Source organism: Eleutherodactylus coqui, chromosome 13 (assembly GCF_035609145.1).
Source record: "Eleutherodactylus coqui strain aEleCoq1 chromosome 13, aEleCoq1.hap1, whole genome shotgun sequence".
Lineage (NCBI taxonomy): Eukaryota > Metazoa > Chordata > Amphibia > Anura > Eleutherodactylidae > Eleutherodactylus > Eleutherodactylus coqui.
Genome location: NC_089849.1, coordinates 9,688,200 through 9,760,288, shown reverse-complemented (window position 1 = coordinate 9,760,288; position 72,089 = coordinate 9,688,200). Strand labels below are relative to the sequence as shown.

The 72,089-nt window shown below is 47.6% G+C and overlaps 1 protein-coding gene across 1 annotated transcript; it reads right to left on the bottom strand.

The window, feature by feature from the left end:
• Positions 1-44,708: 44,708 nt before the first annotated feature.
• On the bottom strand, positions 44,709-64,802 carry RBM38 (RNA binding motif protein 38). The gene is made up of 4 exons (XM_066585866.1): positions 64,383-64,802; positions 59,489-59,612; positions 58,629-58,683; positions 44,709-48,000 (listed from the first exon to the last, which is right to left on the bottom strand). Exons 1-4 carry the CDS (start codon positions 64,548-64,550, stop codon positions 47,700-47,702), a joined length of 648 nt encoding a protein of 215 aa, XP_066441963.1. The 5' UTR covers positions 64,551-64,802; the 3' UTR covers positions 44,709-47,699.
• Positions 64,803-72,089: the final 7,287 nt, after the last annotated feature.

The following is a 72,089-nucleotide window of genomic DNA, read 5'->3' as shown; positions in this document are numbered from 1 at the left end:
GGCGTATGCCACTGCCCTCAGGGTAGCCTCCGGCATCGCCCACTCCATCCCGACCCCTGCTATAGTTCCACGATCAACCCTCCTAAGGAAGGGATCTATCGCAAACACATACAACAGGGGACTTAGAGGACAGCCCTGACGGACACCGGACCCCACCTCAAAAGGGCGGCCAAGCCAACCGTTCACCAGCGGGAAAGTCTCAGCCCCTGCATACAATGTTCGCAGCCAATCAAGAAACCCCACCGGCAGGCCGTATCTCAGAAGGACTGACCAGAGGTACTCGTGATTAACCCGATCAAACGCTTTGGCCTGATCCAAGGACAGCGAGTACCCCTCCCAGTGACCAGCCCTACCCTGCTCCACTGCCTCCCGGACACCTAGAACAGCGCTAAAGGTGCTATGGCCTGGAACAGAGCAATGCTGGGCGCCCGAGAGGAGCCGGGGTGCAAACTTGACCAACCGATTAAACAGCACTTTTGCCAGAACCTTCCTGTCCGTATTGAGAAGCGCTATGGGACGCCAGTTCTCAATACGGCTCGAGTCTTTACCCTTTGACAGAAGGATCAAAGCTGACCTCCTCATTGACTTTGGCAGAGTGCCCGAGGAAAGACACTCATTTAATACCTCCGTCAAGAGGGGACTCAAGAGGTCCTTGAAGGTCTTATAATACTCGGATGTTAGTCCATCCGGTCCTGGCGATTTTTTGAGCCGGAGCCCATCAATCGCCAGTTTAACTTCCTCTATTCTGATCTCTCCTGTCAAAACATCAAGAGAGGTGTCTACTCCCGGCTCAGGCACAGTTTCAGCCAGGAAAGCCGACATCACTTCCGAATCTAGATCCCTCTTTCCCAAGAGTTGCGAGTAGTAGGATCTGACGACCTCCAGAATCCCTGATCTGGATCGATTCAGGGATCCTGTACTATCGATCAGTCCAGTGACCACTTTACTATTCACTGACATCCTACAGTTTCTGTAAGGGTCGGGCGAGCGGTACTTCCCGAAATCCCTCTCAAAAACCAAGGATGCGTGTCTATCGTACTGGCACTTCTTGAGCAAAGATTTCACTCTGGAGATCTCCTCGCGGTTACCTCCAGTCGAAACAAGATGTTCGAGTTTCCTCTTCAGGCCGTTGTACAGGCGGTACCTGTCCAGGCATCTGAGGTTGGAGAGCTCTCGGAAGAACCTCGCCGCCCTCTTCTTGAACATCTCCCACCACTCTGACTTACTGCTACAGAGATCCAGTAATGGTACCAGGCTCTGCAGAAAATCCTCAAAGGACTGTCTTATCTCTGCTTCCTCCAGAAGTGATGAATTCAGTCTCCAAAAACCTCTGCCCATCCGGGGGGTCTCTGCAACATTCAGAGAAAACAATATTAGACAGTGGTCGGAGAATTCCACCTCAACAACGGACACTGGTGAAGAGATGGCTTCCTCCTTCAAAAAAAACCTGTCTATTCTAGACCTGCTCTGACCTCTATAATAGGTGAAACCCTCGTGGCCTGGGGTGTGCCGGATGTGGACATCCACCAGGCGAGCCTCGCTAGCTATGCTATTAAGTGCGACACTGTCAAAAGTCAACCGCCTGTCACCAGAGCCTCCCCTATCGCGGGCTCTTGTGACTGCATTAAAGTCACCTCCAAAGACAACTTGGCGACTGGTAAAAAGGTAGGGCTTGATCCTCATAAAGAGACTCTTCCTGTCCTTTTTTGACTGGGGACCATAGATGTTGACAAGTCTTAATTCTTGTCCCTTCATGAGGACATCTAAGATCAGGCACCTTCCCATTTCTAATTCAATAACTCGTCGGCATTCAACCGCTGCGGTAAAAAGGACCACCACTCCGCTATACGGCTCGGCCGCAAGAGACCAGTAGGAAGGGCCTGATCTCCACTCCCTTTTTGCCTTATGTATGGCTGCCAAATCAGACAGCCTGGTCTCCTGCAAAAATAAAATGTCGGCTTCAACGCGGCCGAGAAAATCAAAGGCCGCAAATCTAGCCGTATCAGACTTAATGCTGGCAACGTTAATTGATGCCAAAGTCAGCGGAGTGGGTGCCGCCATCATGAGTGATTAAATTAGACGGCTTTCTTCCTCACACCCGCTTCCTCGGGATCAGAGGAAAGCCCCTTGCCTCTTTTTTTGGACACAGATGTGTCCATAGCAGGGGATCCCCTGACCCCGTCGTCCTTGTTTCCAGGTTCTAGAGTAGCCTCCACCCCGGAAGGAACTATGCCTTCATGAGGTGGAGACTCAGCGTCCCCTGTTGACCCTTCCTTTGCCCTAGGAACCTTGCCCTCCGCCTCCCCCTCAGAAGAGGAGGAAGAGATGTCTCGGAGGGCTCAGAACCTATTGGAGAGTCCAACTGGAGGTGAGCAGGCTTTTTCTTCCAGTACTTGGTCCGGGGTGGGAGAAGATCTTGAATCCCCCCTTCGTTTCCTCCTCGTGGCACCTAGCTTATGCCGTTTCTCTAGCCATCTCTTGCCTTCCCCATCCACACTTTCACAGTGGGAGGAATCTGCAGAGTTGGTCTCCTCCCTCTGGATCCTCCTGTCCTCCTCATCTAAATCGCTGTCCCTCAAAGCCTCAGCCGCGAGATTTGCTTTTGGAACAGGGGCCACCATCGACCCACCTGCTGTGGGCGCTCCTGTCAGCTCCCTGCTCCGTCTGCGTTTCTCCTGACGCCTCTGCTCCGCAGGCGTCTTTTGCCGGTTCTTCCCTGGCTCCTGAGCTCCTCCACCTCTGCTGGTCCCCTCACCCCCGGAGGCCACATCATGACCCCCATCCGTAGGTGCTTAGACCGCATTGGCAAAGGAGCGTGGACAGCGGCTAAATGGGTGACCGAGGTCACCACACAGGTTACACCTAATCTCCACACAGGAGGCGGCTAGATGACCCACACCCCCACACAGAGCGCACTTCAAGGTCTTACAAGCGGCGCTCAAGTGTGAGGGGTCGCCGCACCTGTGGCAGAGCTTCGGCTGCCCCTGGTAAAAGGCCAAGATACGATCCCTGCCGAGGAAGGCTGCAGATGGTATGTGTGCCACTGAGTTTCCTGAACGCTTCAGCTTGACCATAAACGTCCAGGCCCCGGACCATATGCCGTGCTCATCCCTGTTCTTTTGGGGCATCTCCGTCACCTCTCCGTACCTACTGAGCCACGTCATGATGTCAAAGCAAGAACGTGACTCGTTACGAGTCAAAATGGTCACCTTCTTGATACCGTTCTGGCGAGACACCACCTGGATGGCAAAGTCTCGCGAGCCGGGCTCGTTTTTCACCAGCTCGTAATTCCCCCAGAAGATTTCTAGGCCCTCTGGGCGAACGAAACTGATGTCAAACTCAGACGTGCCATAAGGATGGATCAGGGCAAAGATGTCAACTGCCCTGAAGCCCATCTTCAGCAGAAGCTCCACTACCCTTTCCCTAGGGGGGCATGCATCATTGCCTCTCCAACGAAGACGGACCACATTCCTACGACCTGCGTCCTGCCCGGGTGTCGGTAGGGACCATACGGTCTCCCCCATTTGCTCTCGGAAGGCACCCAAGCCATGTCTCTCTTTCCAGAGAGATAGATCCACCTCTCTTCCTCCAACTGTGATTGTACTCTCCCCCTTCCGTAAAGCCTCCAGGAGACGCTGTTGCAAAACGCCCTCCCTAGAGCCTGGAGACAAGGAGGGCCCACTCCCTCCAGCGGCGACACTGGCATAACTCCTACCAGGTGTTGTCGCCGCTGGAGGGGCGACTGGAACCTGTAACCCCTCTTGCCTTACTACATTACTATCCCTTACTACATTACCCTCCCTTAAACCTACACCCAAACCAGCATCCACTTGTGTGGCATCACCATTGCCAGATGTAGCAGAGGCACAACCGGCACCCCCAGCATCCTCTCTCCCATCACCAGCATTCACTCCTTTAGATGGATCTGGACTTTGGGTCTTGGCCTTTTCAGAGGTACATGGAAGCACCTCATCGGTTTTGTTTTTATTCTTATTCTTGTTCTTGTTTTTCCCTTTTTTCTTTTTGGCCTCCGCATCGCTGGAAGCCTGAGATCCTACTTGGCCAGGAGCCCCCTCTGCATCACAAGCCGCGCTTGCAATGTTGCTTGTGGCACCGCTGCCACTCTCCATGCCATTGGCACCGCTGCCTCTCTCCATGCCATTGGCACCGCTGCCACTCTCCATGCCATTGGCACCGCTGCCACTCTCCATGCCAGTGGCACCGCTGCCACTCTCCATGCCATCACCTCGGTCACCTCCAGCTGTACTGGCCTTTCCTGCGCCATTCTTTCTGACCTCTCTGTCCCGATTACCAACTAATACAGGGACAGGGGGTCTGACCAGCTCGGCCCTTTTCTTCCCAACGCCCCGCTCCCGGCCCACCTCAGAGCCTGAGTTAGGGGGGTTCTTGGGGTCAGAGCCCTGATCCGACTTTTCAGCTGGACCAGCGCTCTCAGGGACCGACACAAACACCAGCTTTTCCTGCACCTTCTCTGGTTTCTTCTTCTGCTTTTTACGGACCACAGAGTCCTTCTCTGGCAAATCATTGCCGAATAAAAAGCCCCCCATAACCGGAGAGGCTTCCAGCTGTGGGGTCTTCTGCACTTGTAGTGCTTCTGTTTTCCTTCTCCCCTCCACCTCAGACTCCTCTGATGTCGGTGGCAGTTCTACCTCCTCAGGCTGGAGACTTCTGGCACTTGTGGTGCTGCTCTGGGTCAGTGATTGCTCACCAGAGCACACAGGCTGCTCCCCCATACTCTCCTGCACATCCTCATACTGCTCTTCATCCGAGCTCTCACCATCGCTCGATGTATCGGTTTGCACGTGGTCACTGCGCCCTGCCGCCATTTTTGCAAACCGATCATCATTGAGAAGTTTCTCCTTAAAGGGGCCGCTCTACTCTAAGATTTTCTCTCTCACTTCTCGCCACATATTGATGCAGTCTCTGCAGTCTCTTATTGCCCTCCGGGCCACTGACTTATCCTCCTTGGACTTCTTCTGCTCTTTCATGAGCCTAGCAGATCTCAGTTTTCCCTTCTGCAGCAAGGACAGCACGATCATCCTGCCTGCAGTCTCATAGTCCTGCATGTGCTTTGCCAAGCGGGAGGCCAGGTCTATTACAGATTCCTCCTCCCGTCTATCACTCCATTTTGACAGTTTTGTCTGTCTGTGGCTCACTTTTAATCTTGCGGGCCTGACTGCGGGTGACAGCCTCGCCTGCTGTGAGGTCTATCGTGGCCGGGCTGGCAAACCGGGCCGCGTCGCTGCAGCCACGACCAGAGCCCGCTCTCCTTACCGTGCTGCTTGTAGCTCCTAGTCTCCTCTTTGCTGCGGGCTTCTCTCGCACCTGTAGCGAAGATGTTGCTGTTGCTGATGCCGCTGCCGCCATCACTGCCCTCCCTCCCTCCGACCGAGATCGGAGGGAGGAGGTGCGGGACTCCATTTCAAACACGCACCCGAGAAAGTGCACTCTTCCTGGGATCCCAGCTAGATCTTCACCTGGGACTCCTGACCACACCCTGGTTCCAGCAGAGCTCTCCAACAACCAACCTACTCCTGAGATGCACTCACTATTCTGCTGGTGGAGTCACTGTGTACATACATTACTTATCCTGTACTGATCCTGAGTTACATCCTGTATTATACTCCAGAGCTGCACTCACTATTCTGCTAGTGGAGTCACTGTGTACATACATTACTTATCCTGTACTGATCCTAAGTTACATCATGAATTATACTCCAGAGCTGCACTCACTATTCTGCTGGTGGAGTCACTGTGTACATACATTACTTATCCTGTACTGATCCTGAGTTACATCCTGCATTATACACCAGAGCTGCACTCACTATTCTGCTAGTGGTGTCACTGTGTACATACATTACTTATCCTGTACTGACCCTGAGTTACATCCTGTATTATACTCCAGAGCTGCACTCACTATTCTGCTGGTGGAGTCACTGTGTACATACATTACTTATCCTGTACTGATCCTGAGTTATATCCTGTATTATACCCCAGAGCTGCACTCACTATTCTGCTGGTGGAGTCACTGTGTACATACTTTACTTATCCTGTATTGACCCTGGTCACATCCTGTATTATACCTCAGAGCTGCACTCACTATTCTGCTGGTGGAGTCACTGTGTACATACATTACTTATCCTGTGCTGATCCTGAGTTACATCCTGTATTATACTCCAGAGCTGCACTCACTATTCTGCTGGTGGAGTCACTGTGTACATACATTACTTATCATGTACTGATCCTGAGTTACATCCTGTATTATACTCCAGAGCTGCACTCACTATTCTGCTGGTGGAGTCACTGTGTACATACATTACTTATCCTGTACTGATCCTGAGTTACATCCTGTATTATACTCCAGAGCTGCACTCACTATTCTGCTGGTGGAGTCACTGTGTACATACATTACTTATCCTGTACTGACCCTGAGTTACATCCTATATTATACTCCAGAGCTGCACTCACTATTCTGCTGGTGGAGTCACTGTGTACATACATTACTTATCCTGTACTGATCCTGAGTTACATCCTGTATTATCGTCCAGAGCTGCACTCACTATTCTGCTGGTGGAGTCACTGTGTACATACATTACTTATCCTATACTGATCCTGAGTTTCATCCTGTATTATACCCCAGAGCTGCACTCACTATTCTGCTGGTGGAGTCACTGTGTACATACATTACTTATCCTATACTGATCCTGAGTTTCATCCTGTATTATACTCCAGAGCTGCACTCACTATTCTGCTGTTGGAGTCACTGTGTACACACATTACTTATCCTGTACTGCTCCTGAGTTGCATCCTGTAATATACTTCAGAGCTGCACTCCCTATTCTGCTAGGCTGAAGTTTGCCTGTGATAAGCTGTGTGCTGCACTAGTCACCGTCTTCTGCCTTTCCTGTGCTTAGGGACGGGCTCACATGAGCGTATGAAATGCAGCGTTTTACCAACATGTGAAGCTGTGATCCCGTGATTGTGATCATGTATGCCTGTGCATGACAACATATCTCACGCACGCTGTCTGCTCCGACTGCCTGGTTTCTTCTTTTTTAACTTTCCTTGTATTGTTTCCTAGCAATATATGTACATACAGCGTTTATTACGCACCCATAGAGAATGACAGGGCTCTATCGGGGGTAATAAGCTGTGTTCTTTTTTGCACACATAACATACGCAATGAATAGACGCAAGTGTGAGATGTACGTTCATTGACTCCATTCACCACGTATCGGCAATAAGATTACACTCATGCGAGCCTGTCCTTAGACACTGCCCCTTTATTAGACCCCTCACGATTGGCGCCCCCTGTATGGTAATTCTCCCCGTGACCCCGGAGTGCAGCATAAAGTCACGTGACAAGTTTTCCGTGGATCAGTTTCAGTGTGAATCCACATTAGATGGGAAAATCCAGCGGTCGGAGCGACTTCCAACGAGGCCGGTCATCGGTGTTAGACTAGCCGGGGTCTCACTGCCAACCGTGGGGGGGTTCTCCTGTAACGGTGTGGAGAGTATACCGAGAATGGTGTGATCGAGGAAAACAGCCAGCGAAAGGGGATCCTGCGGACGGAAACAACTCATCACTGAAAGGGGTCGGAGGAGGATGTCAGGAATCGTTCTGACCAACAGGCTGCACAGTCAGCCGAATACAACGCTAGAGCTCCAACTAACGTGTCCGAACGCACAACTCGCCGTTCCTCCGCACGGATGGTATAACAGCAGACGACCAGTTCCAGCGCCATTGTGTCTAAGAGAAACAGAAAGACTCCAGCGGGCAAAAGAGGCAAAACTTGTATCACTGAGCAGCGGAGAAAACATCCCCTGGTCAGATGGGTCCAGATTTCTGTTTCTGATGGGGGGGGCAGAATTTGGCACAAGCAGTATGAATCGCTGACCCCTTACTGTCAGCCGGTCAGAACATGTCACCACCACCGTCTAATCTGCAGCAACTACAAGAAGCTTCCTGTCCGCAGGGGCCAGTATTCCTGCAGAACGGTTTCATCACAATGAATTACTGCGCATCTGAAGAATAAAGGAGTCCAACGTCACGAGATGGGGGCTAATTACCGGGCGGTCGGTGTTTGGTACTTTAGGGCGTCTTCAAGCTGGGGATAAAATCGTGCAATTTTCGTGCGATGCGTGAGTAAAAATGCAGAATTATGAAACCAATGATTTTCAATGTTTTCCTTCACATTTACGACAATTTCACTCCTGCGATGTTGCGAGAAGAAAAATTGCGTCATGTCCTATCGTTCTGGGTTTTGCGTTTTTGTTTATCTCCCGAGTTTCTCTGAGGCTTCCTTTTTATCGCATCGCACGAACTTGCGCTTTTTGTGCGATGCGATGCATTTTTAACATTAGAAGGTCCTATTAATTTTGCGCTACAAAATACCAGCAATATCATGCGATGCTTGTGCAAGAAAAAGCAACGCTGGCGCTCAAACATCGCGGGGGAAAAGTTGAGATTTTGCCACTATTTTCACGCGGTGAATTCGCAATCGCCAGTGTGCAGGAGCCCTATCCTTACATGCTGCCAGTTCCTGTCGGTGGGATGCGGTCCCTACAGATCGCACCCGGAGGGGGAAGCGGAGGGTTTTTTTGTCAAGTTGGTTATTCTACTTTTTGCACATTTTTGGCCTTTGCTCTCAGTCTGCGAGCGTCGGACGCCTTGAAGCGAGATGCATTCCGGCGTTGCTGTTCGCTGAGACACCTGCAGACGCAGCTTGGAGAAGGAGGACGATGCAGGAGGCGGTGGGAGCAGACGGAGTCCCCTGCACACTGCGGGCGACATATGGTGGGGCAGCAATTATAGTAGATTACATGGCCGTTCCTCATCCTAATCCGCCGTCTGATTGGCCGCTGAGCCCGGCCGCGTTATAATTAAACGTGACAGTTCGCTCCTCGGTGCACATCAATACCTGAGATTACATTATCCTGTCTGGGAGAAAGAATTCAGGAAACTGTCTGACGCTCCACGAGAGAGCGCAAATCTAATCAAAGAGACGACTGGACGTGTTATATTAGAGGTGCCGTGTCTGTCTGCAGCCCAGTAAACAACAAAACATAAAGCACTTACTAGAGGACCCCCATAACAGTGACAGCCACAGAGCCCCCATAACAGTGACAGCCACAGAGCCCCCATAACAGTGACAGCCACAGAACCCCCATAGCAGTGACAGCCACAGAGCCCCCATAACAGTGACAACCACAGAGCCCCCATAACAGTGACAGCCACAGAGCCCCCATAACAGTGACAGCCACAGAGCCCCCATAACGGTGACAGCCACAGAACCCCCATAGCAGTGACAGCCACAGAGCCCCCATAACAGTGACAACCACAGAGCCCCCATAACAGTGACAGCCACAGAGCCCCCATAACAGTGACAGCCACAGAGCCCCCATAACAGTGACAGTCACAGAGCCCCCATAATGGTGACAGCCACAGAGCCCCCATAACAGTGACAGCCACAGGGCCCCCATAACAGTAACAGCCATAGAGCCCCCATAGCAGTGACAGCCACAGAGCCCCCATAACAGTGACAGCCACAGGGCCCCCATAACAGTGACAGCCACAAAGCCCCCATAAGAGTGACAGCCACAGAGCCCCCATAGCAGTGACAGCCACAAAGCCCCCATTACTGTGACAGCCACAGAGCCCCCATAGCAGTGACAGCCACAGAGCCCCCATAACGGTGACAGCCACAAAGCCCCCATTACTGTGACAGCCACAGAGCCCCCATAACAGTGACAGCCACAGAGCCCCCATAACGGTGACAGCCACAGAGCCCCCATAGCAGTGACAGCCACAGAGCCCCCATAACAGTGACAGCCACAGAACCCCCATAACAGTGACAGCCACAGAGCCCCCATAGCAGTGACAGCCACAGAGCCCCCATAACAGTGACAGCCACAGAACCCCCATAACAGTGACAGCCACAGAGCCCCCATAAGAGTGACAGCCACAGAGCCCCCATAGCAGTGACAGCCACAAAGCCCCCATAACTGTGACAGCCACAGAGCCCCCATAGCAGTGACAGCCACAGAGCCCCCATAGCAGTGACAGCCACAGAGCCCCCATAACAGTGACAACCACAGAGCCCCCATAGCAGTGACAGCCACAGAGCCCCCATAACAGTGACAGCCACAGAGCCCCCATAACAGTGACAACCACAGAGCCCCCATAACAGTGACAGTCACAGAGCCCCCATAACAGTGACAGCCACAGAGCCCCCATAACAGTGACAGCCACAGAGCCCCCATTATAGTGACAGTTAGAAAGCCCAAACATAAGTAGCAGCCTTAGGATCCACATAACAGTGACAGCATGAGGACCCCTAAACACAGAGCCCCCATAATAGTGCAGCGCTTCACTTGTCCACAGCAGCCCCATCCTGGGGACATCACTCATTGTGACCTGAACTGGTCCCTGTCACCGCCAGTGGGCTGCTTGTGTAGATAGTGCACCCTGGTAAGCAGTGCGGCCCCTGTGGCCCCCTGGGACAGCTATGAGGGCAGTGAGTGATCCCATGTCAGCTGCTGAGAGCGAATTACTACCCGCCGCCATCTTCTCTAAATTTATGATGGAGAAGGATTGTGCTGACTGGATAACAGGAATCGTCGCCGCGGCCTCGCGCCGCTATCTGATGGAAACTCGCAACATTCGGAATGTATCGCCCTGCGGGGAATATGTTATATAGAGATGACAAATACATTGTGTCCAGCCGCAGAACTCATCATGTGCTGACTCAGGAGCCGAGCGAACAGCACCCTCCTCCATGACATTATACCACGAACACAGCAACCCCCGTGGCTCCCAGGGACTACAAGTTCCAGCATGTGAGCTAAAGAGTTATTCTGGCCTCGTATCTAAGATTAAAGTCATAAAAATGTGCTACAGCAGGGGCGTGCATAGAACTCATGGGGCTCCACAGCAAAATCAGAATTGGGTCCCTTCCCTAAAAAAAATAAAAATTAATAAATATATATATATATATATATATACTGGAGACATCATTTCATATCTATAGGAGCACCTTTATTACACAGTAGGCCTAGAGACAGCAGCCCATAGTTACTACACCTACATAATGCAGTCACCAGGTAAAAGATACCACCTTTATACAGTGATAGTGTTTACAGTGCAGTTACCTCTTGTGATAGTGATTACAGTGCAGTTACCTCTAGTGATAGTGATTTCAGTGCAGTTACCTCTAGTGATAGTGATTACAGTGCAGTTACCTCTTGTTATCACAGGTGGTGTTCCTTCAGACTGGGGTTGCCCAATTCCCTTTTCTTCTCTATCTGGACCGAGACCGCCATGATGACTTTTTCCAGCCACAACTCCTCTGCACATTCTTCCCATCCTGCTGCTATCCCCAATACTTCCTCAGTTTCTCCCATGGTAATAGAGCTCCCTGTGTTGTCCCACAAAGAACTAATGCCCCCTCTGTGACCTTCAAGGTTATAGCCTAACCTCTGTAGCTCCACAAAGTAATAGTGCCGCCTTTGTGGCCCCACAAATTAACAGTGCCCCCTCTATGGCTCTGCAAAGTACTAGTGCCCCCTCTGTGGTCCTGCCACAATAGTAAACCCTCTGTGCCCCTCAAAGTTATAGTAACTCCTCTGTGAGTCCCGCACATTAATAGTGCCCCCTCTATGTGTCCCTCCAGGCCAGCAGCAAAATTCTCTTTCATAACTCACAATATTACCAGTCTGGTCGCCACGCAGCACCGTGCAGGAAAGAGTCTGACTACTCCCCTTCTCCTCCTACTCTAGGTTGGGTTATGTACTGCATGGAGCTGTGAGTTATGGGATGGGACAGACTGTTAGGCCATGGACCCCCTGCCCCACAGGCACCATTGTAGTTGTGTGGTCTGTCAATACTGTGCTAGACTACGGAATCCTAAATGCAGCTCTGGATGTGACTAGGGCATCCTGATATAAACATCTGATGCACCACAGCTGATCGTTCTCTTCACAGACACTGAACCAGCAGGGAGTGCTGAGGTCCTGAAGACAAGACAAGTGCAGAATAATGAAGTGCGCAATTAACTTTAGTCAATGCACAAAAACAAGAGTCCTCACAGTTCCGGATCCAGAGAAGACATTCTTCAGAGACTTTCTCTTCTTGTAATGTTTTGTCTCGTCATGAAATCCCAGCTCTGATATGTAAGAACTATCATTACCGGGTCTCGGGGGTGCCCTCGTTATGGAAGGGCCTTAACTTGGCTGCCTTTAGCTCTCATACCCCCTCCATGCCCCCACCATGGGTCTCATCAGACTTATCTCACTCCTGGCTGCATCTTTGGGGAAAACCGTTCCGTCAGTCTGAGAACTCGGCTCAAACTCCGAGGTCTAATTATATCTGTACTCCACGTCACACGGGGGAAGAGCTCGGAGAAGGACATGATCCCACCACCTTCTATATGTCCCCCGTACTGTGCCATCTCGTTATTAAATGGCATCTCATTACCAGGCCAGGGATATGGCTGCAGGGTGGAACGAAGAGTCGCATCTTGTCCCATGAGGAATGATTCCTTCCAGTGAATGGTAAATTTGGATTCACTTTGGTGCAATATTTGACATACTGAACACTGACGGCCCATTTATTACCCCCATCTAGTGGCGTTGGACTCCTTAGACCTTTAGAACCGCAGCAGTCCGTCATGGCATAGATTCAACTACGTGCTGAAATCGTTCTGCAGGAATACCGGCCCCTGTGGACAGGAAGCTTCTTGTAGTTGTTGCAGATTAGATGGCGGTGCTGACATGTTCTGATCAGCTGACAGGAAGGGGTCAGCGATTCATGCTGCTTGTGCCAAATTCTGACCTCCCATCAGCATGGAGCAACAGAAATCTGGATCTATCTGACCAGGAGATGTTTTTCCGCTGCTCAGTTATACAGGTTTTGCGCTCTTTTACCCGCTGGAGTCTCGTCTTTCTATTCCTCTTAGGCACAATGGCGCTGAAACCGGTCATCTGTTGTTATAGCCCGTCCGTGCGGAGGAACGGCGAGTTGTGCATTTGGACACATTAGTTGGAGCACCAGCGTTGTATTCGGCTGACTGTGCAGCCTGTTGGTCAGAACGGTTCCTGACATCCTCCTCCGACCCCTTTCAGTGATGAGTTGTTTCCGTCCACAGGATCCCCTTTCGCCGGATGTTTTCCTCAATCGCGCCATTCTCTGTATACTCTCCACACCGTTACATGATAAAACCCCCCATGGTCAGCAGTGAGACCCCGGCTAGTCTAGCACCGATGACCGGCCTCGTTGGAAGTCGCTCCGATCGCTGGATTTTCCCATCTAATGTGGATTCACACTGAAACTGATCCGCGGAAAACTTGTCACGTGATTTTATGCTGTGTCACAAGGAGAATTTCTATACAGGGAAACGCTAACCGTAAAAGGGCCGGGGTTTCTAACATAGGGGCTGAACCGTTAATAAAGGGCTGGAGGCTCATTCAGTGTGTTAGCCCCATCTGTAAGACTTCTCTCATGCTGCACCTTCCTACTTTCTTTATACGACCTCCCATGTGATCTACATCTGCAAGCGGACTGCACTTATTTTAACTTATCACATCTTCTGACTCACATCGTCCAAGATTCTCAACTTGAACCTTGTCAACCACCATCTTTGTGTAACCTTACAGTTCTGCCTTCACAACTCCTTCCATCATGACTTCTCCTAAACCAGCTGGATGTTTTGAAGGTCTCTTCTTCATTAATTTCCACAAACTGCATCTTCCTGCACCTCAACAACGATCCTCTTCAATATACGAGAGACCTGCACCTGCAGCTCCCATCTCCAAGATGTCTCTCGTGCGGCACCTTCAACCATCTCTTGTCTCCTCCTTCTGTTCTGCCTTCGGATGAGTGAACTTTTGAAAATTTTAGTTTGGCGAATTCTGTCAAAAAAGTTCAGTTCGGTCTGAATTAGCTCAGACCGACCAGAAGCTCATAAAACCCCCTAAAACTAGCAGGAAGGAGGAGGTCCCCCTTCAATAAATTTGGCTCAGTGGTTGTCACTGCAGTGCTGGAGTTTTAGGTTCACATCGTATCAAGTACAAGATCTGCATGGACTTTAAAAAATCTCCATGTAGCTGCGGTCCTGGATCAGATTTGAACCTAAAACTCCAACACTGCAAGGCAACAGCACTAACCACTGAGCCACCACACTTCTTTTTCTGTCTCCATTGGAGGAGAAATACAAAGAGAACATACAAACTCCATGCAGATGTCCTTGGTCAGATTTGAACCTAGAACTCCAGTGTTCTAAGGCAACAGTGCTAACTACTGAACCACCATAATTCATCTACCTTTGTATTCCTCCTCCTCCTTCTTCTTACTCTAGAGGAGAAGACCAAGAAGATGAAGAAAAAACACAGGGAGAACGAACCCCCCATGCAGATGTTACCTTTGTACAGATTTAAACCATAGATCCCGATGCTGCAAGGCAACAGTGCTAACCACCGAGCCTCCTTCCTGCAGTTTGTAGGTTCTCTTTGTGTTTCTTCTCCTTCTTCATAGAAGGAAAAAGAAATGTGGTGACTCAAAGGCTAGTGCTGTTGCCTTGCAGTGCTAACCACTGAGCCATATCCATTGAAGTTCCACAGAAATGAACCACCTGAAGTTCGCGTTCTTGCTGAATCAAATTTTTAGCAAACTTTAACAAGAATTCGAGCTCTGCAGGTTCAGTTGGCTCATCTCTAGGCATCACCATTGTCTCCATCTCACCGATGACCGTCTCCCCTCTACTCGGTTCCTCGTTGTATTTAGACGCTATGATGCCGTGGGGGAAACGCTCTTGTGAGGTGACATTGTGGGAAGTCAAGTTACAAGAATAAACCCTCCAACCCAAAATAATTGTAGATCAATCCCCCCCATCAATAATTAGTTTGGGTTGGAGGTTACCGGTTGGTGCGGTGGAGGACGCAACCATTTTGTTACATTATCCTGGAATATATCTTCTGAAGGACTTTTTTGCTGCCGGTAGAGAGCGGTGATTGATGAGGTTTCAGCTCCGTGAACGCATCCAGTGCGGTTTAGACTCAGGAGTGGGAAACAAAGGTAGAATAGATGTGAAACGACAATGTATTGTGGCCGAGTCTGAGATACAAGTTACAACATGTCTCTAATCTGTGGGCGAAGGAGCGATGTGACAGTCTTGTTCAATAAATGATTGCGGATGTTCTGTGTTCCTGTAGAAAGGCGAAAGTTTAATGCGGGGAAGGGGGGGGGGGGGAATCACCTGGGATAACCCCTTTCTGTCCGGAGAACAGCCAAAGCAGAGCTCAAGTGTATCATATCTATCTATCTATCTATCTATCTATCTATCTATCTATCTATCTATCTCATATCTATCTATCTATCTATCTCATATCTATCTATCTATCTCATATCTATCTATCTATCTATCTATCTATCTATCTATCTATCTATCTATCTATCTATCTATCTATCTATCTATCTATCTCATATCTATCTATCTATCTATCTCATATCTATCTATCTCATATCTATCTATCTATCTATCTATCTATCTATCTATCTCATATCTATCTATCTCTCTATCTCATATCTATCTATCTCCTATCTATCTATCTCATATCTATCTATCTATCTATCTATCTATCTATCTATCATCTATCTATCTATCTATCTATCTATCTATCTATCTATCTCATATCTATCTATCTCTCTATCTCATATCTATCTATCTCCTATCTATCTATCTCATATCTATCTATCTATCATCTATCTATCTATCTATCTATCTATCTATCTATCTATCTATCTCATATCTATCTATCTCTCTATCTCATATCTATCTATCTCCTATCTATCTATCTCATATCTATCTATCTATCATCTATCTATCTATCTATCTCATATCTATCTATCTCTCTATCTATCTATCTATCTCATATCTATCTATCTATCTCATATCTATCTATCTATCATCTATCTATCTATCTATCTCCTATCTATCTATCTCTCTCTCTCATATATATCTATCTATCTATCTCATATCTGTCTATCTGCCTTTTCTTGGCGCTTATTTACTTAAGTCACAATTTCATACGCTGCTGTGAATGTAATGAATGTATTTAGAAGTACAAGCCACTTAAAGGGGTTGTCCCGCGCAACAAAGCGGGGGTATACACTTCTGTATGGCCATATTAATGCACTTTGTAATGTACATTGTGCATTAATTATGAGCCAAACAGAAGTTATTCACTTACCTGCTCCGTTGCTGGCGTCCTCGTCTCCATGGTGCCGTCTAATTTTCAGCGTCTAATCGCCCGATTAGACGCGCTTGCGCAGTCCGGTCTTCTCCGTGTTGAATGGGGCTGCTCGTGCTGGAGAGCTGCTCCTCGTAGCTCCGCCCCGTCACGTGTGCCAATTCCAGCCAATCAGGAGGCTGGAATCGGCAATGGACTGCACAGAAGACCTGCGGTCCACTGAGGGTGAAGATCCCGGCGGCCATCTTCACAAGGTAAGTAAGAAGTCACCGGAGCGCGGGGATTCGGGTAAGTACTATCCGTTTTTTTTTTTTCAACACATGCATCGGGTTTGTCTCGCGCCGAACGGGGGGGCTATTGAAAAAAAAACAAACCTGTTTTGGCGCGGGACAACCCCTTTAATACATTTGTTGCATGTGGCGGCACCTCTGTGCACCAGCCTGAAATGTATGCCAGCTGCGATATCTGCAGGTTTCAGCTATAATTTACCCCAGTTTCTGAAACAAATTATAGTAAATCTGATGGACTGCATGTGGCCACATCCCCTATCACTAAGCCACACCCACTTTTCAAAAATTGCAACTTTTTGATGCCAGAACTCTGGCAGAAGAGGATAAATTAATATGAGTTGTTTCCGCCCACAGGACCCCCTTCCGCTGGATATTTTCCTTGATAACGCCATGCTCGGTATACTCTCCACCTCATCACAGAGAAAACCCCACAAGGTCAGCAGGGAGGCCCCATTATGAAAAGTTCTTGGCTCGTACAGAATGGGGTCTTCATCTACAGAACTCCTTGTTTCTTATAGTGGGCAGTATTTTTGAGAGTTTTATGTCCCTAAACTATATTTGATGTAATGTAACTTTGGGTACCGTCTTGTGACTTCTCCATTCCGGGCCTTTTTATTACCCTGGTGGGCCCAGTGCAAAGGTGTCTTGATTGCCGCCATCCAAATTTTTTCTGTGCCTCAAAAAATAAGAAAAATGTATTCTCACCTGACCGCTCAGCTGTTGCTGCGATCTCCTGGTGTGACCAACATTGATGCTCCGCAAGAGAAGCAAGAATGTAGCAGCAGCACTGCCAGAAAACCCACTCTGGGCAGGACCATAAACACGCAAAATCCAGTAAGGAACCTGAACCACAGTTCCTGAAGTCAGTCCAGACAAAAAAGCAACTTGACAGCATAGGAAGGTGCAGGGAGCGAAGCTTAGTTTATTCTCCCAGCTACGTTTCGACCATTTAGGTCTTTGTCAAGCTCAATGATCAATACACATAGTGCAGGATTGCAAACATATTCTGAATACTGCCACATATTGTATGGGCTATGATTTTACATTAGTCTTCTATACTTATATATACTCTATGTATTATATCCACAGATTATATACTTTGTAGTCTCCTTTTATAGTAGCCATGGATATAAGCAATGTACTTCTTTTTTATACTCTTTGATTAGTGAGGCTAGAACTCACATACCTTATGCGTGTTCTCTGTACATATATGACACTGTCCGCTACATATATGACACTCTGTAAACTATTGAAATGCAATTATCGCATGGATTGGCTAACTTCCCATGCATGCACAGTGTGCTTGTCATCGCTCTTGCACATTGGACACAGGAGACGCTGCTACATGCTGGTGTTGATGGATGGATCAGCCCTGGATGGATATTGTCTGATATATGTATGTATGTGTATTATATATGTTAATATATTATGTGTTAAGGATATGAACAGACACTTAGGACACCTCATATGTAATGGGTGTGGTTTAAAAATGGGTGTATCTTTTAATCTGATTGGAACTGTAATTAAGACCTTTTGCTGTTTATCTTGCTCCATGTCTATTTATCATAGGAAGCAGCAGAGGTAATTGCTGAATCACTCGCCATAATCTTTGAAAATTCCTGGAGAACAGGAGAAGTCCCAGAAGATTGGAAAAAGGCAAATGTTGTCCTAATCTTCAAAAAAAAGAAGAAGGTGGATCCAGGAAACTACAGACCTGTGAGCCTGACTTCTATACCGGGAAAGATCTCTGAACAAATTATTAAATAGCATGTGTAAAAGTACTTGGACAAAAATGGAGTAATTAACCAGAGCCAGCATGGGTTTGTAACAAACAAGTCCTGTCAGACTAATCTAATTTCCTTCTATGACAGAATCACCGACTGGGTTGATCAGGGAAATGCGGTGGATATAGTATATCTTGACTTTAGTAAAGTCTTTGACAAAGTATCTCATACCATACTTATTGAGAAAATGACCAAATATGGAATTGACAAGGCAACTGTTAGGTGGATTCACAACTGGCTGAGTGATCGTACTCAAAGAGTGGTCATAAATGGCTGCACATCCAAGTGGAAGAATGTATCAAGTGGGGAACCACAAGGCTCTGTCCTGGGCCCAGTGTTGGTCAACATTGTTATAAATGATCTGGAGGACGGAATTGATGGAAAACTGATCAAATTTGCCGACGACACAAAGCTAGGAGGGATAGCTAGCACTAGGGAAGAGAGAGAGGATTCAAAAAGATCTAGAAAAGCTGGCACAGTGGGCAGCGACTAACAGAATGGTATTTAACAAGGAGAAATGCAAAGTCCTACATCTGGGCAAGAAAAATGAAGAAAGTACATACAGAATGGGGGGGAATTGGGCTAAGCAGCAGCACATGTGAAAAAGACTTGGGTATACTAATAGATCATAGACTGAACATGAGTCAACAATGCGATGCAGCAGCCAAAAAGGCAAACACAATTCTGGGATGTATTAAGAGCAGCATAGAGTCTAGATCATGTGAGGTCATTATTCCCCTCTACTATTCCTTAGTCAGACGTCATCTGGAATACTGTGTCCAGTTCTGGGTACCCCACTTTAAAAAAAGACATAGACAAATCGGAGCAAGTTCAGAGAAGAGTTACCAAGATGGTGAGCGGTCTGCAAATCATGTCCTATGAGGTTAAAGGATCTGGGAATGTTTAGCTTCCAGAAGAGAAGGCCGAGAGGAGACTTAATAGCCGTCTACAAATATCTGAAGGGCTGTCACAGTGCAGAGGGATCAGCCCTATTCTCATCTGCACAAGGAAAGACTAGAAGCAATGGGATGAAACTGAAAGGGAGGAGACACAGATTAGATATTAGACAGTGAGGGCGATCAATGAGTGGAACAGGTTGCCATGGGAGGTGGGGGAGTTCTCCTTCAATTGAAGTGTTCAAACAAAGGCTGGACAAATATCTGTCTGGGATGATTTAGTGATCCTGCACTGAGCAGGGGGCTGGACCCGATGACACTGAAGGTTCCTTCCAACTCTACCATTCTATGATCATCGTGGGTTTTTCTCAACACTGATGCTCCATCACTCTGGAGGCAGCTGCTCAGCTTTTCTTCTTTCTTCCTTCACTGCAGCCTGTCTGCTCCTAACTAGACTCTTTTTCCTCCTGCTTGTCAGCTCCTCAATATAAGGCTCCAAACAGGCTGTGCCCTCTATCTGGCCCAGACCGCCATGAAGACTTCTTCCAGTTACAATTCATCTTCAGAGGACACAAACAGTTGAATATGATGCCACTAGCCCTTCCAGGGTGCCCAGGGCATGCACACCATTTGCATTATGATTAAAGCCACCCTGCCCCCATGTATGATACTTTTTGCAGCAAGGAAATAATGATAGATGGACCATTTACTTGTTCAGTTAGCAGGAAGTGTGGATTACAGTATGTAAATGTCAGGTTATTCTCTGGAGAACAGAGAAACAAGCAGAAGGCGGAAGCTAAAGTCACATCTCAGTCTGTGAGCTCCCATGAGATCTGCACACTCTTCTCCTGAAATACTCAGTGCTGCTGGTTGGACCCCGGAGTGCAGCATAAAGTCACGTGACAAGTTTTCCGTGGATCAGTTTCAGTGTGAATCCACATTAGATGGGAAAATCCAGCGATCGGAGCAACTTCCAATGAGGCCGGTCATCGGTGCTACACTAGCCGGGGTCTCACTGCGGGGGTTTTACTCGTGTAACGGTGTGGAGAGTATACAGAGAATGGCGTGATCCATGAAAAACATCCAGCGAAAGGAGATCCTGTGGACGGAAACAACTGATCACTGAAAGGGGTCGGAGGAGGATGTCAGGAATCGTTCTGACCAACAGGCTGCACAGTCAGCAGAATACAATGCTGGAGCTCCAACTAACGTCTCCGAACGCACAACTCGCCGTTCCTCCGCACGGATGGGATAACAGCAGGCGACCAGTTCCAGCGCCATTGTGTCTAAGAGAAACAGAAAGACTCCAGCGGGCAAAAGAGCGTAAAACTTGTATCACTGAGCAGCGGGAAAACATCCCCTGGTCAGATGGATCCAGATTTCTGTTGCTAATGGGAGGGTAGAATTTGGCTGAAGCAGCATGAATCGCTGACCCCTTCCTGTCCGTATCGGCCGATATTCCTGCAGAGTGATTTGATCACCTTATGGAATCTACACCGCCACGAATTGCTGCGGATCTGAATGCCAGAGGAGTTAAACGCGCTACTAGATGGGGGTCTCTATTAAAGTGGCCATTCAGTATAAAAGCAGAGTGTTTTGTCTGCGCGTCCTTTTAATTGCTACAGGCTGGGGGGGGGGGGGAGAAGAACTGTCAGCGACTAATGAAAGGGTTAAAAGCTCAGGTCGGCGGGCAGGCCGCTCCTCGCAGAACACGACTATCTCGTTTGTGCAGCCCTCAGACTAGTATGGCCAAATGTGGATGTTTGGAGTGGAGCGGAGCATCAGCAGCTGGCGCCGGCCCAGCACTCGGCTGCCATGCTCTTCAAACACGGCCGGAGCTGGCAGCGCTGCGCTCTCATTGTTGAGCTCACTATTTCCACTGGCCTAGAGCTGTCAGTGGGTTAACCCTTCCTTTCCTGGACCCGACCCACTTACTGTTATCCAAGGGGGACGTGCTGCACCCAATATGCAAATTTAAAAGGGGATTTCCTGTTAAATAACGCCGTATCATGGAACTTTCAACAACTTTCTCATAGACTTCATGTTTCATTTCCTCGCCTTTTCCAAGATCTCTGCTTGCTGTCAGTGCATTAGAACACTTTTGTTTACATCCAGAGGTTGAAACACATGGCTGGATATGCATTGTGGAACACGGAGCGGGCGTACGCCTATGGATTCCACAGCAAATACCGCTTATAGCATTCTATGGAAAAGCGGTTTTCCTGCCCACAAGCAGAAATCAATTGCAATTTTCCGCTAGCGGGGGATAAAATCGCAGTACGCTCTATTTTGAGGCGGATTCCGTGCAGACAGCTTCTATTGAAGTCAATGGAAGCCATCCGACCCGCGGCCCTTCCACAATGATGATTGCGGAAAGGCTGCGGGATCCGCGTCAGCGTCTAGATTCGACGCGGCATCATCTGTACTGTGCATGTCTACTGGCGCGATGGCCGGCACATCCGTAGCACAGATAAAAAAGACTGCGGACAGGTATGCGGGGTCACTGGCTGGGCACGGGGTCGGCTTCTGCTGCGGGATCCTGCATGCGGAATACGACCCGTCCGTGTGCAGGCCGCCTTAATTCTTCTCACAGCTGAGGGTTTGTTACAATTGTATCCAGTCTAGACAATCCTCTGTGAACTAGACACACCAGCAGCACAAGTTTGGCCGCTTTCACACCTGCGTTACAGTTCAGGGTTTCCGTTTCTCTGCTCTGTTTTTGGAGGAGAGAAACTGATATAAAAATGGAAAAAAACGGATGCGTTGTTTTTCCCCATTGATTTAAGTGGGGTTTCAAAAATATGAAAAGACGACGTAAAGGCTTCCGTTTGCCTCCTTTGCGTCAGGTTTCTATTTTTTTGGATGGAAAATTAGCGCTGCTGAATGTGCTATTTTTCCATCCAAAAAAAGGAAACGTGACAGAATAAAAAGCGAACAGAAGCCTTTCCATTTTTTTTAAACCCCATAGAAAACAACAGGGAGACAGACGGATCAGTTTTTCAGTTTTATATCTGCAATTTGGAGCAGAGAGCCAGAAGCCCCGAGGCGGCCTTCACAGTTACCATCGCGATACCGCTGCGTTTTTTTAACGCAAATGTCAATAGGACTTTCTAATGTTAAAAACACACAAAACGCACAAAAATCGCAAGTCTGTGCTTTGAGATTTTTACCATTAGAAAGTCCTATTGACAATGGCGTTTAAAAAGGAAAAAGGCAGCGATATCGCGATCGCATTGTGAAGGTGCCCCAAGGCTGCTCACACACATGCCTTCAAAAAATGCAGCTCGAAATCGCTGCTTTTTACTGCAATTTCAAGCTTCGTTTTTGAAGCACTGTATAGCGTTTGACAGTGCTTTTTAACGCACTCCATCATTGTGATGAGGCGCGTTAAAAAGCGCTAAAATATGTGAAAACGGAGCAGCCAGCGCTCAAAAATCGCAGCGTTAGGAACGCCATGTTTGAGCACAGGTCTGCGAAGCCCCATTGAAATCAATGCGAGCGTTGTACCATAATTAGTGCAGTATTCGTAATGTTGCGCTAATTGCGGTAAAAAGCGTCCAATGTGAGAGTGGACTAAACTGAGCCCTAACACAGATGAGAAAGCAGCCTTTCCCTCCGGTCTGCTACAATGTATCAGTGCAGGTAACATGTTTACTCACAGTGCCTGGTCTAGACTGGATACAATGTAACAACTCTCAGCCTTGAAGAGAACCAGGTCAGACCTGAGAAGCACTGGGGGCTCATTCACACGGCCGTATGTTTGCACCATATTATGCACGGAGTGAACCGTACAAATGGATTTCAATGGATTTATTCATATGCGCATATTTCTTATACGGTTTTTGATTGAAGTCAATGGGAATGTACAAATACGCAGCGAATACGAATGATACGAATTCACTGCATATTTCCAAATACAATTAATTGGCGCTGCTGGCAAAAATAAATGCGCAGTGATTACAAGTACAAAAAAAAACACAATTGGCTCCACATACGCAGCGGTTTGGTTTGTGAACACGCTGCATATTTACAGACCCAACAGCGCAAATTCTCCGTATTCCGCATGTATTTTTGGTGCTCATAATACTGAATCCTCATTGGTTTGCCTTTGGGGAATCAGACACGAGTTTTAAACGTGCGTGAGAAAAAAATTTAGCGTGTCCTTTTGGTCCGTATAACTGACTGCAATACCCCATTACTGTCCCGTTAACAATGGGAGCGCGGAAATACGCTGAGAAGTCACACAACACATTTGTATTCACTGCATAATGGGGATTTCATGGATTTTTTTTTTTGCGCACATCATAAACACAATGAATATGAACCCAAAAAATGCGATATGCAAGGAATACGCGCAGTATTTTCACCTGTGAAAAGTCCCAGGTAAGCATTGAGGAGCACTAAGGTGCCTGAACACTGTGCGGTTGAGCTGCTGTGATAGCTTGTAGATCTCTGCTAATTGCCGAATGGTCACGGACTTCCCAACTGAAACAATAACAACTCCAAGTGTCGCCCTACACTTAGTGGTGATCTTTTTTAAAGGAGTTGTCCCACTTTTAGCTATTTTACTGCAGGAGGCAGACAGCTCCGTACACTGCATAGTGGCCCAGGTTGGTATTGCAAGCTGTTACATTCACTTAAATAGGATTCAGCCTGCAGTACCAACCTGGGCCACAATGCAATGTACAGCGCCGTCTGCCTCCAGCAACAAAACAACTAGAAGTGGTACAGCCACTTTAAGTTACAGTGGATCAGCGGCAGAAAGTATGAGCACTTGAGATAGTTGTCGGCTTAATGTTTGTTTGGCCAGACACTATTCCTGCCAACTACCGTACACAAACACATTGGGCTCAGTTGAGCAATCATATATTCACAGTGGGTAAAAGGGGATAAGCCACTGACAGAGAAATGCTTTACATGAGCCTCATGTGCCATTCACAGAATACACAAGAAGAGAACTATTGAGTTGGTTGGAAGAGCATGCTCTGTGACCTGTGCAGGGAGCGGGAAGAGGTGACCTGTGACATCACCTATTGTGAATGGTGGATCCCGTGTTATCTATATATAGGTGTCACCCCTCAGTGTAATCCTGCCTGTGATGATAATGAGATGAGGGCTGAGACGTTTTCTCTACAGAACAGGAAGAGTCAGACTATTATTAGGCATAGGGATCGGTGTGCAGGGACGGGGAGGAGGTGAGCTGTATAAGACTATTATTACGCTTAGTTATCAGTGTGAGAACTGCAGGATTTTAATTTTTCCTTTTGTTTAATATAGAAAGTGACATAGAAAGTTACAAAAAACTAATCACCAAAAAAATCTTTAAAAATCTGTTTAACATAAAAAACCGCCACAAACAAATCCACGTGCGTTCTAACTTCAGTCTTGTGTTCCAGATCACAGGCAGCGAAGGAAGGCTCAAAATACATAATATTAAAATCAGAGTAGACTGAGTGTGAGGGCCGCCCGTGGCCGCTGTGCATGACTTCATCCGCAGTACAACTTATCTGCATGAAGGTTTGGAAGAGAACACAAAAAAGGCGCTGGAATACGGTCATGTAAGCAGGAGGTGATATCTAGCGAGGCATGAAACCCCACTTCTCCAGCCAAACTTCTATCACATCTCTCTGCTCATCCACCATCGGCTATAAAGTTTAGATTGGGCTGCCTAGCAACGGCCATAACTACAATGTCTGTCTCTGTGCCCATAGCAAACAATCACTGTTCTAATGGTCCTTCAGTGCAGCCATTCAGACCTCTGTGAGTGCAAATATTCACATTCATAACTGCTAGGGAACTCTGCTAATAGCTTATATTCTAAGCAGCGGGTCCACCTCTCAACACCATAATGTACTTCAGACCAAAACTATTATATTACTTCTTTCTATGTACAAAAATATACCTACTATAAAACTGCCCCCATTGTATTAGAATATACCTATTATAATACTGCGTCCTATGTACAAGAATATAACTACAATAACAATGCTCCTATATACAAGAATATAACTACTATAATACTGCCCCCTATGTACAAATCTATAACTACTATAATACTGCCCCCTATGTACAAGAATATAACTACTATAATACTGCCCCCTATGTACAAGAATATACCTACTATAATACTGCTCCCTATGTACAAGAATATAACTACTATAATACTGTCCTCTATGTACAAGAATATAACTACTATAATACTGCCCCCTATGTACAAGAATATAACTACTATAATACTGCCTCCTATGTCCAAGAATATGACTACTATAATACTGCCCCCTATGTACAAGAATATAACCAGTATAATACAGCTCCCTATGTACAAGAATATAACTACTATAATACTGCCTTCTATGTACATGAATATAACTATTATAATACTGCCCCCTATGTACAAGAATATAACTACTATAATACTGCTCCTATGTACAAGAATATACCTACTATAATACTGCTCCCTATGTACAAGAATATAACTACTATAATACTGTCCTCTATGTACAAGAATATAACTACTATAATACTGCCCCCTATGTACAAGAATATAACTACTATAATACTGCCTCCTATGTCCAAGAATATGACTACTATAATACTGCCCCCTATGTACAAGAATATAACCAGTATAATACAGCTCCCTATGTACAAGAATATAACTACTATAATACTGCCTTCTATGTACATGAATATAACTATTATAATACTGCCCCCTATGTACAAGAATATAACTACTATAATACTGCTCCTATGTACAAGAATATACCTACTATAATACTGCTCCCTATGTACAAGAATATAACTACTATAATACTGTCCTCTATGTACAAGAATATAACTACTATAATACTGCCCCCTATGTACAAGAATATAACTACTATAATACTGCCTCCTATGTCCAAGAATATGACTACTATAATACTGCCCCCTATGTACAAGAATATAACCAGTATAATACAGCTCCCTATGTACAAGAATATAACTACTATAATACTGCCTTCTATGTACATGAATATAACTATTATAATACTGCCCCCTATGTACAAGAATATAACTACTATAATACTGCTCCTATGTACAAGAATATAACTACTATAATACACCCCCCTATGTACAAGAATATAACTACTATAATACTGCTCCCTATGTAAAAGAATATAACTACTATAATACTGCTCCCTATATACAAGAATATAACTACTATAATACTGCTCCCTATGTACAAAAATATAACTACTATAATACTGCACCTATATGCAAGAATATAACTACTATAATACTGCCTCCTATGTACAAAAATAGAACTACTATAATACTGCCCCTATGTACAAGAATATAACTACTATAATACTGCAATCTATGTACATGAATATAACTACTATAATACTGCCCCTATGTACAAGAATATAACTACTATAATACTGCCCCTATGTACAAGAATATAACTACTATAATACTGCAATCTATGTACATGAATATAACTACTATAATACTGCCCCTATGTACAAGAATATAGCTACTATAATACTGCAATCTATGTACATGAATATAACTACTATAATACTGCCCCCTATGTACAAGAATATAACTACTAGAATACTGCCTCCTATGTACAAGAATATAACTCCTATAAAACTGCCCCACATGTACAAGAATATAACTACTATAATACTGCCTCCTATGTCCAAGAATATGACTACTATAATACTGCCCCCTATGTACAAGAATATAACCAGTATAATACAGCTCCCTATGTACAAGAATATAACTACTATAATACTGCCTTCTATGTACATGAATATAACTATTATAATACTGCCCCCTATGTACAAGAATATAACTACTATAATACTGCTCCTATGTACAAGAATATAACTACTATAATACACCCCCCTATGTACAAGAATATAACTACTATAATACTGCTCCCTATGTAAAAGAATATAACTACTATAATACTGCTCCCTATATACAAGAATATAACTACTATAATACTGCTCCCTATGTACAAAAATATAACTACTATAATACTGCACCTATATGCAAGAATATAACTACTATAATACTGCCTCCTATGTACAAAAATAGAACTACTATAATACTGCCCCCTCTGTACAAGAATATAACTACTATAATACTGCAATCTATGTACATGAATATAACTACTATAATACTGCCCCTATGTACAAGAATATAACTACTATAATACTGCCCCTATGTACAAGAATATAACTACTATAATACTGCAATCTATGTACATGAATATAACTACTATAATACTGCCCCTATGTACAAGAATATAGCTACTATAATACTGCAATCTATGTACATGAATATAACTACTATAATACTGCCCCCTATGTACAAGAATATAACTACTAGAATACTGCCTCCTATGTACAAGAATATAACTACTATAATACTGCCTCCTATGTCCAAGAATATGACTACTATAATACTGCCCCCTATGTACAAGAATATAACCAGTATAATACAGCTCCCTATGTACAAGAATATAACTACTATAATACTGCCCCCTATGTACAAGAATATAACTACTATAATACTGCCTTCTATGTACATGAATATAACTATTATAATACTGCCCCCTATGTACAAGAATATAACTACTATAATACTGCTCCTATGTACAAGAATATAACTACTATAATACACCCCCCTATGTACAAGAATATAACTACTATAATACTGCTCCCTATGTAAAAGAATATAACTACTATAATACTGCTCCCTATGTACAAGAATATAGCTACTATAATACTGCCTTCTATGTACATGAATATAACTATTATAATACTGCCCCCTATGTACAACAATAAAACTACTATGATACTGCCTCCTATGTACAAGAATATAACTACTATAATACTGCCCCTATGTACAAGAATATAACTACTATAATACTGCCCCTATGTACAAGAATATAACTACTATAATACTGCAATCTATGTACATGAATATAACTACTATAATACTGCCCCTATGTACAAGAATATAGCTACTATAATACTGCCCCTATGTACAAGAATATAACTACTATAATACTGCCCCCATGTACAAGAATATAACTACTATAATACTGCCTCCTATGTACAAGAATATGACTACTATAATACTGCCCCCTACATACAAGAATATAACTACTATAATACTGCCTCCTATGTACAAGAATATAACTACTATAATACTGCCCTCTATGTATAAGAATATAACTACTATAATACTGCCCTCTATGTACAGGAATATAACTACTATAATACTGCCCCCTATGTACAAGAATATAACTACTATAATACTGCCCCCTATGTACAAGAATATAACTACTATAATACTACCCCCTATGTACAAGAATATAACTACTATAATACTGCTCCTACGTACAAGAATATAACTACTATAATACTGCCTCCTATGTACAAGAATATAACTACTATAATACTGCCCCCTATGTACAAGAATATAACTACTATAATACTGCCCCCTATGTACAAGAATATAACTACTATAATACTGCCCCGTATGTACAAGAATATAACTGCTATAATACTGTCCGCCTATGTACATGAATATAACTACTATAATACTGCCTCTGTGTACAGGAATAGAACTACTATAATACTGCCCCCTATGTACAAGAATATAACTACTATAATACTGTCCCCTATGTACAAGAATATAACTACTATAATACTGCCCTCCTATGTACATGAATATAACTACTATAATACTGCCCCCTATGTACAAGTATATAATTACTATAATACTGCCTTCTATGTACATGAATATAACTACTATAATACTGCTCCCTATGTACAAGAATATAACTACTATAATACTGCCCTCTATGTACAAGAATATAACTACTATAATACTGCCCCCTATGTACAAGAATATAACTACTATAATACTGCCTCCTATGTACAAGAATATAACTACTATAATACTGCTCCCTATATACAAGAATATAACTACTATAATACTGCCCTCTATGTACAAGAATATAACTACTATAATACTGCCCCCTATGTACAAGAATATAACTACTATAATACTGCCTCCTATGTACAAGAATATAACTACTGTAATACTGCCCCCTATGTACAAGAATATAACTACTATAATACTGTCCCCTATATACAATAATATAACTACTATAATACTGCCACTATGTACAAGAATATAACTACTATAATACTGTCCCCTATATACAATAATATAACTACTATAATACTGCCCTCTATGTACAAGAATATAACTACTATAATACTGTCCCCTATATACAATAATATAACTACTATAATACTGCCACTATGTACAAGAATATAACTACTATAATACTGTCCCCTATATACAATAATATAACTACTATAATACTGCCCCCTATGTACAAGAATATAACTACTATAATACTGTCCCCTATATACAATAATATAACTACTATAATACTGCCCCCTATGTACAAGAATATAACTACAATAATACTGTCCTCTATGTACAAGAATATAACTACTATAATACTGCCCCCTATGTACAAGAATATAACTACTATAATACTGTCCCCTATATACAATAATATAACTACTATAATACTGCCCCCTATGTACAAGAATATAACTACTATAATACTGTCCCCTATATACAATAATATAACTACTATAATACTGCCCTCTATGTACAAGAATATAACTACTATAAGGCGTCATGCACACGGGCGGATCGGATACGGCAGCGGACTGACCCATGCAGCAGTGATGTCCGCTGCCGTATCTGTTTCCTTTGTTCCGTACAGCGGCTGGTCCGCACGCTGCGCTGTACAGATTTTTTTTCTCAACTCCTGCTTTACCGCAGAGCCCTCGGCCGTCTGCAATGTTAATCGCGGAGGGCTGCGGACCGGACAGTTTCCATTGACTTCCGTGATGAATCCGCAGGAAAATGGATCAAGCTGCGATTTGTCATCCGTGAGTGGAATCCGCCGTTGATTTCTGCTCGTGTGCATGAAGAATTACTTTTGCATGGTATTTGCTGCGGAATACGGAGACGGTCGCCCCCTCGGGGGTCCGCAATTCATATGCATTGACCCTACTGTATAATATATATTTCTTAGTGAGTGTTTCTAGCATGTAAGCTCCTCCGGACGGCCTCTCCCAGCTGCACATGTGAAGCTCCCCGTATGTAAATGATGTGATGTGTGTCACAGCTGCAGGTGGTCTCTCCTGTGTGGTCTGTTGGCAGGTGAGGGGCCGCTGTCTCCTCCTCCCCATTGCTGGCACTACTTTGCATCTCTATGCAAATAGTTGTGAGCTGTGCAGAGGATGGAGATCACCTACCAGGGGGGATACAGAATGACTTCACAGACTGAGAGACATGCAGGACTTTGTTCTCTGCTCTCAGCCCCTAATGGCTTCATTTGTTAAGGGACTAGTAGCAGTAGTAATATAAGGAAGTGCAGGTATTTCCAATCAGGACAGGCAGCGCTGCAGTGTACAGCATGGGGGAGAGCCTATAGCCTATAAAGTGAACCAATTGAAATGGCTAATTATTCCAAATGTTTTCTTTTCCAGCGGAATTACGCAGTGTTTTTACGCTTCTTCTTGCGTATTTCCCACGCATTTGTGCATCACCACTAACTTCTATGGGGACCTTTGGTGTGCAAATACGCAGAAAAATTGAACATGCTGCCTGGGCTGGACGGTTAGGGGTTGGTGTTCAGGTTAGGCGTAGATTATTTACACTAAATGCTAGCATGCTACCCATGAAGATGACTGTATTTACAGCTAATAATCTACGTCTAACCTGAACACCAACCCCTAACCGTCCAGCCCAGGCAAAAATCTCTACACACGCAGCTGCTAGGACCTTACAGAAGTCACCCAATCGGGAGCTAGGGGTGTGACAGGGGAGGTCCTGCATCCAAGCCCTGCCAAACCCCTAGCTTCCTGGTGGTGACAAGATACAATAATAGCGGCTGATGGTGCCCACATGCGCCTCTGTGGTAGCAAACCCTCAGGTGTTAGATGGGTGCTCCTCAGCAGACTAGATGGATCTCTGAACTCCTCTCTGCAACCCAATCACTCATATTTATAGATTCATCCACACCGCGTCACATGACACTGTAAGATAGATACATTTAGCAGCAGAGCTCACAGGCAATGATATTAATGGGGTTAACTCTTCAGACGTTCCAGCTGTGCAACACATATAGAAAATAGACATGGCAGATTTGCACAGTCATCCACATCAGACAGACATGTATGACAATTATGGAGGGGTCCACGATGGTGTTCTGGGACACTACAGAGTATCCTGTTGTACCGCCTGGATACAAGATTTGATACCGACGGGCATGGAGGCTCTAGTACCCTGTTGTACCACCTCTAGCTTGGATACAAGATGTGATACGGGTGGGCATAGAAGCACTAGTATTCTGTTGTACCGCCACTAGCTTGGATACAAGATGTGATACGAGTGGGCATGGAGGCTCTAGAATCCTGTTGTACCATCTTTAGCTTGGATACAAGATGTGATACGGACAGGCATGGAGGCTCTAGTACCTTGTTCTACAGCCTCTAGCTTGGATACACGATGTGATACGGGTGGGTATGGAAGCACTAGTATCCTGTTGTACCACCACTAGCTTAGATACAAGATGTTATATGGGGGGCATGGAGGCTCTAGTACCCTGTTGTACTGTCTCTAGCTTGGATACAAGATGTGATACAGACAGGCATGGAGGCTCTAGTACCTTGATCTACAGCCTCTAGCTTGGATACACGATGTGATACGGGTGGGCATGGAGGCTCTAGTACCCTGTTGTACCGCCACTAGCTTAGATACAAGATGTTATATGGGGGGCATGGAGGCTCTAGTACCTTGTTGTACCGCCTCTAGCTTAGATACAAGATGTGATCCGGGGGCATGGAGGCTCTAGTGCCCTGTTGTACCGTCTCTAGCTTGGATACAAGATGTGATACGGGCGGGCATGGAGGCATACAGGTTCTGTCTGGTATCCTGCGGCACATCGCTCCACATTTGCAGTAACTGAGCCAGAAGATCGTGCAGACTCGTAGGTGTCGCAGTTGGTGTCCCAGATGGTCCCATACATGTTCTATTGGTGATAAATCTGGTAACCGGGCAGCCACGGAAGTCTGACAATGTTGTGGGGGCTCCTGGGACCCCCTTGTATGTGCAGAGGTCACTGCACACAAGGAGCCTCCGAGAGCCTCTTATAGGCCAAGGGGGAACCACTTTTAGGGCCTCCGGTGACAAGACCGTCCATCCAATCATCATTACAGATCTACTGAGATGGAACCGCTGGACGAGGTTTTACAGAAAGACAACAACTTCTTCTGGATTGTGTTTGACCGAGAGTGTATTATACTGGGGGGATAGCTGCATAATGAATAAAAAAAGAGATGTCTGTTCATCCTGAGCCTCCTGGTTCACCACTAGAATGACAGATGCACGTCCGACCCCCATAAGAGTGATCACCGCCCCTTTCTTTTACTCAAGACCAAAACGTGTTTTTCTGCAGTTTTTGCACCATTTCTCTTGCAGCTTCCTCCTGTTTGTGGCTGATTATAATGTGACACCCTCACGGTGGGGCAGCACCTACAGCGCCTGCACCCCGGAGATAAGACAACGCGCCTCGTCACGCCGCTCCTCACTCAGCAACTTTCACTTTATCCTCTACTTGCTGCAAACATGTTTATATTCCCGGCAAACGTGGTTAATCAGCAGTCATGATGGGGGCCCGAGGGGCCCCTGTGTATCCATTCATGGTAGCAGGATGGGATTGGGGACGCGCCAAGGGTTAAATGTATGGGTGGCCGGTGATTGCATGTTGGCTGACAGCGGTGGAAGGCGCCGTTATCTGTGACTGACAGCTCCTCTGCTAAATATGCGTCATCAGGTTAGGATTCTGGAGACACACAGCAACTGGGGAACTACAAACACCAGCAAGAACCAGAAGCCAGAGACATGAGGAAGGGAATAGAGGCAAGTGGGAGGTCACAGACTGAAAGTTACAGACTGGTATGGCAAACCCTCCCAGCAGCACAGTGTATTTCAGGAGAAGAGCATGCAGATGCTGCAGGAGGTCACAGGCCGATGACTAGTGTATATAGTGGAAGGTGTGGAATACCCACAGCAGCACAGAGTATTTCAGGAGAAGAGCATGCAGATGCTGCAGGAGGTCACAGGCCGATGACTACTGTATATAGTGGAAGGTGTGGAATACCCGCAGCAGCACAGAGTATTTCAGGAGAAGAGCATGCAAATGCTGCAGGAGGTCACAGGCCGATGACTAGTGTATATAGTGGAAGGTGTGGAATACCCACAGCAGCACAGAGTATTTCAGGAGAAGAGCATGCAGATGCTGCGAGAGGTCACAGGCCGATGACTAGTGTATATAGTGGAAGGTGTGGAATACCCGCAGCAGTACAGAGTATTTCAGGAGAAGAGCATGCAGATGCTGCAGGAGGTCACAGGCCGATGACTAGTGTATATAGTGGAAGGTGTGGAATACCAGCAGCACAGAGTATTTCAGGAGAAGAGCATGCAGATGCTGCAGGAGGTCACAGGCCGATAACTACTGTATATAGTGGAAGGTGTGGAATACCCGCAGCAGCACAGAGTATTTCAGGAGAAGAGCATGCAGATGCTGCAGGAGGTCACAGGCCGATGACTACTGTATATAGTGGAGGGTGTAGAATACCCACAGTAGCACAGAGTATTTCAGGAGAAGAGCATGCAGATGCTGCAGGAGGTCACAGGCCGATGACTACTGTATATAGTGGAGGGTGTGGAATACCCGCAGCAGCACAGAGTATTTCAAGTATGATAATTTTGTGTGAATTGTGGCCGGAGCAGGGTCATCAACCATCATCCAATGCCGAACGATAATTCATTCCCTTAGGCTACTCACACACGTGTTCAGAAAACACCACATTTTACCGTGATTTCGAGATGCGTTTTTTTTAAACACATTGTACAGTTTTTGACAGCACTTTTTAAAGCACCCCATCATTGTGATGGGTGATAGGGTGCATTAAAAAACGTAAAAATGCTGAAAAATAGAACAGACAGCGCTCACAGATCGAGCGCAGCTCTGAGAATCCCCATTAAGATCCATTGGAGCGTTGTACCGCGGTTAGTTTGGCGCTTGTGTAGTGTCCCAGAACACCATCCTGGTCCCTCCATAATTGTCATACATGTCTGTCTCATGTGGATGCACTGTGCAAAGCTGTCATGTCTGTTTTCTGTATGGGTGTTGGACAGCTGCAGCGTCTGAAGGGTTAACTCCGTTATAATCATTGCCTGTCAGCTCTGCTGCTGAATGTATCTATATTATAGTGTCATGTGGTACAAGTGAGGTGATAAATGAGGGTGTCTGAGAGCGGGAAGGGGTCTTCTTCTATCTGTGTTAGATTAGGGTTCCATCTTACCTGCTGCTGGGGACTAACACAGAGCTGCATGGAAGCGCCATCAGCTCACATGTAATGTGAGGAATGACATCCCATAGTGCATGGGGTGTGGATATAGAGGAGTGAGCACTGTCCAGAGAGAGAGAGCACACCAAATCCTAATTGCTACTGAACCAGGTACCCGTTCACATCACGACAGTTAATGTTTCCTATCTGGCCGTCCACTAATGGATCACCATACAGAGGTACATAATTTCACCACCCACGTGGAGAATGTGCGGGGTGCATTTATCTAGGTCTTCTGCTAAGTAGTTGAATTTTGCTAGAGAGTACGTGGAGAGGATCTTGTCTTTTTGCCTCCCCCAGAGTATATTTAATGTCCAGGACCGGTGACATATAGATAACGTGGGCTATAGGGCGGTATTGTTCCTGTGTTTCCTCCCAACCTCTGAGCTTCTGCCGTAACTACTGCCGGGAATCTACCTGTAATCACCTGTTTTGCAAAGTTATTCAAGTAAACTTTTACCTACCTCCACCGTTCCTGAGGTCCCGCGGTACGACACATTTGTCCAGTGTTTATTGATCCGCCGTGTATGAATGCTGGTGTGTGGAACGGTGACGTCACGAACTGACAACTACCTCCCGCATCCTGAGGATTACTGGCCCTATCCTCTGTTACGGTAACTCCCTCCGGGACCCGGAGTTGGTGAGTGCCACCATGACAGGTCCACGCACCACACCCTCCCAGCTCCAGCCGTATGCGTGGGTAGCGAGTCATTTCCCTGCAGCATCCCAAGCTGGAGTGCTCCCACTTCTGGCGTTACTTATAGGTTGCGACACTTGGGGCGTGCTGTGTGAGAGTGGCCTTATTGTTCATTTCACGCAAACATAATAATTATCGTCGGCTCGTTAGCTAATCGTTCCGTTTACATACCAGTTCTTCTCCTTCACTTATACAGTAAATGTGAACATAACATAGTTACATAGTATGGAAGGCCGAATGAAGACAGTGTCCATCTAGTCCAGCCTGTCTAACGAACGACGGAATGGTTTAGTGAGCGAATGATGTATCTGCTGTGCGAACAGGCTGCCCAGTGAACTCGCCGTACGCTCATTCAAATGACAAATCGTTACTTGTAAGAGCACCTTGATACAATGATGTTAGCAGATTCTTCCAGCAGCACAGAGGATGTCAGGGCAGTAGTGAGCTGATCTTGTAGGTGGTTCTAAGAACTAAGAGCCCATGAAATTCAGAAGTGTTTCCCATCCTGACCAAGGGTCTCCGAACCCGAACTCTGATCATCATAAACCTGCCCCATCCTGACCGAGGGTCTCCAGATCCGATCTCCGATCATCATAATCCTGTCTCATCCTGACCGAGGGTCTCTGGATCCGAACTCCGATCATCATAAGCCTGTCTCAGCCTGACCGAGGGTCTCCAGACCCGAACTCCGATCATCATAAGCCTGTCTCAGCCTGACCGAGGGTCTCTGGATCCGAACTCCGATCATCATAATCCTGTCTCATCCTGACCGAGGGTCTCCAGACCCGAACTCCGATCATCATAAGCCTGTCCCAGCCTGACCGAGGGTCTCCAGACGCGGACCCTGATCATCATAAGCCTGGCCCAGCCTGACCGAGGGTCTCCGGACTCGAACTCTGATCATCATAAGCCTGTTCCAGCCTGACCGAGGGTCTCCAGACCCGAACTCCAATCATCATAAGCCTGTCCCATCCTGATGGAGGGTCTCCGGACCCTAACTTTGATCATCATAAGCCTGTCCCATCCTGACCAAGGGTCTCCAGACCCGAACTCCGATCATTATAAGCCTGTCCCATCCTGACCGAGGGTCGCCGAACCCAAACTCCGATCATCATAAGCCTGCCCCATCCTGACCGAGGGTCTCCAGATCCGATCTCCGATCATCATAATCCTGTCTCATCCTGACCGAGGGTCTCCGGACCCGAACTCCGATCATCATAATCCTGTCTCATCCTGACCGAGGGTCTCCAGACCCGAACTCCGATCATCATAAGCCTGTCCCAGCCTGACTGAGGGTCTCCAGACGCGGACCCTGATCATCATAAGCCTGGCCCATCCTGATGGAGGGTCTCCGGACCCGAACCCTGATTATCATAAGCCTGTCCCAGCCTGACCGAGGGTCTCTAGACCCAAACTCCGATCATCATAAGCCTGTCCCAGCCTGACCGAGGGTCTCCAGACGCGGACCCTGATCATCATAAGCCTGTCCCAGCCTGACCGAGGGTCTCTAGACCCGAACTCCGATCATCATAAGCCTGTCCCAGCCTGACCGAGGGTCTCCAGACCCGACCTCCGATCATCATAAGCCTGTCCCAGCCTGACCGAGGGTCTCCAGACCCGAACCCCGATCATCATAAGCCTGTCCCAGCCTGACCGAGGGTCTCCGGATCCGAACTCCGATCATCATAAGCCTGTCCCAGCCTGACCGAGGGTCTCCAGACCCGACCTCCGATCATCATAAGCCTGTCCCAGTCTGACCAAGGGTCTCCAGACCCAAACTCCGATCATCATAAGCCTGTCCCAGCCTGACCGAGGGTCTCCAGACCCAAACTCCGATCATCATAAGCCTGTCTCATCCTGACCGAGGGTCTCTGAACCCAAACTCTGATCATCATAATCCTGTCTCATCCTGACCGAGGGTTTCTGAACCCAAACTCCGATCATCATAATCCTGTCTCATCCTGACCGAGGGTCTCCAGACCCAAACTCCGATCATCATAAGCCTGTCCCAGCCTGGCCAAGGGTCTCTGGACTCGAACTCCGATCATCATAAGCCTGTCCCAGCCTGACCGAGGGTCTCCAGACTCGAACTCCAATCATCATAATCCTGTCCCAGCCTGACCGAGGGTCTCCAGACCCGAACCCTGATCATCATAAGCCTGTCCCAGCCTGACCAAGGGTCTCCAACCCGAACCCTGATCATCATAAACCTGTCCCATCCTGACACTTCCAAACCTCATATGTTACATGGATGCTGGAAGAGACAGTGTGGACGGGCCCTAAGCCTTACATAGTGCAGGGTCCCCGCAGCACAGAGTGTTTCAGGAGAGCGGTCCGCTGATCTTAGGGGGCACATTCACCTGTTTGGGTTTTTCTGTATCCTGATGCTTACTTTCTACATTTCTGCCTGTCCGTCGCTGCAGAACCTTATTTTATAATCCGGTAAATGATGAGAGCATCAAACCAAACAAGCGATAGGAAAGCTTCCTGCGGTGATGTATGTGATATAAATAATGCCGCCACATAGAAAGTAGCTGCAGAGAACGCAGAGTAACATCTCCCGGCACGTCCTGTTACAGACCCCGCCGGACTATTTCGCTCTGTTCCTCCCTAGATTTATCTATCAGGCCGGCACCCAGCGCTGAATCGATTGCCTATTAAGAAGAGTCTCCGCGTTTCACGGCCGAGCGCGTCTCATCTCAGAGAGAGGCTGTTATATTATCAATAAGTGACATTGATGACTGCGAGGTTCCCTTAACCCCCGAGCTGCTGGGACAGAAACCTGGATATCAGCCTCCATCACCACCTACCCCCACTATAGCCTCATGGCATCAGCAGCAATATGTGGTCCCTGTTTGACTTTTATGTATGTCGGGGTGCCAAACTGGGCAACTGCCTGGGGCCCCTGCTTCTTAAGGGGTCCCTGAGGCCCGAAACTTTTTGGACAAGTATTATGTAGAAACTGATTTGCAGCATTATGTAAGGGTATGATGTGGGCTCTTTTAGCCAGAATTATGGAATACTGCATATTATTTGGCGCTAGGTGGTGATATTATCCGGACTAATTTTGGTGATATGATATTGGTACTATATGGTGGTATTACATGCCCTGAATGCGACAAGATTATTTTGGCACCATATGGTGGAATTACAGGGGATGGACAAAAATATGGAAACACCGTACGGAATGCATGCCTTAAAATCGGTCTCTACATGTCTTATTGAAATATGATTTAGAATCCCATGTAACTTAGGTGGGGGTAATATGGCACAGATGCTGCTGGGCAGATGTGAACATTTGCCTGAGCAACAAGGTTCCATTGGTCAGGGGTTTGAGCAATTCAGCTGCTGTTACCAAAACTACCCAGAGCAGGGCAAGAGGTGAAGTAAACACAAATTTGTCCGGAAAGCTCTCAGCCAAGCAGGGGTCAAAAGGGCAGCTCCATGTTAATAATTATAATCCCACGCATTTCGAGCAGTGTTTCCATATTTTTGTCCACCCCCTGTATGTGCACTGTATTATGGCAGTATTATCTTGGCACTATATGGTGGTGCTATAGTACCAAGATAATACTGTCATGATTATGTTATGGGCGCCTTATATAACAGTATGTACTTGCCACTATATGTTGGTACTTGAAGGTATGGTATTGGCACTACATGGTGGTAATATGTGCTTTGTATATGATACTATTGTCTTGGCGCTGTATATGACAATATGTTCTTTGCACTATATAATGGTATTATGTGTTCCTGATATGGAAGTATTGTCTTGGCACTATATAGTGGTATTATGTACTCTGTATATGGGAGTATTGACGACGTGGCACTATATGCTGGTGTCAATACTCCCATATACAGGAGAATGGTGATACTGCAACAGAGAATGAAGATTTGATGCAGCAGAAGAAGTTACAAAACGATACAATGTATCTTTATAAACAAAGAACTGAAACATACTAATGCTCTAATAACAAACAGGTGGTTTTGCTTCCCCCATGGGTTCCCCTCTCGCTCGCTGCGGCTGTGGCAGCTCTAACAGAGGCGTATTTTTACAGCGTTCAGCAGCCGTTTCTAGCGCTCGCTAAAACCGCTGCACTGAGCCTCCATTCAGAGCGTTTTAGCGAAGCGTTTCGAACGTATGCTAAAACTACCGCTGTTTGCTCTATTTTCATGCGTTCGGCACGTTTTGACACACTGCCGCACCCACTGATGGGGCGCGTTAAAAACACTCTCAAAAACACCGTTCCAAAACGTGACATTTAAAGAGGCAGCGTTTTTACGAACGTCTGTGGGAGTGGCCTAACGGTGGTTTCACACCTGCGCCCGGGGGCCACTCTCCTGCTCCGTCTCAGGACGGAACCGAACAGCGCCTGAAGGACCCCATTGACTATAATGGGGTCTGTTGGGTTTCCGCTCAGCTGCCCGGCTTCTGGACGGAAGAAGAAGTGCTGCATGCAGAGCTTTTTCTTCCGGTATTCCGAGCCCGCCCCGATCGGAGGTTCCAACGCAGATGTGAAACCGGCCTAACCAAATCTTAGGGTCAATAAAAGCTTGTTCCTCTTTTACTTATGTGACGTCCCTTTAACCCTTTCCCACCCCAGGATGTAAATGTTCGTCCTGCCGGGGCAGCAATTCCTGCGAATGAACATACATTTACGTCCTATGGATGGCGCCGGCTCAGAAGCGGAGTACGTGCCATCCGCAGGTAGAGACGGCTGTGACTAACAAACAGCCTGCAGCTTCAACAGCGGGGATCAGTGACAAAAAAGATCCCCGCTGTTAACCCTTTACATGCTGCGATCAATTGGCGCATGTAGGAGGTTCACAGAGCGTGATGTGATCAACCCTCCATCATGTAATGTCGTTCTTTGGCTATTAAACTCCCATTGACAGAAGGTACGCTCCATGGTCATTGTGGGAATGTCTCCACTGTTGTACTGTTGGGTCAGTTGGTCCATTCTGGCATGTTGTTGCTGAGACACCCGGCGCTCACCTCCAGGTTCACCCACATGTGGCCTGTCGCTGTGTGGTTTTCCGTCGGATGCCTCTCCGTGGTATAACCGGTCTTCGTACACTCTTGATACCGCCAACTGATGCAGAGATATTGGCACCAACGATCTGCCCGCAGTCAAAGTCACCACATATTATTGGTCCTGTAGAAAAATGCCTACTGAGGTCTGTAACACATAACTATAAGGCTGGGTTCACACGGGCCCGAAATCCTACGTAAATGTCGCGGCTTGGCCGCAACAAAAAGACGCGAGATTTCCGCAAAAGAGCCGCAGCTTCAAAACCCATGGCATTTCACCATAGGTTTTGGAGTGGTTCGGCTGCCGGCATTCTGCTGGGGCTTTCTCTACCCATAGAGAGGAGCGAGGCCGTAGCGGGCAAAAAAAATAGAATTGAATTCCGCAGTGCATGCCTGTTTCCGCTCAGCTTTGCCGCAACAGATTGGCCGCCCCGTGTGGACAAGATTTTCGCTAAATCTCATCCACATGGCTGGCTAATCCTGGGATTAGGAGCCGCGGGCAGAATTGCCGCATGGAAATTCTGCGGCGATTCCGTTCCATGTGAACCCAGTCTAAGGCCAGATAATTCACATTCCCTCCCCCCTCCCTGACTACGACCAGCTAAATCTACCCCCAAAATTTCCATTTCGGAATCTGGAATTGTGGCATGGGGCGGTAAGGGAGGGGGGGGGGGGAGTAGATGGGACCAACCCCGCACGTGTCTGGCCCCTACAGCAGTGAGAATTCCTTTATGCCCTCGCCCTCCCCCTGCCATCTTTAAATAGGAGCGCACCCACACAAATTCACAATATGTACAAGTTATGGGATTTTGTGGCGCCCGGAGGGGATTGCCACTTACTGAACTTCCTCCCAACCCTTTAACTTATAAGGATAATTAGTTTGGGAATTACATCATAATTACATTATGGGAGCAGTCTCAGAAGAGGGGGGCACTTAGTTTGTTTATGCAGATGGAAGCCCTGTGTATTTGCAAGGACATCTCCTTTAATTTTGTGCAATCCAAACTGTGACTTCTTCCCAGACATGCGAGGAGCTGACCGGGTCATCCCACCAGATTGATGTCTTATGTGGGAGTCATTATCTCTGCTCCAATGATTTGTAAATCCAGGACTAAAAACATGTTACCTGCTTCCCAGAATACCCAAACCTGGAAATCCAGGGAGACCGATCATGTCGTGGTGGACTGTATGATGAGGAATACAGCCGCTACCTGCATGATATTCCACATCAGGGTGGACTTAATGTCCTGCATACATTACATTACTCATCATGTACTGATCCTGAGTTACATCCTGTATTATACTCCAGAGCTGCACTCACTATTCTGCTGGTGGAGTCGCTGTGTACATACATTACTTATCCTGTACTGATCCTGAGTTACATCCTGTATTATACTCCAGAGCTGCACTCACTATTCTGCTGGTGGAGTCACTGTGTACATTACATTACTCATCATGTACTGATCCTGAGTTACATCCTGTATTATACTCCAGAGCTGCACTCACTATTCTGCTGGAGGAGTCACTGTGTAAATATATTACTTATCCTGTACTGATCCTGAGTTACATCCTGTATTATACTCCAGAGCTGCACTCACTATTCTGCTGGTGGAGTCACTGTGTACATTACATTACTCATCATGTACTGATCCTGAGTTACATCCTGTATTATACCCCAGAGCTGCACTCACTATTCTGCTGGTGGAGTCACTGTGTACATACATTATTTATCCTGTACTGATCCTGAGTTACATCTTGTATTATACTCCAGAGCTGCACTCACTATTCTGCTGATGGAGTCACTGTGTACATACATTACTTATCCTGTACTGATCCTGAGTTACATCCTGTATTATACTCCAGAGCTGCACTCACTATTCTGCTGGTGGAGTCACTGTGTACATACATTACTTATCCTGTACTGATCCTGAGTTACATCCTGTATTATACTCCAGAGCTGCACTCACTATTGTGCTGGTGGAGTCACTGTGTACATACATTACTTATCCTGTACTGATCCTGAGTTACATCTTGTATTATACTCCAGAGCTGCACTCACTATTCTGCTGATGGAGTCACTGTGTACATACATTACTTATCCTGTACTGATCCTGAGTTACATCCTGTATTATACTCCAGAGCTGCACTCACTATTCTGCTGATGGAGTCACTGTGTACATACATTACTTATCCTGTACTGACCCTGAGTTACAGCATATATTATACCCCAGAGCTGTGCTCACTATTCTGTTTGTGTCACAGGTTGTAACATAGGATCATCTGGTACATACGTGTAACATGTGGTGTTGTATGTACATTATATTGGTACGGTATATAATGGCCATCGGCTGCCGTGAGGCTTTACAGACAAGCCCCCCGGCTGCGCTGCTCCATGTTCCATTCCATTAGATATTTCTTCCATCCCTTCTGATCATCTGTTATGCTTAGAGCGCCGTGGCTCGGAGTAGGAGCCGCCGCCATCTGTCAGGCAGCGCTCACATAACCGTATATATGCCAGACGTGCGTTTTCCCATCTATTTCCCACTGTGTGAATGTTTAGGATCGCGGCTTGTAGATGAAATATCTGTACGTCCAGCTGATATGTGCGGCGGCGGCTTCCTGCGCTGACAGCTCCCCGACGGCGGCAGCTGCTGTTATTAGATTCTTATTGCAGATGTTTCTGGAAACACCGTATTTGGCGGTTTTATGATAGAAGGCTCGTAGCCTATTTGTTGGGCCAGTTTAAGTATGACCTGAAGAACCGTAGAACGCCGTGGAAATTGGCGCTGCCCCGGAAAGTATTAGCGTCTCACACGAATGAAGAGCGGCGCACTACATATGTGCGAGTAAGGGTGGAAAACCCTTGTTCATAAGCTAATCGGCCTGGTGGTCTGTAAATCCCCCCCCGTGTATACAGTGAGGTGGGCAGCCGACCAATGGCAGTTGTGCAGGAACGAATGATCACATGACCCATAGCCTGAATCCGCCTCCTTAAGGTCCTTGTAGACGAGGCGGCTCTTGTTCATCAGCATCTGTCTACCCGAGCACATTGCACCGTGGAAAAGGACCCTTCAGACTCGTCACACGGGCAGAATTTTCCACATTTCGCACCGTAAGTCGTGGCGAATTCTACAGATTTTGATGAATGAAAATGGGTTAAATCAGCCTACAGTTGCGCGTCAAAGTCCGCAGTTAGGCTAATTTCACACGGGCGATATCGGTTCACGAAACTCACCCTGACATGGCGCTCACCAACATGCGAAGTTCCCGCAGATGCGAGGCGTTTGTGTTACTACCCCCTCGCATGACTTTGGGGAAGTAGCGATTCTCCGCCACGGAGCGTTTCCCATGGTTTTCAATAGGTAAACATCGCATCGTGCGGCGCTGTGCCCACTGAAGACAATGGGCGCAGTGAGGCGTGCCAAGGGATAGACATGCCACTACATTATACTGGGTGGTCTTAGTTTCCATCCTTTGGCGCCTCCTCGGATGCGGCTGGCCACTTACCCACATACACCGGACAGTCCTGCTCATTAAAAACATTAGGTGGTAGGATTGTCCATGAGTAAGGCTGCATTTACACGGGGAGCGCAATATCAGCGCGAGGTGCGATTTTTTTTTTGCAAGTATCCAGCAAGAACGCACGTGGAAAACTCGCATGTTGCTCCGGCACTTGTAACACCATTTTTACTTCCAGTAGGAAATAAATGGACGATATCTCCCAAAAATGAGACATGCTGCAACTTTTCAGTCTTGCAGTGAGGGAAAATAGGCAAATGTAAATAGAGCCATTGCGAATAATGGATTCCATCTCCGTGCGAGTTATATGTCTCGCAACGCCCAACACCCACACGATAAACTCATCCCTGTAAATACGGCCTAATTAAAACTTTTAGCCCCCATCGTTAAACTAACAGTAACCCGTCCAATCAGGAGGATCTCTACCTTTGAGCTGACCGCCCCCCCCCCCCCTCCCCCTTCCCCTCCCGTGTATTAGGGTCCTTTTACATGAAACGATTATTATCGGTCAGTGGGACCCCTGGCAGTGACTGAACAATCATCCGTTCCCTTATCAGTCGTCTATGAACGGCCCGCTTGTGAATGTAGGGGGGAGGCCGGACTGATCTTCGGCCCGCTCGGCCTCCATTCCCTGAGCGATCATCGCCGTGTAGAAGGACCATTGCTCAGCGATTAGCATTCAAACCAAAGTAGGAAGAAAACATTTAAAAAGTCACGCTTCAAAATTAAAATTAACTTTATTTTTTTAATGTTCTAAAAAAAATGCTTTTTTTTCTTCAAGTCATAGTTGAGGACAAAATGATTTACAGGAAGTATAAAACAAGTCATTTCAATGTCGCACAATTGAATACACATTGTAGAACGCCGACCTGACCTCAGTAGGGGGGTGGCAGCAGATCGCCCAGAAAATCACAGTGGCGGTGACTACATATTGGACCTTGTAGGTTGCTGGGACCTCCAGGACATTGTACGCCATACTACAAGCCTGCCACAAGGGCGGCATCCAATGAGATCCACAACAAGGCTTGGAAGATATTGGCCCTACTTAACCTTGACATCAAGTTCTTCTCAATGATTTGAGGTTGGAGAATTACTCTGACTGGTCTGGATGAAAGATACCCTAGAACATCTTGGGATTATCTACAGAACTGGAAGCTTTTAAGATGAGAATGGCCTCCTAGAACCGGAGTAGACATGTTTTTGACTGGTTAACACTTCTACTCTGATACATTGGCACAGAGGTCCTCTTCATTGGCCACAAGAAAGGCATTCACCACCTCGTCCGCTACGGATCTCTAGGCCAGAGTAAACCATTAGAGCTCCATTGCAAACATCCGATACAAGTGGAAGCACCAAAAACTTTCCAAAGACGTATCCAACAGGATCCAGATGGATTACTAAGGCTTCAAACTCCTTTAAAAAAATGTTGATTTTTTTTGGACAATTTCTAGGCAAATGTTCCAAGGCGTCCTCCTCAACATTTGGGTAGAGAACGTATGTTTGCTTTAATTGTAATTCGCCAGGTACTGCCAACATTCTGGTGGCACAGGTCAGTAACTCTACTACGTAGAGAACAGCAAACCAACTGGGTGAACCCGCAAGGTCCAGACACAATTCCAACAACATCCAAAAGGTTTACATTTCCCCCCTAGATATTGATAAGCCGAGACCGGTGGCGGTAGAGTAGACACAATTCGGAAAAGCAAAAACATTCTGGTCATCGTAGCATGGGAAGAGAAACATGGACGATCTACAAAACACCAATGGAACTGTAGTGTCTCCCGAAGGATTGAGATGGGCAACAAGACCACTTTTTTTTTTCCCTTCTATATGGTTTTGATACATGAGGCCCATTTGTGATAAAGAGCTTTGCAGAATACAAGATAATACATTTTCTACAACTTCCCAAATAAAAAGTGGAGGCAAAAAAAAAAAATTGTCTGTTCTAGAACCCCCTCAAAAGTGATCCTTGCAAACGCAAAGTAAAATTTAAACAAAGATGGTGGCAAGGATAAAATTGCATAGTTTCCTCAACAAAGGCTTGTGCTATTTTTGGGCTGGAGGGCCCTTTAATAATGAAGTAATTTGTGGGTAGCCACCAAAACAGTCGCCTTAGTAAGAACGCTGTATGGAAGAGTCAACCTGGAGCCGATTCAGATCCACTTTTTACCCTTAGGCCTTAAAATGTATGTGAATGTAGCCCATGGGAAAACAAAAAGTTTTTGAAAAACTTTCAGGGAGACCTAAAGTCATGTTTACTGCCATACGGTTACCAAACACCGATTCATATGACGGTCAGGGCCCAATCCTCACTACTGATGAGCTCTTGGTGGTGGCGTTTTATCCCATCAATGGCCCTGCCCACTTTTTTTGTAGAGATTAGAATTTTTTTATTTTTTCCTACCAAATATTCTCAGTTTGGAGATCTTTAAAGAAGAGACCCTTCAACACTCCCCCTCCTCGCCCTTCCCACGGGCCTATGCTTCGTAGAGGCCAACAAATAAAAGCTGGTCCACCTCAAGCCGTCACTTGGTGTTGGCTAAACAAAAACATCAGTTTCCCATCAGTTTCAACTCCGGGGAAATTTTTTTCAAGAACAGTGGCCACCGATAGAGAAAAAAAATATACATTTTTTTGTTGCTTGTTTCGTCAAAACGTCACAGTAATTAAAAGTCCAGTAATTAAGTCCTATTTGAGAAAAGGAAAAAAAAAAAGTCTTTGTCCACTGCAGCAATCTGTTATTTGCAGAGCGCCGGGCCGATGCCGCCCGCGTTCTGCTCGTATAAAATATAGAATTTTTTGTATTTATAAGCACATCCTAAGTAAAATCACTTTTGGTGTTACGATTCCTCCGTCTCCTCTAGACCTAAAATACTGCGTTGCCCTCCACTGCAGCATGATGAGACCTCAGCAGTTACACAATGAACTTTTTGTTTTTTGTTTTTTTTTGCTTTTCTGTCATTTTTTTTTTTATATACCTATCTGAACTGAATTAACAGTTATGAACAATAAAATATTACAGTGCTGCGACTACGGAGGTTCCGAACTCCTACGCACCAGGAGCTTCAAGTCCCAACCTCCGTCATTTGCATATTGAAAGAGTCAGCAATTGTCTAGAAAAAAAAAAAAAAAATTTACAATAATTTAGCAAAAAGAAAAAAAAAAAAAAATATTCAACAAGGTGGATAAATACTCCTGCCCCTTCATGGACTAATTCACAGCTAAGGTGAACATGGAAAAAAAAAAAAAAAAAACGAACATAGAATACAATAAATATCGAAAAATAGTTATTTCTATAAGGCATCGCTGAGCGTTTTAGTTTTATATAGACTATCGACAATGAAAAGTGTGTCTGTTTTTGTATTTTTTGCTTTTTAGAAAGAGTACCTTCGAGAGATGTCTCCTTGCCCGATTCTATTTTTCCCTTTTTTTTTTACTTTTTATGCTTACAGGAGGGGACGCCATGAACTATTCGTGGATCGGGCCCCCTTCCTCACAGTAGTCCCACTTCTCATCTCAGGATGCCAAAAAAGAAAAAAAAAATGAACATAAAGAGCCTCCAACATCGTCTGTAACACAACTGAAATCTTAGGGGGCACAGCGCCGGCGTCTTTAGCGTTCTGTACGTCGATGTTTTTTTTGCAGCTGCATCCTCTCGCGTTCAATTAAAAAAAAAAAAAAACAACCAAAAAGCAGGAGTGCCCTCCTCTCACTGCATACGGTCCGGCTGGAGCTGTGCAGGCTGGTATTGAATGTACGCAGTGGGCGGTGCTCCTGTGGTGGTACCAGTGATTGGCTGCTGGACAGCACTGGTGTAGCCATAGCCCATGTAGCCGGTGGCGGGCGAGGCAGCGTAGGGATACTGTTCATAGGCAGCTGTGGTATAATGGGTGTAGGCCTGTGTAGCAGCATTGTAATCAATGTACGGAGATGGTAGAGACTGGATTGGCGTTGGAATGACCACGCTGGGCTGGAGGATGGTGGGTGGGTAGATATACTGCGGCGTCAGCCTGTGAGGGAAGAAGAAAAGAAATTAATGAACACCATTTTATAGTCACTTTTTGGGATTCATAGAGGAGCCTCACTGACGCCTACGGTTAACAATGGTGCCAATGGCGCACCGATTCCAGGCCCCATGTTTCTCCTGTGCTCAGGGGGGCCGCCAGCTACCTGCTCTTCAGGGGGCTGAGGGGGCCCCAAGCACTGGTCCTCCCTGGTTTGGCAGATCTGGTGAGAAGCAGTTAGTCCCTCTGGTGGTTTAAAAGACACCTGTATACTCAACTCCCTGCAAAGCACCCCATGTCGCTCTGGATGCACTTCTGATTTTCCTTTCTTCCGGGGTCAGCACAGTCATGTGATGTGTTCCATGACATGCGACTGGTGCTGGCCTACTGTCACAACATATACCGCTGACCCCGGAAAAAAGGAAGATCAGAGGTGCAGCCCAGAGCGGCATGGGGGGAGGCGAATATATAGGGGTCTTGTTTTTTTAAACCAACAGAAAGGGGAAGAGAAGGTGGAGCTATATCTAACAGGGCGGGGCAGAAAAGGAAGCATTATTAGTCGGGCAGAAAAGGCGGCATTACTACTTTTGGGGGAAGGTTTACTGTGTGGAGAGCACTAAAGGCACCGCTAACTGCGGGCACTATGGATTGTGTAGCGGTAAGGAAAATGTTGGGAGGGTGAAGGAAAAGCGACGAGCCAAAGATTTCTGTGTATCACATTCTACAGAGACAAGTTGTCGCTGGGAGAAGTCATTGTGTCGGTCTGGGCATGGATAGAGAAGAAAAGGGAGACAGAACGACAGCATTCAGAGACCACTGGAGGTAACTGCACTGTAATCACTGTCACTATGTGGAGCTGGTGACAGGCTATAATTTAGAGCTATACTATTACTATGAAGGGGTCACAAGCCAGCACCATTATACTATAAAAGCATATACAGGGTGTGGCTTAGCATAAAGTAGGTGTGGCCTAACATTTACAGTGGTGTGCCTGAATGTTGTAAAAAAAAAAAGACGACACTATGGCCAACTGGTAGCCTCAGCAGTACAAATGACGAGTCCAGAGATTGCCTACTAGGGTGATGTGCCCAGATGGCATGTGCTCATGCTTACTGGAAGTGACCAGAGTGGCAGGATGGCAGCTGGAGGGGTGGGGAGTGGAAGAGGACAATATGTTGTCACTTTTAAATTTTACAGGATTTAGGCAGATGTTGCTCCTAGCAAAGGGGGTCCAATTACCACGGAGGGTCCAAAGGGGCGCTTAAAGAAGGGAGTGTGGCCTCTGAAAAGCGCCAGGACCAACGCACCATGTTTTGCGGTGTGCTAACCGCGCCGCCCTCTATCTCCCTGAATGCAGTTTATAGACGTTGGCAAGCAGACGACTAAAGCACTCGAAAACCAGTGAACAGGAAAAAGGCAGAAGTTAATGATTTTCCTCCTAAAATCAGGACACGGCGAGCCCCGCAGGCCCCCGACACACAAGGAGGATTTCCATTCCAGCAGTCACAAAAAAACGATCATCTCCCGGTCGGACCAGACATGAACTCTGTTTATACTAAACAATCTGCATAATTAGCTTATATGGAAATGACTTGTTTGGGGCTCCGCCCCCACTGTTGGTGGTTTGTGTGGGGGGGGGCGCTCTTATCTCCTGCTGCCTCCATCACTGAACATGAGAGAAGTGCAAGAGTGGATAAAACACAACATGCAATGACATAAGACAAGCAGAGATGAGGAGGCAATCCAACAAGGCCTGTGAGCAGAAGGGAAGCAGCGGGAGCCACACGGACCCCACACCGAGATCTGCTGGCCGGCCCATCCTTGCAGGGATTTTACAGCAGACTGAGTTTAAAGCGCCAAATAATTCTCCATTAGCCCAGAAGAGATGGCGACAACCCGGGAGGTACAGGGGAACACAACACACACACCCAAACCCCAGAAGTAAAGAGCAGCTGCAGTCTAAATAAACTTTTGATTCTTGTCCAGTTTAAGCATGGCGTTAGATTATCGGTCACAACCCCGCAGTAGAATGATTATCGTCTTGTGTAAAAGGGCTTTAACAGCAACTTCAGACGGCCCACAGAGACATCTATAGATCTATAGGAGATGTCAAACGTTTGCTAGAAGTGCAGCATCTCTTTTTCGGCATTATTCAAATTCATTCAAACAATTTATTGGCAACCAAATACTAAGGCCAGAAAGTATCAGCACTAACAGCAGACTCACAACTGCCACCCCTATGTACAAGAATACAACTACTATAATACTGCCCCCCATGTACAAAAATATAACTACTATAATACTGCCCCCTATGTACAAGAATATAACTACTATAATGCTGCCCCCTATGTACAAGAATATAACTACTATAATACTGCCCCCCCATGTACAAGAATATAACTACTATAATACTGCACCCCTATGTACAAGAATATTACTATAATACTGCCCCCTATGTACAAGAATATAACTACTATAATACTGCCCCCTATATACAAGAATATACCTACAATAATACTGCCCCCTATGTACAAGAAAGTAACTACTATAAAACTGCCCCTATGTACAAGGATATAACTACTATAATACTGCCCCCTATGTACAGGAATATAACTACTATAATACTGCCTCCTATGTACAAGAATATAACTACTATAATACTGCTCCCTATGTACAAGAATATAACTACAATAATACTGCTCCTATGTACAAGAATATAACTACTATAATACTGCCCCCTATGTACAAGAATATAACTACTATAATACTGTCCCCCTATGTACAAGAATATAACTACTATAATACTGCCCCTATGTACAAGAATATAACTACTATAATACTGCCTCCTATGTACAAGAATATAACTACTATATTACTGCCCCTATGTACAGGAATATAACTACTATAATACTGCCCCCTATGTACAAGAATATAACTACTATAATACTGCCTCCTATGTACAAGAATATAACTACTATATTACTGCCCCTATGTACAGGAATATAACTACTATAATACTGCCCCCCTATGTACAAGAATATAACTACTATAATACTGCCCCCTATGTACAAGAATATAACTACTATAATACTGCCCCCTATGTACAAGAATATAACTACTATAATACTGCCCCCTCTGTACAAGAATATAACTACTATAATACTGCCCCCTCTGTACAAGAATATAACTACTATAATACTGCCCCCTATGTACAAGAATATAACTACTATAATACTGCCCCCTATGTACAAGAATATAACTACTATAATACTGCTCCTATGTACAAGAATATAACTACTATAATACTGCCCCCTATGTACAAGAATATAACTACTATAATACTGCCCCCTATGTACAAGAATATAACTGCTATAATACTGCCCCCTATGTACAAGAATATAACTACTGTAATACTGCCCCCTATGTACAAGAATATAACTACTACAATACTGCCCCCTATGTACAAGAATATAACTACTATAATACTGCCCCCTATGTACAAGAATATAACTGCTATAATACTGCCCCCTATGTACAAGAATATAACTACTGTAATACTGCCCCCTATGTACAAGAATATAACTACTACAATACTGCCCCCTATGTACAAGAATATAACTACTACAATACTGCCCCCTATGTACAAGAATATAACTACTATAATACTGCCCCCTATGTACAAGAATATAACTACTATAATACTGTCCCCTATGTACAAGAATATAACTACTATAATACTGCCCCCTATGTACAAGAATATAACTACTATAATACTGCCTCCTATGTACAAGTAAAGAACTACTATAATACTGCCCCCTACATATAAGTACATGGATGTGCAGTATGTGAATGGAGTACATGCCCTTACTGACGTGAGAATGTTTTTTCCTGGAGTCACTATTCCGGAGGTTCCCGTTCCTCCTCGCCCTCCCTCTCCTCTTGTGCTATATAGGGTCCGCTCCTCAGCCTTGTAGGAGATCTTGATCTATTTAAAGCCACAGTCCTAATTTAATAAGACTGCTTTTCCCACGCACATAAGAGATACCAGTGAAGGTGCAGGCTGGATCTGCATTGCCACATTAGGAAGAGAGCGCAGCTGTGGGGTGGGTAACGGTGCACATCCTCAGACTACTGCCAGCAGCACAGATAATGGGGCCAAAACAGCAACCTGATTACAAGGAGTTTCAATTTCTTTACGACAATCTTCTCCCTCTTAACAGACTGTGTGATAAACCAGGAGCCCGAGAACCAGGAGCCCGAGAACCAGGAGCCCGAGAACCAGGAGCCCGAGAACCAGGAGCCCGAGAACCAGGAGCCCGAGAACCAGGAGCCCGAGAACCAGGAGCCCGAGAACCAGGAGCCCGAGAACCAGGAGCCCGAGAACCAGGAGCCCGAGAACCAGGAGCCCGAGAACCCACCCTGATCTACTATGGCTGCAGATCCCAGTCTCTTAAAGGGTTTGTCCGGGGTTAGTAAAACATGGCTGCTTTTTTTCTCCAAACACAGCGCCACCATTGTCCATAGGGTAGTATGTGGTATTACCGCTCAGCTACACTGAAGTGAATGAGAGCTGAGCTGTAATACCAGACACAACCCACAGACAAGGGTGGCGCTGTGTATGGAAGAAAGCAGCCATGTTGTTCTCACCCTGGAATCCCCTTTAAGGGTATTGTCACATGGCAGAATCCACCGTGGCAAATGCAGTGTAGTTTGGCGCAGATCGGCGCACGGATATAGCAGTGTCAAGTGGCAAAATCTGCCAATCTAACTCAAGTCATTTCTTCATTCTTGACGCAATCGGCAACAGAAACGTGTCGACAATCGGTGCAGGAATTGCGCCCACTGGCAGGGCCATCCGTGTGCAGATCTGCGGGTAAAGGACGCACACGGTCTCGCTAAATTCAGTCATGTGACCATACTCTTACTGTTGGCAAGCTAACTGGACCCCAGGCTTCGATACGAAGAACAAGGATGCAAACCAAACGTTACCAGTCACTGACTGCAAGCAGAGATCTCAAACTTCGTTTCATTTCCTCACCATTTTCATTAAAAAGCTCCGCAGCTTTCTTCTACAACAAACCTCACTTCTAAAGCTGGAAAACCCCTCGCAGCGCGGCCGCAGCGCCGTCCCAGGTTTTTCCCGATGACATCATCAGAAGTCAGCTCTATTCTCCTCCAGTCTTCCTGTATGCGAAGACACAACCTGCCAAGTTCTTGCTATATAAACTACAGCAATTCTACCAACTTCCCCTTAACCCTTTGAGACCATGGGGAGTCTTTGATGCCCCCTCCCCCAATGTCACCCCCACCCTTGCGCATGGACTCCTGGTGTCAGAGGAAGTGGGGGGGGGGCATCTTGGTGTAAAACATCACACATTACCAGGAGGCAGATTAAAGGAGGTAAGGGGGTGAGCTGATTCACAGCTGCCTGACACTGGCACTCAGATCACAGGGAGCCATCCTCATTTACACATCACAGGGCAGAGCTGTGCCATGCAGGAAGCCACAGGGCACAATGCAGGGTGTGGAGCCGGGCACAATGCAGGAGGGGTGAGGCTGGCAGAGCTGCACTACAACCCCCATCCTGTTACTGCACAACTATATCCAGCTCAGGGAACTCCACAGCAAGCAGAGGTATCTAATCTGATGGCGTGCGATACCCTCCGAGAGCCCCAGTGCGCTACATACATGACAGAGCGCGCAGCTTTAACCTGTTCCCCTCCAGAGGGGAATAAGCCACTGCCAGACAGCTCTGTCCTCTCCAGCCCCTTCTGGCAGCGGCTTATCTCCCAGAGAACATCCAAACAAATCCAACTGCCCATTTCTTATCTCCCCCCACAGTTGGGGGTGGTCTGGGAGACCCCCATACACATCAGAGGGTCAGCTGACCCACCAAAATGTGGTGTATGGCCATCATGTACCAGAACTGCAAGCTCTTCCCCGTCCGCAGGATCGGAATAACTTGCCGATTGGTAGAGATCTCACTGCTGAGACCCCGCCGATCGAGAGGACGGGACTCCGTGCCCCTACGGAGGTCGCTTCACCCGGGCAGGGATGTCAGCACGAAGGGAGTGCCGGCCGAACCCTTGTTCGGCTGTATCTAATCCTGCCACTTTGATATTGTCCGCTGAGCTGTGTATCTAAGCTGCGATACCTCCCCCGATGGTAGTAAGTTCCACTTTTGAAGCTTTGTATACATGTCAGCGCAATAAGCCATGCGATATCGGACCGGCGGATACAAGTTCTGTGTTAATGATCGGGAAATATAGGATTTGTGTAGATGGATGAAGCGGCTGAGCGGATCGCACTGTAGATCACGTTTATCCGTACTAACCCCAAGAGCTGCCCCCCCAAGAGCTGCCCGCCCCCCCCCCCCCAGATGTAACCCCTCATCCGGCGCCGGGTGTGATGAGACGTTCAGGTTGTCTCCTATGGCAGACGGCGGTGGCATCAGCTCTGCTACATCCTGCAACCAATCACAGCGCAGCTTTCACTTTACCTCACCAGCTTCAGAAATGAAAGCTGCGCTCTGATTGGTTGCTAGGGGCAACAAGGAAGGGTTTTCCTTTCGGCAGTTTCTGCTAAATGCGGCCCAAATGTTCACAAAACGTTGTGTGGAGACAAAAGGGGCTGCGGTCACCCAGCTGTCCCCGACCCCTGAACGGCAGACATGCCTCATGCCAAGGCTGGAGAGCAGATCTAGAGTCACAACTGGCTTGCGGATACTGCGCTGTCTCAGACCCCTGAAGTCGGCTTCCGGTAGCGGGGGCAACATACCGCGGCCGCGCGGCTAGGCAGGACCTCCACTTAGGAGCCCGCAAAAACGGGGCCTTGTGGCAGCTGTAACGATGGCCTGTCGGTCGTCACCCAGCTGTCCAAGACTTCTGAACGGCCAATCTGATTATTGTGAATACATACGTAAGGCTGCGCTCACACGGGGGATATCTGACGGCTGCGATACGGTCTGACATCGCCCGTGAATAGAATCCATCGCGTTCAGTGTGTTGGTTCACACCAGCTGTTTTACTCTCAGAACAATGGAAAAAAAACTGCATCGCGGCTCGTCTTATTGTCGCGCATTTCTGTTCCAGAATTGCCAAATATTTCTTACGGCAGCAAAACACACTGCGTCGCCCCCGCAACGCGGACACGAGACGGCGTCGCCCCCGCAACGCGGACACGAAGCGGCGTCGCCCCCGCAACGCGGACACGAGACGGCGTCGCCCCCCGCAACGCGGACACGAAGCGGCGTCGCCCCCGCAACGCGGACACGAGACGGCGTCGCCCCCGCAACGCGGACACGAGACGGCGTCGCCCCCGCAACGCGGACACGAGACGGCGTCGCCCCCGCAACGCGGACACGAGACGGCGTCGCCCCCGCAACGCGGACACGAGACGGCGTCGCCCCCGCAACGCGGACACGAGACGGCGTCGCCCCCGCAACGCGGACACGAGACGGCGTCGCCCCCGCAACGCGGACACGAGACGGCGTCGCCCCCGCAACGCGGACACGAGACGGCGTCGCCCCCGCAACGCGGACACGAGACGGCGTCGCCCCCGCAACGCGGACACGAGACGGCGTCGCCCCCGCAACGCGGACACGAGACGGCGTCGCCCCCGCAACGCGGACACGAGACGGCGTCGCCCCCGCAACGCGGACACGAGACGGCGTCGCCCCCGCAACGCGGACACGAGACGGCGTCGCCCCCGCAACGCGGACACGAGACGGCGTCGCCCCCGCAACGCGGACACGAGACGGCGTCGCCCCCGCAACGCGGACACGAGACGGCGTCGCCCCCGCAACGCGGACACGAGACGGCGTCGCCCCCGCAACGCGGACACGAGACGGCGTCGCCCCCGCAACGCGGACACGAGACGGCGTCGCCCCCGCAACGCGGACACGAGACGGCGTCGCCCCCGCAACGCGGACACGAGACGGCGTCGCCCCCGCAACGCGGACACGAGACGGCGTCGCCCCCGCAACGCGGACACGAGACGGCGTCGCCCCCGCAACGCGGACACGAGACGGCGTCGCCCCCGCAACGCGGACACGAGACGGCGTCGCCCTCGCAACGCGGACACGAGACGGCGTCGCCCTCGCAACGCGGACACGATTTCATGTGAATTTTCTACTTTCCCTATAGAAACAACCTGCGACTTTCACGCATGTGAAAAAAAAAATCAAAAAGGTCAAACGCTGCAGAGATGCGATACTTTTCCTCACAAAACGCGTCACCCTTCCAGGCGGCCTTCCGCATGTTCATCCAGCAGACGGAGACGGCGCGCCAATTACTTAGAACGGCGGCTGATGAACTGATTTTCTGTAGCAGGAAGAAGGGGGGCGCTATACGGGCTCATCGCACGGACGGACGCAGTTTCGTTCTGTAAAGCATTTACCGATTTCCCTGCGTGCGCTGCGAGCGTTTCATTTACGTCAGGGTATCCCCCTTTTTTCACGCGCACAAAAAACCCCCAAACGCCGCAAGAAGTCCCAACTGATGTCGCATTTTGTTTTCACGGTTCCTGGGAACATGTGTAAAAAACACAGCACACGCGTGTAACATCCGTGTTTGCCAATTTTTCTTATTTACACTCCCATAAACGTCCCTGCGTGATTTTCATCCGTGAGTCCGGCCCACAATCAGACATGCTGCGATTCACACCAGCGTAAAGCGTATTTGCGTGTTTTTGTGGAATGAGCGTTGCGTATTCGCACGTACATCAGCGTATTTTAATGTATTTTTTGCGCACACAGCCAGACGCGCCGCGATGCTCTCAACCACTGAAATGGCCAATTAGTTTGAGGCGTTCGCGGCGTCTTCTTTCTCTGCGCTATACAGAAGGTGGCGCATATTTTTGTACGCCCAAACTGCACACACCAAAACCGCGCATGTGAGTGAGCCTAGAGAAGTCAATGGGGTCTATCTTTTGCGCATTCCGTGCGCACATGCGTCCGTGTGAATCCGGCCTAAGGTACATTCAAATGTAGCGGAATTGGAGTGGATTTTGGCGCGGATCTGCAGCAGACCCCCCCCCCCCCCCCCCCGTTAACTGAAAAAGGTGAAAATCTCCTGCGCTTCTTCCTGCCGCAGATCGGCGCGCCCGGTCAGCGGACACAATCTGTGCGCGGCATTTCGACACGGAAAATCTCAATTCTGCGTCAAGATGTGACATCTTGACACGATAATAAGTGGAAACGCGTCAAAATTCTGCACTCTTGATTTTGCTTGTTGACGAGGTTGAACACGGAGACAGAACCGCCGCAAAAACTGCGTCTGAGACGATTTACGGGGAAAATTCTGCGGCACATTTCTCCTTGTGCGCGTATCCTCGTTATGAATAGTCATGTTTAAAGCGCCATTAATTCCAGGGTCGCATTCACCGCTTGTGGATTTTGCCGTGTTTTTTGGCGTGGACATCGACGCGGATTTTGCACTGCGGAGAATCCGCACCAATTCACTACGTGTGACCGCGCCCTAAAGCGGCGTCACTGCGAGGGCGCACCGAGGGCGGGGCTTCATATAAAAGGGGCGTGGCTTAAGTTAGAAAACTTAAACTTAGGTGCGCTGCACGATTGTCCCTCTTCATTGCTCAGATTTTGGGAGGCGCCGTTCTTCTATTCCGGAGTCTCGCTATAATCGCCGCCATATTGTATGGCACTCAGCTTTCCCAGAGGCAGATGGGTCGGGGGGCTTATTTTGCACCAGTTGTCAGTTACAACAGCAAAACAAAAGTTATTGGTTATCCTCCCCGAGACGTTCCCACGCAGCACACTTCACGCCGGCGACCTCCAGCGCGGCCGTCTGCTCCGCATTGTGACATAAGTGTGTGCATTGTCCCCATTGTGCGCAGCGGCGCGCACCAGGCCCTCCACAAATAATGCATACACCACAACAGCTGGGATCAGGCCCCCCGGCCGCCTGGCGGGGCGGTTAACCCTACAGCGCCAGAATCTAGAAGGCACACAAATGCCAGGCGAGGCCGTGGCACCCCACAAGGGGTTAAGCAGAGGCTTTGTTGTGGGTCTATTGTTTTCGGGGATCACTAGTGCCTTCTAGAACAGCTGCCGTGTCCAATTAGAGGACTTTTCTGGTGTGTGAGGGGGGTTGGGGGAGGGGAAGCTATTGAAAAAGGCCACCAGACAATAGAGCCCTATGAGAGTCAGCCGCAGGCCCGCAGAACATCTGTCTGCTATCAGGTCCAACAACTCGTCGCGTCCTGCGGGAGCGAAGCGCAAATCGGGGAATTGTAGTCAGACATCCACGAGGCGGCCTGGATTCCTGCATGGGTAAAGGCAGCCACCCAGCTTTCCAGAGACCCCCGTATGTCGTATGCAGAGGTACACAAACAGAGCAGGGAAGGGGATGTGAAGGTGTCAGTCTTTACTGCAGTTCTGGGATTCTGTTCATTGATGATCCAAGCCAATCTCTGTGCAAAAAAACGTGACGGTGTCTTTTACACGCAGCGTGGACAGCGGACTCGACTTTTACAGCAACACTCAATTCCAGATCTGGTTACTGCAGTTTATTGCTGCTGCACTAAAAATAGTACATGGGCCCTTTAAGAGATGAGTGGTCACCGATCCTAATGCACCGTAATACAAGAGATTATACACCAAAAGGGGAAGAACTCACCCGATAGGTCTCTGGATGAAGGCCGGGTGTAACTGCTGCACTCCGATAGTTATACCTGCGAAAGCAACAAAGCGTCAGACATTATAACGGACGGGAAAAGCAGGACGGACCCCATGTGTATCCCCCCTACCGTCCCAGATATCAGCCAGCCCCAGGACTGGAGCAGATATAGTAAGAGGCTGTCTGCTGTGCCCTGAATGTAATCTATTGCTCCCTGTTATCAGCCATTTCAAGCTGGATAGAAGCCATTACTGTAGTGTGGGGTGAGGGACAGGAAGTGCCCCCCCCCCCACAATCACTGCTTTATGTCACATATCTGGAGACCCTTCAGAGACATTTACATCATATGTGATATCAGCCTCTCCTCTTATAACGCTCCAGTACTGATATAACCTCAGAGACATCATATAAGAGGAGCGGCTGATATCAGTCACGTATAACGCTCCAGTACTGATATACCCTCCAGAGACATCATATATGTGACTGATATCAGCGGCTCCTCTTATAACGCTCCAGCACTATTATAATCTGGAGTCTTTACTGCAACTGGCCCTTTAATAGGATCTGGAGATACTAATAACGCAGCGCAGCCGCCTCGTCTCCGATTTCTGCCGTTAACATAAATTTGAATTTTACAAATTGCGTAAATTTGCATATCCCCGCCGGCTCCCCCAGTTACCTATCAAACTGGAATAACCTCAGGGAAAAAAGACCAAAAACCCGCCATTACGCCCCACTCCAATGTGCCTATATTACGTAAGCCGACACCGCTGTAGGTAGTTACATGGAGGTGCGTGCTCAGAGGGGGGGGGCTGCACGCTCGGGGGGGGGGGTGCTGCGCGCTCGGGGGCGCTCCTTACCAGTTTGGAGGTTCCTGGGCTTGGCTCCGATATAAGCGAGGTTCACATTTGCTTTTCGGCCATCTATGATGGGGTTGGGGTCCTTGCAGGCTCGGTCTGCGGCCGCCCTGTCCGCCATTGTCACCTGCAATTAAAAGACATGAAGGTTTAGAGTCTGACAACGACTACTCCGACATCCGGAGGCGCAGCGCTCTGCCGTCCCTCCATCGGATGGCGTATTACAGAGCCGCTCCCCCCCAGTATCACGCTGAGGTACGCGGCGCCGGACGCCGCAGGCATCTCCACCACGGGGACCCTGAACACTGTACGCAGGAACGTCCAGATCCAAATTAGAAGAGTTTTTGGTTTGGAGGTTTTTGGTTTTTTTGAGCACCAACCTGGGAGGCGTCGGCCCGCGGGGGCCGGGTACAAGCCGGATCTCACACGACAGACCGGCACTTCATGCACCCCAGGGGCAACTACTTCACAAGTCCAATAATCCGGCACCAGCCCCTCCTCCGGTCTGATATCAGTCCATTTCTAGTCTATACACACCTCTGCTATGAAGTAAACAGGTTGCAGCCAGGCCGCCATCACAATGCTGTTTGAGAACAGGATGTGCCCCCCACTTTGGCGCGCTCTGCCATTATCCCCGTGCCCAGAAAGTCCTTTTATTCCTCGTCCCAGAATATAGTGATCTAACGGGCGCCAGTGCCAGCTTGGCATCCGTACAGCTCCAAGAGTTCAAGGCGTCACACGGCTCCGGTGAAGCCTCATGGTTTCTGCGAATGTCGGCCTGCAGAATATTAAGTGACGCTGAACAGACCAGGAGCCTCAGGGGGACTACAAGTGCCAGCATACCCACCAGCCTTGGGAAAGCTGAGTATTGATACCCACAGGGGCGACCAGATCCGCCTAGCGAGACCTCCCTCACATGTAACTAGGAGGATGGAGAGCGAACGTGATGGCAGCCATATTGGTTGTCACCCGGCTTTCCAAGATGCGGCTGAACAGAATCTGTGCCGTACCCGGAAACACAATGTTATTCTATAGGGGGGATTATTTTTCTTGCGCGCAGCTGACTTCCTGTCGGGTATCTACTACCAGGTAGTCACATCTCTCCAGCGACCGCTATAGAGGATTCCTTTAGTCCAATATCTGATAATCCAGAAATTCTGAACTTCATACAGAATGTAATCTGGTCAGGATGGAGCGGACTCTACCGCTCTAGTCCAATAATCCAGAACCTCGATAATCCGGCACCTGCTGTGAAAGTTCCTATCTGTTCTGACTTCTGTAGTGAAGGTTCAAAAAACGGAAACGAGGATCTAAACAGATTGACTTTAAGGAGACGTTCACACGTGGCGGAAACGTCAGAATCCGCATCGCTGGCGACGATCACTGGGATCGAGCTGACTTCAGCCGGCACATGACCCCGCCTCTCACCTCAGAACGCTCACTGCCGGCCACAAGAGGGCAGCGCACACTGGCAACCGCTAACAATCGCACTCAGTAGCGACCGCCAGGTGTGCGCTGCGCATTCGCACCACGTAAACGTACCCTAAAAGATAAAGCGCCGATGATGAGTGGAGATCAAGGGGATCGGCGCTCGTCTACCTGGCCTTCACACAGGACTACTAGGGGATGAACAAGCGCTTATTCGCCCGTCCAGCCTCCATTGCCCTACATCGTCGTCGGCAGAACATCCCCCATTCACGTGGAAAGACATACCGCCGACCACCATTATGGGCGATGTATAAAGGGATGAAACAACCTGAGTGACGGCTCGCTGGTCAGGTGATCGGCGGCACACAACACCGCGATACGGTATACGAAGGTTCGCTCCGGGTTTACGAGCTTTAATTGTGTGACCTCATCCAATCACCATCATATAAAGCGCTATATAGAAACGTCCCTCCCCCCGAAGGCAGGAGCACTATCACTGTGGCCACTAGGGGCGCTATTATTTTCCAGTACCTTTGAGACCAAAACAAATGGCAGCCCCTATGAAAGTAGCGGGATAATAGCGAAGCCTCAGAAGCTACCCATGATGCATTATGTTGTGGGATGGCTAGAAACTTCTGCCTCTTTGGGCTTATACGTACGTCGCATTTTTGGGGTCGGCCTCAAACGAATGTAAGATTACTGTGTATTACATGTGCGCTGTACACACGCGTGACATGTGGTGATGCGCAGGAGACACAGGAAGACTGCGCCTCGCTGCCATGCGCGGCGATAGACCGGCTCCACGGCGGTAAGACCTTGCGTGACTCACGCAGGGTTTTACGTATGCGGCGGTGTGACCCGGCCTGAGGGGGAAGGATTATATATTCTGCAACATCCACAGCAGAACGGCGGCACGTGAACATGCCCGCTCTGCCCTGCCTACCACAATGCCGCGCTTCACTGCCAAAATACACATGTACACAATACCGTAAGCCAACATTGGCGCAAGGAAGGAAACAGCAAAAAGATAGCTATTTTTTTCTTATTTACCTGCTAACAATGCAGACCGAGCCGCAGTGCAATACCGCAGTGAACGCGCGGCCGTTACCCGTAGTAACGCAGACGCTACGCATTCTGTAGTCTGACCGTGGGCGGGGCCACACTTTACGCCAATAAATTCTAAAGTATAAACAGAGGGCCTCATTCATCATCACCGTCTAATGACTCACACGGGCGCGAATATGCCGCCGATTACACCTGGGTGTTTACAAATGACAGCAGCGCATTCATTTAGATCTGGGGATTTTTTTACGCAATTTTCGGTCCCGTTTTGGTTTGAAGTACGCCATAGACGTGAGTAGGCCAGCGCAAATATGCGAATATACAAGAAACATGCATATTGCGCATCAAAATAATAGCCTCTCCGGAGGTTTTATTTGCATGCGTAGATAGGCTGTGTATAATGCATGCAAAAACCCGTAGAAAAGACGAAAAAGGCAGGAAATAGGCGTATTTACGGACTGAAATACACTGATGTCCATTTGACTAATCCCTTACAGTAAGACTGTCTGTTGCCCATAGCAACCAATCAGAGCGCAGCTTTCATTTCACCAGAGCAGTCTGAGAGATGAGAGCTGCACTGTGATTGGTTGCTACGGGCGACAGGGACGTCTTACTGTAAGGGGTGATAAATGAGGCCCAAGAGGACCACAATGATGAAGACCCTCAAGACCATAAAGGCTGCAAAAACTGTTATCAGAGGAACGCCGTCACTTCAAGGGAGAAATGTCTAATATCGGTAAAGGTGTCGATAAAAGCTACTCTGAGGCGCTGTTCACATCTGCGTTTGGCGTTTTCGTTCCATCATGGAGACAGAAAAATGGAAACAAACGTTCCCGTTTATTAATCTTCCAGTCGGTCACATTTCAGGGTTTTTTTTCCCACGGAAACAATGGCGCAGTCCGCTGCTCTAATTTGTAAAAAAAAACCCGGAAACCTGACAAAGCGGCTTTACGTTTTTTACACCGTTATCAATGGATGCAAATAGAAAACCTTCCATCTGTATCGATACGTTTCATTTAATGGATCCGGTTTTTTTCTGCGCATGCTCAGAAGGAAACAAAAAGAAACTGATTTCGGCCGCGTTCACATCTGCGCCAAACTTTTCATTCAGAGCCTTCGATGCAGATCTAGCACGAAACCGCGGGCAAAATAGCGCAACACCCAGGAACCTTTCTACCTAGTAAGCCAGCCGCCCCTCATTATAGCCAGTGGGGTCCATTCAGCGCCGTCCCGCACTTCCGTTTTTTTTTGTCGTACAGCTACTAGAACACGGCCAAACAACCAAACAGCAGCATGAACCGAGCCGTCCGCTAATAAAACCGCTCCGCCAAGACGGATACAGACGAGGCCTAACCCTTCTATTTCCGGACTGATCCGTCTAACGCTGCATTTACACGGGTGATTTTATCGCGCACGTTTTGTGTGTTGCGAGACGGACGGAAATGAACCCCATTATTAGCAATGCTTCCATTTCCACATGCGATTTTTTTTCCCTTGTAGCCATGCTTCAAGATGGAAAGATCGCGGCACGTTCCATTACGCCGATTACATTCTATGCCGAGCGCGGTGCGATTTTTGCCTTTGCAAGTACTGAAGCAACATGTGATTTTTTTCGCTGGCATGTACAGCGATGAGGCCGGTTGTCCTCATGGGAAAAAACAAAACGCATGTTAGCGAGCACAATATGGCGCGCCAATGTGTATACGGCCCAACCGCTCCGTCCAAGGACCAGAAACCTTTGTTTCAGTTCGACGTCCGTTTTTGAATCCGTTTATAGATCGCAGACAGATCCGTTAAAAATGGAAACCGGAACGCAGATGTGAGCGGAACCGAACAAAAGAGAAAAGTCACAATGTAACAACGCGGTAAAGCGCACAGGTGAACAACAACAACCACAACGGCGGCGGCGGCGCAGCCCGACCAGATCCCCGTCAGCAGCAGATGTTATCAGTCGAAACATGTTTCCTGGTGAAACTACCTGTTGTGTCGACCAGCAACAAAACCCGTGTGTTCACCATAGGCACAAAAATAAGCAAGGTCCAGGGCGGCGGAGAACGAGGAGGGGTGGGGGGGCGGCTACTGACCTTGGACTACACTAAAATATCCAGAGTGGGCCCCCGGCTGAATACAAGGGCAGACAATGGCCGGCAGAGTGACAGCGCCAGACACAAGGGGCATTGTGCAAAAACTAAGAAAAGCAGAAAAGCAAAAACAAACAATTGTGCTGACGGCCGTAGATGAAGCGCCTGGTGATCGCCCTGGGCCACCTGCTGCACCTGACCCGCCGATCGGCCTCCGCCACATCTCCATCTTCCCAAAAATCTAGAGACAACAATGAGACATCAAAAAAAACCAAAAAGGTAAAAAAAATAGACGGAACGCCAGCGGCGCTCATCCAGATACTTACAAAGCCGTAACCCCGGGACTTGCTGGTCTGCCTGTCCGTAATCACCACGGCTTCATCAATATCCCCAAAGACCTCAAAGTATTTCCTGAGGGACGAGTCGGTGGTGTGATACGGGAGCCCCCCAACAAAGATCTTGGTGAATGTGGTGTCCTTCTGCACCGTGTGCATCTTGGGTCGCTCTTCAGGAGCACAAATCCAACATCCAAAAATGATCCCCCAGGAGGCGGAATCTTCTCCTTCACTGCATAGAAAATAAACGTAAAACAATCACGAGTCCATTAAAAAAAAAATCTCTAGTATTTAAAGGGCCGGCAGCGACAGCCGGTGAGGTAGTGCTATAGACTTTGTGCCCAGACAGCAGGGATCAGGCAGCAGACAGGGAATGTGTTAGGCAGCGTCACGCGGCACCCTGCTCCTCGCTGATCTGTCTGCTATGATACAAGCTCACACACTGCACAAGGTTTTGTACTCAGACATGGCCCCGCCCACCAACCAGCCCCTCCCTCTGGAAGAAAAAAAAAGATGGAGCTGAAAAGACCAGTTGCATTATGGATGTTGTAGTTTTTTTCCTCCCTTTTAGACACCTGAGCTAAAAACAAGAAAGAAGCAACAATTTTAGTTACAAATAATTTTTTTTATATATTTTTGAATTTTAATTGTAATTATCATTTATAACAAATTTATGGAATTACTTTAAATATCACATTTTTGTGTAAAGTTCTTTATTTTGGTGGGTAAATCCTATAGTGACTGCACAAGATGTACGGGGGACAGGTATACAGACCGAGTGTACAGAAAGCCGTCCGCGTGGGAGGACATGCGGACTCCGTAGCTTTAGGTATGGTACGATCACGACGATCAGCGATCAATTAGATCAGCAATCGTTTATTTGTCCTTCATACAAGAGGATTGAGGATATACGAGGGAAACCGTTGATGCGATGCTTCATTTCCCATACTGTTTTACCGCTGATGGCAGCACCTCCGTGGTTTTCATGTGAAGATGCGCTACCAACAACGAAGTCTGATTGCGATGCAGAAGAGCGCGTTGGGCGATTGGCGGGACCGTCACGTAATTTGTCAAAGAAAAGTACTTAGAAATGTTCTAGGCTGACCGTAGAGCCGTGTAAAAGGACCTTAAGGGTAGGTTTCCACATACCGGAAAATGGCGCAGGTTGTCCGCAGCAATTTGCACCAAATTCTGCATTAAAGCCACTGTGGAAAACACGCCAAAATCCACGCCTTTTGTGCGGATATTGATGAGGTTTTTTTGAAATCTGCTGCTGAACTGCATCAAAAACTGAGTCAAAATTTGGACCTAAAGGGGTTTTCCCATTAAAGACATGCATTAACGACCCACTGGGTGGGGGACGAATGATCGCTGCGGGTCCGACTGCTGGGTGGCACAGCGATCCCAAGACTGGTGCCTTTGTGAACGGAGTGACAGTGTGCAAGGTCAGCAGCACTCCATTGACTTCTATGGGTCCATAGACCTGTTGACCTCATCCGGCTGCTCTCATCTGACCATCACACCACAATTGCACATACTGTGATTTCCCTTCCTACGGACCGCCATCTCCGTGTGCCTCCATAACATGTCTGTTGGACACGTGACGTGGACGGCACAGGCACTTGAAATCCTCCCATCTGAACAAGCCCGAAGCTCGGACTACACCAGGCTGGCGGTATATGCCATGTGACCATGGATACTTTGTAGTATTGCAGTATGGCGTCCTCGGGTTTACTTTTGAGCGATTTCCATCTAGTTTCGCAGCCTCAACTGTATTGAAAGACTGCGCCAAAGAATACAGCAGTATGCCAGTAAGAAAGGAACCGCATACGGTGCAGTCAACATAGGGGCGACTATATACAGTCCTGGTCAGAGAAATGTAAATGATGGGAGTTGTGGTGATTAGATGGACGGTCTTGTCACCGGAGGCCCTAAAAGTGGTTCCCCCCTTGGCCTATAAGAGGCTCTCGGAGGCTCCTTGTGTGTAGTGACCTCTTCTTCTGCTTGTGTAGAGCTTGTTGGCCACTAGACGCCTCTACGACACAGAAGAGATGTCACCCCGTTACCAGAAGGGGGCGCATTATTGGGATGGGAGAAGCTGGATGGTCACATCGATGAATTGTCCTCCACCAGCGGTTCTCTCCAGACTGTCAGGAGGTGTTGGGACCAGTGGATGGGGGCACACAAGGTGACCGGGCTCAGGACCCCCGACAGACCACCAGTAGAGAGGACTGTCTGACCAGACTGTTAGGAGGTGTTGGGACCAGTGGATGTGTGAGGGCACACAAGGTGACCGGGATCAGGACCCCCGACAGACCACCAGTAGAGAGGAGTAGCTGAACATCCTACAAGCACCAGCAGCTTTAACTGTTTTGTTGTCCACCATGCAGAGAAGGGGGCGCCATCGTTACACCCCGGTGTCAGTCGGAACCATTTCCAGGTGCATGGCTGAAGGACAATTAGTCTCACGGCCCCCATTACATGTACGGCCCCCGACACCCACCTTCTCAGTGGTGTCACAATGAAACTGGACGCTACGGAGGAACCAGGTTGTCTTCAGTGATGAAGCCAGGTTTAGTTTGGGCGCTAATGACGGCCGTGTTCGTGTCTGGAGACCTCAGGGTGAGCGCCTCAATCCTGCCCCTGCTGGTGTGATGGTCTGGGGGGCCATCACATACAACAGTCGGCCCCCCCTAGTGGTGGTACAAGGGACAATGACAGCTCAGCGATATGTTCAGGGCATCCTGCAGCCACATGTGTTCCTCTCATGGCGGCTTCTAAGAGGCAGCAGGATCCAAGATCTTGTATCCAAGCTAGAGACGGTACATCAGGTCACTAGAGCCTCCATGCCCACCTGTATCCCATAACCACCCATACTGATTTGGACAATGAATATAATATATATATATATATATATATATATATATATATATATATATATATATATATATATATATATATATATATATATACACTCCCTCTGAGGTGGGGGTTTACTGACCCTGAGTGGATACTATCCAGGAACTACATGCCCCATCTTCCCCTTCCTGTGACTGCTGGGGTTTGTTACTTTGTATCAGCACTTCTCACCTCTGCTGTAGACTCTTCACAAAACTTCTACCAAGTGACCAAAAATTTCCAGACTCCTCCCACTAAAACGTGCACCTAAAAGGATTCTGGGAGTTGTAGTTTCCCTCTCCATTAGCAAAGCATCAAGGACTGGAGGAAGGGACTACATTTCCCAGAAGACAATGCGGCCACACCATCTGGTACAGCTCTCTGCCTCACAGGCTGTAGGGGGCAGCACAAGTTAGACTGCCCCTGCAGCACAGAGTATTTCAGGAGGGGGTGAACTCATGGGAGGTCATAGACTATTTCAGGAGAGGAGTGTCAGGATCCTAGACGATTCACACGAGCAGAAGCGTATTTGTGGCGCGTTTTTGCAGAATGAATGTCGCGGTTCTGCGTGTTTTACAGTACTTTTTGTGTGCAATTCGTGCGCAGCTGCATGCACACAAAAAAGCCGCAGCGACGCTCTCCGCCATTGAATGGCCAATAATTTCATAAATTCAACATGCTCTCTGCGAAAATGCGCTGAAAAACATGAAGCGTATTTTTTTTGTGCGACCAAATTGCACGCGCAAAATCTGCTATTGAAATCAATGGGTTCCGTTTTCAGCGTATTACACACCAAAATAAAATGTATGTGAATGCGGCCGGGGGCCATATGTACAAGACTGATGTTCTCACACGAGTTTTCTGCTTTGCGAGATGCACAAAACGCGCACGAAAATAGACCCCATTGTTTGCAGTGGGTGCGGTTACATGGCGATTCCATTCTGGCCGTGACGGTGCGAGGCGGAAAAACTGCAGCATGTTCTATCTTTGTGTACGAGAGAAATCCATACAAATATGCGCTGCCCTACAAAGCGGGGGGCCGTGTGCCGCGTGATGCGCGTCATGCCTGAGTATCTCACCAGCTGCGGCGTGGATACCGCCTAAGGTCATATTAAGCTCAGACCGATATCGCGCTTGTATGCCCGCGATTGTCTTTGCGAATGTGATGCGTTTTGCTAGAAAACCGTGTAGCATGCATCGCTGAAAATCGCATGTTATTTCTATGGGAACATAAGAATGTGCGCGACCTGCGATTCTTTTTTCTATTCCCGTAGGAAATAATGGATGACGTCGGCCAGAAAATAGGACTTGGCCGTGTAAATAAAGGCAAAGGCCCCATAGAAGTCTACGGGAGGAGCACAACTACATAGGGCGATGCGTGAAACACTGCGCAAAACATGGGGAAAGGAACACATCCGGACCTCAGTAGGCAAATAGCCTTTTAATCCACGAAAAAAGGGTTTGTCGCGAGCGTGTCAAGTGGCTGTGCCTGCACAAAAAGGACAGTGACGTGCAGACACACGTGCAAATCAACCTGATTCAATCCGTGCCGCAGGTCAGTTTCCGCGCGGCTTGTCCGCAGCGTGTGACCAAGATTTTTGCAAATCTCGTCCACTTTGCTGCTTAGTCTCAGGTCTAAAATGTATGCGAAATTTTCCTGCATAGCATGTCCGCACCGTGTGAACCCAGCCCATGAGTTATTTTGGAAGGAGTACCTCCCACAGCAGCACAGAGGATTTAAGACGGATGTTTTAATTTCTTTTGAGAAGTCACAGATTGGGAATTAGATAGTGGAAAGAGTCTTTGGCAGCACAGAGGATTTCAGGAGACAAGTGTGCTGAGACTGACACTGTAAAGTAACATGGTGGAAGGAGCAGGACCTCCAGCAGCACAGAGGATGTCAGGAGAGGGGAGGGGTGCTGATCATATGTGAGGTCATAGACAGAGTGACATCATGTAGGGAGTCAGGAGAGGGGAGGGGTGCTGATCATATGTGAGGTCATAGACAGAGTGACATCATGTAGGGAGTCAGGAGAGGGGAGGGGTGCTGATCATATGTGAGGTCATAGACAGAGTGACATCATGGAGGGAGTCAGGAGAGGGGAGGGATGCTGATCATTTGTTAGGTCATAGACAGAGTGACATCATGGAGGGAGTTAGGAGAGGGGAGGGGTGCTGATCATATGTGAGGTCATAGACAGAGTGACATCATGGAGGGAGCAGGACCTCCAGCAGCACAGAGGATGTCAGGAGAGGGGAGGGATGCGGATCATATGTGAGGTCATAGACAGAGTGACATCATGGAGGGAGCAGGACCTCCAGCAGCACAGAGGATGTCAGAAGGGGGGAGGGATGCTGATCATATGTGAGGTCATAGACAGAGTTACATCATGGAGGGAGCAGGACCTCCAGCAGCACAGAGGATGTCAGAAGGGGGGAGGGGTGCTGATCATATGTGAGGTCAAAGACAGAGTAACATAATGGAAGGAGCAGGACCTCCAGCAGCACAGAGGATGTCAGGAGAGGGGACGGATGCTGATCATATGTGAGGTCATAGACAGAGTGACATAACAGAAGGAGCAGGACCTCCAGCAGCACAGAGGATGTCAGGAGAGGGGAGAGATGCTGATCATATGTGAGGTCATAGGCAGAGTGACATCATGGAGGGAGCAGGACCTCCAGCAGCACAGAGGATGTCAGGAGCGGGGAGAGATGCTGATCATATGTGAGGTCATAGACAGAGTGACATCATGGAGGGAACAGGATCTCCAGCAGCACAGAGGATGTCAGGAGGGAGGAGGGCTGCTGATCATATGTTAGGTCATAGACAGAGTGACATCATGTAGGGAGCAGGACCTCCAGCAGCACAGAGGATTTCAGAAGAGGAGTGACCTGATCTCATGGGAGGTCACAGATGGGATTAAGTCTGGGATGGGGTTCTGTCACAAAATGCTGCAAAGAAAAGTCTTTTAGGAAGCAGTCTTTCATCTGGTACAATGCCGGCCAGGCGGACACCATTAAAGTCTATGTTCAGTTCCGCCATAAAATGGATCCGTTGGCCAGGGTAACACCCAAAAGCATAGTGGAGCCATGTTTAAGCACAAAGTATTTCAGCAGAGGAGTGCGCTAATCTTGTGGGAGGCCACAGACCAAATGAACAGATTGGGGTGCATTCACACGGGCAATGAAATCACGCGAGTTTTGTATGAAAACAGAAGCCATTCTCTTCAGTGGGTCTGAGTACATGGGGGATTTGTGGTGCTGCGAGACAGAAAGAAATCGCACCACCTTCTATTTTCATGCCAGTCTCCCCCGAGAATAGAACATGCAGACGTGTCCGTGTCCTGTGCGATGTGACTCACGACCAAGAATGTCGGGTGCGACTTGGTCGCAGACTGAGGCCGCTCTCACACGGCCGAGAAAATCACGTGAGATTTGTGCGTTGTGAGACAAATATAAATGGGCTCACAAATATGATGCAATGCGGGAAAAAATCGTGGCGTGTCGTATCTTTGGGCGTTCCCTCGGAACGTATCGCCCATTGTTTTCAATGACCGCATAGCATCGCACGGTGTACAAGGTGCACGCGGAGCAAAGTAAGGTTTACTTACGCTAAACTCTCCGCAATCCTCCGCCGCCGCTAAAAGCCACAGCGGTGGATCACTACCTCCCTGCAGTGCTGACAGGTGGGTTTGACCCGAAAAAGCCTCGCATCCGCAGGGACTTCGCATATTGGCGAGCGCGATCTCGGGACGAGTCTTACGGTCTGATATCGCACTCAGCTTTGTGAAATTAACCTGAGCGTTACAAAACAGAAGGAGCCGCAGCGCAGAGGACTTCAGGAGAGGATCTGAGGACTTATTCACACACGCGATATTCTCACGCCGGTCTTGTGCGATGCGTGAAAAACTTGTGCAAATCTTATGAATGGGCTTATTCACATGAGCGATGATGATAGGAAAAATAATCGCACCACGTTCTATCTTTGGGCGCCTCATTCTTTGTTTCCAACGGGACCTTAAAAGACAGCGCGCCGTGCGACGTGCAAGTGCGACGCTTCCTATTATTATCAATGGGAAACGCTTGCGATCCTTTGATGCGCCTGAAACACTCCTGAAGCGACAGTCACACGAGAAAGCTGAGAGACCCGGCCCGTTATCGCGCCTGCCAACGTTGCGAGGCGTTTTTCATGAAATTTCTCAGAAATTCCAAACCTCTGGCGCCTATTTCACGCGCGTCAGAGGATTGGCAAGTGTTACACGTTGTACGGCATGCGATACGTTTGACCGTCTCATTGAAAACAACAGGCGATGCGTTCCGAGGGACACAAAAATAAACACATACAGCGATACTTTACCTGGCAGCATCGCTCATGTGACCGCATTCAAAAGAGCACAGTTCGTGACGCGTCTCGCAACGTACAAATCCGCCTGAAATTCAGGCTCGTGTGAATGTAACCTGAGGACTTCACAAAACTGATGCCAACTATTTTAGAATAAAAAGCTCCTTACATCAGCGTGATAAGCGCACGTTCGCAAGCGCAATATTGGACTGAGTAGTCGGAGAGTTCGATAGCGGCAGGCGCCGGGTTCGGCAGCACCGAGGAGCTGAGGCGAAGGGTTTGCTGATCCTGTAGGGATTCGAGGACTTGTACATTTGTCACCTCCATTTCACCTGTTTCTCCTTTTCTGTCCCAACTACAAGTCCCATGATGCTTTGCGGCGCAGGGCAGCCATCTCCGGGCCCCGGTGGGCCGGGCGCTGCTCATGGGGGGTGTTGCACAAATTTGACTGGGAAATC

What these genes read in the sequence shown, in the direction of transcription:
- RBM38 (XM_066585866.1), bottom strand. Translation starts at nt 64,550, where the DNA reads ATGCACACGGTGCAGAAGGACACCACATTCACCAAGATCTTTGTTGGG. An exon ending in AGTCCCGGGGTTACGGCTTT is followed by an intron (nt 59,613 to 64,382) that starts GTAAGTATCTGG and finishes TTTTAATTGCAG; the next exon opens with GTGACAATGGCGGACAGGGC. An exon ending in TTCATCCAGAGACCTATCGG is followed by an intron (nt 48,001 to 58,628) that starts GTGAGTTCTTCC and finishes CTTCCCTCACAG; the next exon opens with GCTGACGCCGCAGTATATCT.